This window comes from Vulpes lagopus, chromosome 2 (genome assembly GCF_018345385.1).
Source record: "Vulpes lagopus strain Blue_001 chromosome 2, ASM1834538v1, whole genome shotgun sequence".
In the NCBI taxonomy this organism is placed as follows: Eukaryota; Metazoa; Chordata; class Mammalia; order Carnivora; family Canidae; genus Vulpes; species Vulpes lagopus.
In genome coordinates, this window is record NC_054825.1 from 158032931 (window position 1) to 158104643 (window position 71713).

A 71713-nucleotide genomic window follows, 5' to 3' on the forward strand; every position below is an offset into this window, starting at 1 on the left:
GGATATTGGGCAGAGTTCTTAATTTTACCTAAGATAGAGTTAAAAGCACTGATTCTGACTTAGGTGAGTGGCCTGAGTTACATATTGAGATGATTACCGCCACAAAATATTCCCTGATTGGCACCTCGGGGGCTCAGTGGTTGAGCATCTGTCTTTGGTTCAGGTGGTGATCCCCGGATGCTGGGATCGAGTCCCCGGTCAGGCTGCCAGTAGGGAGCCTCCATTTCCCTCTGCCAAAGTGTCTGCCCCTCTCTGTGTGTCTCTCATGAATAAATACATAGAATCTAAAAAAAAAAAAAAAAAATCCTGACTTTCAAGGACAGTAAATTAGGATATCAACATAGGAATACATATATATCTTTGGATACTTTATTTATATCATCTATAAATTGTGTATCTTGGGAAGCCTGGGTGGCTCAGCAGTTTAGCGCTGCCTTCAGTCCAGGGCCTGATCCTGGAGACCTGGGATCTAGTCCCACGTCGGGCTCCCTACATGGAACCTGCTTCTCCCTCTGCCTGTGTCTCTGCTTTTCTCTCTGTGTGTGTGTCTCTCATGAATAAATAAATAAATAAAATCTTTAAAAAAATAAACAGGCTTTTCTGTTTTTTTTAATATAAATAAATAAATAAATAAATAAATAAATAAATAAATAAATAAAGTGTTATCTCTCTCAATGGGAAAGTCATGGTGTTTACTTCAGAAGGTACTTCTCAAAAATTTCATATATACAACCATGAACTAGAGATCTTGTTAAAATACAGGGTCTGATTCAGTTCTGAGGTGGGGCATAATCTCTGCATTTAATAAGTAAATTCGTTTAAAAAAAGGATAAAGTTTATTTTGTTGATCATTTGGGAGTTCTATTTCAGAATGTCGAGATACTTGGTGCATATTAATATGATTGTTATGCAGCAATTAAGAAGAGTGTGTCTGTGACATGAGTGTGGATACGATGGAAATTTGCAGGACCAATGCCTGAATAATTTAGATCCTCCACCCGAAAAAGCAACTATCTCCAAGTAGACAAAGATGAGAGCCTTCATTTCCCAAACAAACTCTAAGCAAAGACAAAAAAGAGAGGGGACTTTCCAGATTAAACATTATGTTTTATGCACATCTCTGAGTAAATCACTCAGGAACCATATTTTTGGCAAAGAACAAACTGTACTGACTTGAAAATTGAATTAGCTTCACAGTGGAGGAATCTGGGAGAGAGCACCTGAACCAAGCAAACGAAGGTAACATCAGCTGAGGTAGAACATATTGATATCAGGTCCCAGCACACATCACTGTCATGGTATTGTTGGAAAAATAAAATGAACTGTACTCCGCGTCTCCAGCCTGCACCAGTGTCTCCCTGTGTCACCTGCTTTGGACCTCGGTCACCTGGGCTGTGCATAGACCCCAACTGCTCCTGCTCCACCATCAGTTCCTAGAGCTGCACTGTCTCCTGCAAATACTCCTCCTACTGATAGAGCTGCTGCTCCTGCCACCCTGTGAGCCAGCCCACGTGTGTCCAGGGCTGCATCACCAGGAGGCATCCGGCAAGTACAACTGCTGTTCCTCATGTGGGGGAGAACCTGTTCCAGATGTAAACAAAGCAACATGCACAGAACTGCAGTTTGAAAACTTTTTTTTTCATATTACCCTGACCTGTTTGCACATTCCTGTTTCTACGAAATACATGAATTACAATAAAAACTATCTAACTTGTAAAGAAAAAAATAATCTGAACCTAATCATGAGAAAACATCAGATTTACACAAATTTAAAGCCACATTTAGCTTCTGAGTCCTATAATTCCCAGTGTATTTAAATAGTGTTTCTGTAGCAATCTACATACCAAGGTTCTCTTTTTCAGAAAGTTCTGAATTATTTTAGACCCCTAATGCCATCCTGATTATTTGTGCATTTTCTTATTTTTTTTAACTTTTAAGTGGGTTCATAGATCCTAACATGGGACTCAAAACCATGACCCTGAGATCAAGACCCTAGCCCAAATCAAGAGTCAGACGTTTAACCCACTGAGCCACCCAGGTGCCCTTGTTTGCACATTTTCTAATCCTGGTCCACACAGAGCTGATGGAGCATCCAGATGGAGCCTATACATTAATGTTATCCCTGTCGATAGCCCAGGACCTGAGCCCGTCCTCAATCTGGGTATTGACGCAACCAGATGTTGCTCTATCACAAAGGGAATATTTCCAATAATAAGGCCTTTAATTCACAGGGGGAGTTGCTCAGGACATAAAGGCAGCCAGGCTGGAGAAAGTTGAGAGGAGGCTTTGGGACACAGAGGAGAAGTGTTCTGAAGACCGAACCCACACTGTCATGAGATAAACAGGAAAAAATAGTAGCTGAAAACATGCATGTTAGACAGGATCACCAGAGTTGGAGAAGTAAATGTTTGCATGTTCCAAATCCATGCTCATTCACCAGCAAAAGAGAACATGGCTCCTGACCCAGGACACATTTACCTGAGAACCTGCCTATAGCTTTCTCTTCCTTCTCTAGGCTTCTTCTGGAAGTGAGATTATGTGGAGGAATAACATATGCATCTGGAGAATGTGCCTTCAAGATTCCAGCAAAGCCCCTCCACCTGCTCCCACTACATCCCAGGCAGAAGGGCCTTGAAATGCAGAAATGTGCCTCGTTGGCTCCATTGGTGGAGCATGCAACATTTGATCTCAGGGGTCATGTGGTCCATCCACATGTTGGAGGTATAGTTTACTTAAAAAACAGGAAGAAAAGGTCACCCTCGGCTGACCTGACCCCTGCAAACCCACCTATGGCAGACCCTGTTACTTCCCCTGGGACCACAGCCTGTAGTCAGCTCTCCTAAGTGTACCTGGGAGGCTTCATGCCCCTGGTATCACTTACAATCACCTGGAACAGGTAATTAAAGCAAAATTGGTATTCCTCCCATCCAATAGATAAACTGCGCCAGGGCCACAGGTGATAGTCTTGAAGTCATTAGGTACTAGGGACCCACGCTAAGAAATGGTGATTTTGCAGGTTTGGAGTGGATCCCATGAACTCGCAGCTTTAGCAAGCAAGGTTCCCTATTTTGCTGATGCTGCCCCCCAAGACCCCATTATCAGTAGCATGAAGCCAGAGAAAGCAGACACAGCACACAGGAGCCCCTCATAGCCACCACCTTCACACTAACACTGTTGGTGTGTTAGTGTTAGGGAAGAAGGACCTGGAAGGTCATAGTGGTTACTTTCTCCCCAAAGTTTCCAGAAGACTTGAGAAGTCAGTAACGTCTGAGCAAGTCTGTATTTGGACAACAACGTGCAGACATTCATTGATGTAATGTTTATTGACCATCTACCAGATGCTCACATGTAGCTAATGGTGTCAGGAACCTCACAAGCATGATATGAGTCAATCCTCATAACACCCCAGGCATGGGGCACTAGGTGTCCCATATTCCCATAAGGATTTAGATACTTGATCTGGACTTTTCTATCTCTTCTGCTTACCGATCATTGGTTTAAAAAAATTGTAGGGAATAGGACTAAATATGGATGGATGAGTGGAATACAGAAAGAAGAGTGGAGTAGTACTTCAGAGAGAGTTTTTACTTCTGTATTTTTTATTTTTATTTTTTATGTATTTTTTAAGACTGTATTGATTTATTTGAGAGAGAGAGAATACCAGTGAGGAGGAAAGACAGAGGGAGAGGGAGAAGTAGACTACCCACTGAGCAGGGAGCCCAACAGGGGGCTCAAGGATCCTGGGATCATGACCAGAGCCAAAGGCGAGATGCTTGACCAGCTGAGCCACCTAGGCACCTCACACTTTTGTATTTATATTTACTTTTTGTAACTTGTGTAGCAACTGCTACATCTCCAGGTATGGAAAGCAGGGTGCTGGCCATGAAAAACATTGCATTGAGAAAGGCAAAAATTTCAAAACACATAGTCCTTTCCTCCCATCTGTCTGTTTTAATTCACTTGTTTCTGTAAATTCTGAGCACCAGACCCTTAGAGACAGGAAGAACAGTCTCCAAAATGCATTTTCAAGGGATCCCTGGGTGGCGCAGCGGTTTGGCGCCTGCCTTTGGCCCAGGGCGCGATCCTGGAGACCCGGGATCGAATCCCACGTCGGGCTCCCGGTGCATGGAGCCTGCTTCTCCCTCTGCCTGTGTCTCTGCCTCTCTCTCTCTCTCTGTATGACTATCATAAATAAAAAAAAAAATGCATTTTCAAGGCAGGGCCAGACCCCAACACGAGGGGGACGTGGCTGCCCTCTGATGCCCCTGGGCACACTCAGCTCTGGGAACGTACATAGAATTTAACACAGACAATTTGAGGATTCTGGGGCAATCCTATTAGAGACTAAATATTCTATTCTTAATGATGTAAAAACAATACAAATGATAATAACAATAACATCAGAAAAAACTCTTCTGGAGGTGCCTGGGCAGCTCAGTTGGTTAGGGTCCAACTCTTGATCTCAAGTTAGGTCTTGATATCAGGGCTCTGAGTTCAGGCTCCATGTTGGGTTCCACACTGGGTTTGGAGTCTCTTTAAAAAAAAAAGTTCTGTCTGTGATGATCCATCGGGGCAACCCAGGAACTCACAGGACAACACAGACAGGGAACTGGCCCAACTGAAGCGCAGTCCTCCTCATACCACCTCTTCCTCACATTGACTCCACAATCCTGAATTCAGCAATGTAGTCACTTGTTCCAACCTAACAATTCCTGGATAGTAGACTCTTCATCTGTTTATCTTTTCTTTTTAAAGATTTTATTTATTTATTCATGAGAGACACAGAGAGAGAGGCAGAGACACAGGCAGAGGGAGAAGTAGGCTCCCCATAGGGAGCCTGAGGTGCTATTTGATCCCAGGACCCTGGGATCATGACCTGAGCCAAAGGCAGGTGCTCAACCACTGAGTCACCTAGGTGCCCTCTTCATCTGTTTTTCTAATGACCAGAGACCATGGACACAATCAGTTTCCATCTATTTGCATCTCATAACCCTGACACCAGACCTAAGCCAGAAACACAAGCATCTATCAGATACTCCTCTTTCTAAGTGGAGTGGAGACTAATTCACCTTCTAAACTTACCGAATCACTTCCAATAAATACAGAATTGGAATAGAAACCAATTTTACAGTGGAGAACCTGCAAAACACCACCAACGCTGGACAACCAAGTGATCAAGATTAACATCACCAGTGAAAACTAATGGTTAATTGCATGAATTCCCTGATGCGATCTGATGTGATGTGATGAGATGTGAGCTGTTTTCATAAAAATCTATGAGCTCGGTCTAATCAGAAGACAACATCAGACAAATCTAATTTCAGAGGTATTCTAGAAAGGACTTGACCAGTAATCCACACACCTGTCAAGCTTATAAAAACCTAGGAGACAGAGAATCTAACAGAATCTGACAGAGAGGGGCACCTTAGAGGCTCATTTGGTTAAGCGTCTGCCTTTGGCTCAGGTCATTATCTCATTGTGCTCTCTGCTTTGTGGGGAGTCTGCTTTTCCCTCTCCCTCTGCCCTTCCTCCTGAGGTGCTCTCCCTCTACCTCAAATGAATAAATTTTTTTAATCTTAAAAAAAAAAAAAGAATCTGACAGAGAGAAGAGGAGGGTGGAGATACACGTTGGCTACATCTAATGTGGTATTCTGTATTGGATCCTGGAAGAGGTAAAAAAAAAAAAAAGACATTTGTGTTAAAACTGATGAAATAAGAATAAAGTCTACAATTCAATTTATACTGTGATGCCAGTGTTGGTTTCTTGGTTTTCCAGCTTGTACCATGGTAATGTAAGATGTTAACAACAGGGAAAATGGGATGAGAACTCTCTGTATGTTCTTTGCTACATTCTTGCAAATTTAAACTGATTCCAAAGTAAAAAATTTACATTAAAATTGCAACTACCTATAATTTAATTACAGGTACTTACATTACATTACATGTGAAACAATATCTACTGTTTCTTCTGAATACATCCATTGTCTCCTTTGGATGATTTAAAAAGCAGGAAAACTCGTTAAACAAAATAGATTCAATAGTTTTGTGTCTTTGGTCTCCAAATTGCTACTCTTCTACTAATACAAACTTGAAGACTTTCTTTATACTCTTGTCTTCTCAAATTAGAGATGCAGACACCCACCCTGAAATCTGCTTATTAACCAACTAGTTGGCATCAAGACCAAACCCAGAACTTCTCTTGCTCTCTCTCTGTCAAATAAATAAATAAAATCTTTTTTAAAAAAGAAATCTCTGTCTTATTGAAAACTCAACGTAAAATGAGACTGACTGTAATTTTGCTGAATGAAGATTCCTTTAAGGATGATAGCATAAGCAGCTGAACACAGTGCAAACCAGATGGTTTATATTTTTCTGATGAGGTGAGAGAATTGTGTATTTCTTCCTGTGCATACAGAGAAGAATCTGGATGCACAGTGGTTGTGATTCAAGAGAACAAAGGGGCAGGCAATTAGAAAACATGCATTGATTAGGGTGGAGGTGTTTATCAGTCACCAACTGGTCTTGTGAGAAATAGAAAAATATATGCAAATGATGGAGGAGACCGTGTAAAAAGACACAAAGATGCTCACCAGGAGAAGGATGCTTCGGGTGGCTCTGATCTTGGGGGAGGATTCAAAGGACACTTTGGTCCTGTGAATGTGTTGGACCTGCTGCTTATGCTTGTACAGGGTGAAAAACATAAACCCACTGCCCAGGTTATGAGTCCCAAGCACAAAACATCATGGAAGGACACTAATACATATGTAGTAAGTCTGTGTCTTTGTCATGAAATGTAGGAGCACAGTATCTGCAGTCCATAGTTTCTGAAGTGTTTCTATTGTTCCATTTATCACTTATATACCCAGGAATCATAATATTTAGCTTTATGTTCAGGATCCAGCAGAGGATATTTGAGGAGCCAATGTACTTGGGAGCTTTCCCTCTCAGCACTGCCCACCTGGAGTTCCAGAGGCTGATGGTGATGGCCTGAAAGGCACTCAGGAAGCATGTGGTCCCAATGGACACACCCCTGGACACTCTGTGAGCAAAGAAAACAACTTTGGATCCAAAGTCAGTGAGAAAATATCTCAATTCAAAAGCTGCCATGATCTCTGGGATTCCTCTGGAGAGAATGACCAAGGAGTTGGTTAAAATCAAGTGCTTGAGAAGCCAATCAGTGGACTTTGACCTGTATCCTCGAAGTCAAGGGACACATAATGACAGAAGAGTGAAAAGTTCCCCAGGATGCCAATGACTATTTGGAATAAGAAGATCACAGCAAATTTCACATCCATTAAGGCCACTCTGTCATTTTTCAGAGTGCAATGCTCCTGTTCACGAAGAGAAGACTCCACATGAAAACATGAGCCGTAGGCTGATTATTTGTGGATAATAAATTCAAAATTCTCCCTCTTGCTACTACTTTACCCTGAGAATTTCTTTCAAATACTTGTTTATTTTGGTTTTTTTTTTTTTTTTTTTTTTTGTGGAAGGAGCCAACACATCCATCAACAGATGAATAGATAAGGAAGATGTAGTGTGTGTATATATATATATTACTCAGCCATCAGAAAGGATGAATACATACCATTTACTTCAACATAGATGGAACTGGAGGGTAGTATACTGAGTGAAATAAGTCAATCAGAGAAAGACAATTATCATATGGTTTCACTCAGTTGTGGAATATAAGAAATAGTGAAAGAGACTACAAGGGAAGGAGGGAAACTGAGTGGGGAAAAATTATTATTTTTTTAAAAGATTTTAATTTATTTATTCATGAGAGACACAGAGAGAGAGAGGCAGAGACACAGGCAGAGGGAGAAGCAGGCTCTATGCAGGGAACCTGATGTGGGACTCGATCCCGGGTCTCCAGGATCACACCCTGGGCTGAAGGCAGCGCTGAACCACTGAGGCACCCAGGCTGCCCAGTGGGGAAAAATTAGAGAGTAAGACAAACCATGAGAGACTCCTAATTCTGGAAAACAAAGGGTTGCAGAAGGGGAGGTGGATGAGGGGATGGGGTAACTGGGTGACAGGCACTAGGAAAGCACTTGATGGGATTAGCACTGGGTGTTATACTATATGTTGGCAAATTGAATTTCAATAAAACATTTTTTAAAAATACACGTTTTGGGGCACCTAGGTGGCTCAGCAGTTGAGCCTCTGACTTTGGCTCAGGTCATGATCCCAGGGTCCTGGGATTGAGTCCCACATCGAGCTCACTGCAGGGAGCCCACTTCTCTCTCTGCCGATGTCTCTGCCTCTCTGTCTCTCATGAATAAATAAACAAAAAATTTTAAATTAAAAATAAATATAGGGCAGCCCCAGTGGCGCAGCGGTTTAGCGCTGCCTGCAGCCCGGGGCGTGATCCTGGAGACCTGGGATCGAGTCCCACATCGGTCTCCCTGCATGGAGCCCACTTCTCCCTCTGCCTGTGTCTCTGCCTCTCTCTGTGTGTGTCTCTATTAATAAGTAAACAAGAAAAATCTTTATAAATAAATAAATAAATAAATAAATAAATAAATATACACTATTTTATTAAAGATTTTTCAAATTTAGGGATCCCTGGGTGGCACAGCGGTTTAGCGCCTGCCTTTGGCCCAGGGCGCGATCCTGGAGACCTGGGATCGAATCCCACATCGGGCTCCCGGTGCATGGAGCCTGCTTCTCCCTCTGCCTGTGTCTCTGCCTCTCTCTCTCTCTGTGTGACTATCATAAATAAATAAAAAATTTAAAAAAATTTAAAAAGATTTTTCAAATTTAATGTATTTCCTTAAATATCTCTCCTTTAGTCATTCTTACTCATGCTTTACCTATTGTAACTTATTTAATATTTATAGTTGCATATGTTTTACAGACAAGGAGAATTTAATTAAAATGAGGTTATATGACTCATTTAAATATTGCAATGGTCAGGTTGCAATAAACTTGGTGTTTACCATCATGCTATACTCTCATAGCTACCTAATCATACCTTTTTTTTTTTTTTAAGATTTTATTTGTAAGCAATTTCTACACCCAACGTGGGGCTCAAACTCACAACTGAGTTCTTATTCTCAAGAGTCGCATGCTCCACCAACTGAGCCAGCTAGGTGCCCCTACCTGGTTGTATCTTCAAATAATCCACATATATGCATGCATACATTGTCATATTTGAAATTTATTTTAATTTAGGTTTGGTTGTGCCAATTTCTCATTTTTGTTAAAGTATTTGTTCCATTGACCAACCGCACTTGTGAATGAAAATGAAAACATCTGGCAGCCTGGGTGGTTCAGAGGTTTAGCGCCACCTTCAGCCCAGGGCGTGATCCTGGAGACCGAGGATAGAGTCCCACGTCGGGCTCCCTACTTCTCCCTCTGCCTGTCTCTGCCTCTCTCTCTGTGTCTCTCATGAATAAATAAGTAAAATCTTTAAAGAATAAAAAAAGATGATGAAAACATCTTAAGACCTGAATATCATCCATGAACAAAATGGATTTACCAAATATAGACCAATGGTAGTAGAGCAACAGAAGTAATTATATAATTTTTTTTGCCAATGGAACCCACAACCGAATCGGGGGTCTGGGACCCTTATCAGAGGAGCCTGCTTCTCCCTCTCCCTCTGCTGCTCCCCCTACTTGTGTGTGCTCATGCACTCTCTCTCTCTCTCTCCGTCAAATAAATAAATTCTTTTTTAAAAAAGAAATTATTGTGTAATATTTCATTTTGCCCTAAAGTATGGGATTTGTAATTTAAATAGAACATTTAGAGATAGATAAAACTTTGGGAGTAGGATCTAAATTACTCCTCATTAGAGAACATGCAATTAGCTGTGATTTTTGAAAAAAATAACTGAAAGTAGTTAATTTGAAAAAGATAATAAAATACAAAACAAGCACACAAAATGGAATCTCAAGGCATGATATCTTGTGCATTGAATAGGAGAAATGAAAAGATGAACCTAAAAATGATGTTAGAACTTCAAAAATCAAATATCAGAAGACATTCAAGCTGAAAATTGCTGAAATCCTTAATTTTTCTGCTCTCCAAATCCCTCACATGTTAATTTACCTTTTCCTAAAAGTCTCCTGTCCTAACTTCACAGAGGAAAATCATCCTTGCTTGATCAACAGATTACAAATATTTTTGGGAGAGACATAATTACTATCTCCACTAAATGCCTCAAGCATAAAAACAAGGGAAACAATTATAGTTCTGCAAATGCCATGGAGATATGAATGATGTACCCACCATCTGCTTCAACGTGGATGGAACTGGAGGGTATTACGAATGAAGCAAGTCAGTCAGAGATGGACAATCATTATATGGGTTCACTCATACGGAAAATATAAAAAAATAGTGAAAGGGATTATAGGGGAAAGGAGAGAAAATGAGTGGGAAAAATCAGAGAGAGTGACAAAGCATGAGAGACTCTTAACTCTGGGAAACGAACGAGGGGTAGTGGAAGGGGAGGTGGGTGGGGGGATGGGGTGACTGGGTGATGGCACCGAGGGGGGCACTTGACGGGATGAGCACTGGGTGTTATACTATATGTTGTCAGATCAAATTTCAATCAAAAAACAAAACAAAAAAAGAGTCGGACACTTAGCCAACTAAGTGGCCCAGGCATCCCTAGAAATGTATTTGTATGTGACCATGGAAACATGGAGAATGTGTGAAAAATAACAGGTCAGAAAGTTATTAATTACCTGGGAGGAACAGAAGCAAAGAGGAATGTGCAAATAGCATAACGAGATGATTGAAAGGATGGTTATCAAAAAATAAAATAATATTTAATGCCTTAATATTTTAAAAAAAGAGATATGCATGATGAGATTAGCTTCATGAAACTCATTATCATATGCACACAACTTTAATGAGGTAACCGTATCAATCGTGTCAATGTCTCTGTGGTTTCATGATGCAGGTTGAATAGCATATTAATTTCTGAGCTGCAGTCTTAAGGACTGTAAATATCAGACTCTGCACACTTGCAACAAACACCAACAATCGCTGTCAGAGATGCATTAAACTATGACAGGAGCAGTTAGCATCCTATTGGGACCTCAGACCTCCAGTCCCTTCATAACTCATCCTATGCCTCAGGAATTATTGTTCCTACAGGTAGTTCTAACATCAAACCAATTTCTACACAAGAATAATCCTCCTTGCAGCCATGAGGACCAACCCAGATGCAGACCCTTATACACCTCACTCCCTCACACATAATGTCACTCGACCTGACATAGAAAATACTCACCCAGTCTTTCCTGCTGACAAGATGTGGGCTCAGTGGGACAGCCATAGCACCTCCTGCTTGTGTGCAGGAGGTAGGCAAAGTGGAGATATGGATTTGTGATTCTGTGACCTCATCTCCCCACAGAATTACAATTATCACTTCACCTGTGGTTTCAGTGACATTGCAGTTGAAAGGCAATTGAGACTACTTTTTAAAGACTTTCTGCCAGATTGCAATTCCCAGAAACACGTATAAGTTTCTGGCAAATAAACAAGTTTAGTATGTGGGAGAAACTTCCTTTTTCATACAACACCTGAAAGCAGACAGAGTCTCAGGTGGGGTGGCAGAAGCAGGAAATGTTCTGACCTGACAGAGGAGGGGCTGGCAGTGATTCACATGTATTTCATTCCTGTGCTTCCCTAAGAATCCCACTGACCCCTCCTGCAAAATAATTTTTTATTTCTCACTAGCCTACAAAATAGGGAAGGAGATGGGAGGACCTGAGAAGGACTCCTTAGGAAAGAAAGAGCAAAACAAAGAACATGGGATTAACTAGAGATGCTTCACATGACTCAGTGCAATTGCTTGAAAAGTCTCATTGATGTGGATATTTCTAGGAATATATATTTTATGAATATTGACCCAAAAAGAGATACAAATTCTTTTTTTTTAGAGATACAAATTCTAAGCTGAGCCATATTTATAGAATAAATGGCAATATTTATAAAAGAGGTTCCTCATAAACACAGCACCAGGTCATATAACTTATCAACAACATCCTACTACTCTTAAATATTAGATGAACCATTGCTATTTAGACCATCCAAATATATTGAAGAATGATATTTCCCCAAAACTTTCCAAAATCTTTTTTTTTTAAGATTTTATTTATTTATTCATGACAGGCAGAGACATAGGCAGAGGGAGAAGTAGGCTCCCCGTAGGGAGTCCAATACAGGACTTGATTCCACGCCCTGAGCTAAAGGCAGATGCTCAACCACTGAGCCACCGAGGCATCCCTAGTTTTCCAAAATCTTACAAAGATAACTGCAAATATTTCACAAATCTCATAATTGCCTAGGAACCCAAAATTATGAAATAGACTATTTGCAAATATTGCCATAAAATACTATGGCATGATCAAGTGCAGCTTATACCTACATTTATGGATAAAAAGGCTCAATATTGTTAAAATGTCAGGTCTTCTCAAGCTGATGTGTAGATTCAATGAAATCCCAATGAAAATCCCAGGAAATTACTTGTAGGTATCAACTAACTGATTCTAAAGTCTATATAATGGAGGCATCAAGCTCAGAAAAGCCAGCCCAATTTTAAAGGAGAAGGAAAAGTCAGAGGACTGACACATCCCAATGTCAAGACTTAATATAAAGCTATCTTAATTAATGTAGGTAAAATAATAGGCATATAGATAAATAGAGCAGAACAAGGAGCTCAGAAATAGACTCACACAAATATTTTTTTAAATTAATTTTTTATTTATTTATGATAGTCACAGAGAGAGAGAGAGAGAGAGAGAGAGGCAGAGACATAGGCAGAGGGGAAAGCAGGCTCCATGCACCGGGAGCCTGATGTGGGATTCGATCCTGGGTCTCCAGGATCCCGCCCTGGGCCAAAGGCAGGCGCCAAACCGCTGCGCCACCCAGGGATCCCAACTCACACAAATATAATCAATTGATCTCTTACAAAGGAGCCAAGGCAATTCAATGGGGAAAAGGTACGTTTTTCAGCAAATGGTGCTAGAACAAGTGGACATCCACACCCAAACAAAAACAAAGTAAATCTAGATACAGACCTTATATCCCTCACAAAAGTTAGCTCAAAATAGATCGTAGACTTAAATGTATAACACAAGACTTCTAAAATCCCCAGAAGATAACAGGAGAAAATCTAGATGACCTTACATTCTATGATAACTGTTTAGGTACAGTACCAAAGGCATAAGCCATGAAAGAAATAATTGCTAAGTCAGACTTCATTAATTACAAACTTATGCTCTACGAAAGATACAGAGAATGGGAATAAGAAGACAAGCCAGATATTGGGAGGAAACAAAAGACATACCTGACAAAGGAGTGTGATCCAAAACATACAAAGAACTGTTAAAATTCAACAACAAGGGATGCCTGGGTGGCTCAGTGGTTGAGTGCCTGCCTTTGGCTAAGGGCATGATCCTGGAGTCCTGGGATCAAGTCCCACATCAGGCTCCCTGCATAGGGCCTGCTTCTCCCTCTGTCTGTGTCTCTGCCTCTCTCTCTGTGTCTCTCATGAATAAGTAAAATCTTAAAAAAAAATTTTTTTTCAACAAGAAGACAACTTAATTTTTTAAATAGGTGAAAGATTTATACAGACACCTCACCGAGAAGACATACAAATAGCCAATAAGTATATGAATAGATGCTTGTCATCATACACCATTAGAGAAATCGCAAACTGAAACGGTGAGATACATTAAGTGTCTGAAAGTGACACCATCAAACACTGGAACAGCAGGAACTTGTGTTCATCATTGATGAGAAATGCAAAATGGGATAGCCACTTTGGAATACAGATGAGAGTTTCTTACAAAACTAAATGGCCTCTCACATGATCCAGAAATCTGACTCCTAGGTGTTTATTCACATGAGTTACACATTTATATCCACACAAAGTTCTGCACACAAGTGTTTATAGCAGCTTTATTCATAGCTGCCAAAAGCTGTAAGCAACCGAGATGTCCTTCAGGAGGTAAAATAAGTAACTGTGGTTCATCCAGACAGATTCTATTCAATGCCAAAAGGAAAGGAAATGAGCTATGGACCCCTGAAAAGAAATGCAAGAACCTTAAATAAATACTTCTTTAAAGATTTATTTTAAAAAAAAGATTTATTTATTTATGTGAGAAAGAGTTGTGGGCGGGGGGCGCCTAAGGGTGAGAGAGAATCCTCAAGCTGACTCCACGCTGGGCTGACTGTAGAGCCTGACGCAGAGCTAGGTCACAGGACCCTGAAATCATGATTTGAGCCAAATCCAAGAGTCAGCTGCCCAACCAACTGAGCCACCAGGCCCAGGTAGATTTTGCCTATTATGTGCATATACTAATTGGACACACTGGCAGGAAATAGGTGTGAGGAATGCAGTGATGGTGGGGTCTTCCATGATTCCTGAAGCACTGGAGGAATAGCCATTTGCAGGGGTGAGTCATAAAGTCATGTTGTTTACATGGAATGTTTTGCCTGTAATTCTCAAAGGAGTAAAATGTGTATTTCCTCAATTCTCAGAGGCATTTTAATATGGCTCTACCTTATTCACATTATAAAGCTGGTACAAAGTATTAAAGATTAATAATGGAAAAACAAAAGAATGAGTTTGACCTAATATATGTTAAATCTTATGCAAGAAAAACAGAGAAACATAATTTTAGTTCTGTGAAATACTTAGAAATATTCACCACAGGGACGCCTGGGTGGCTCAGTGGTTGAGCGTCTGCCTTTGGCTCAGGATGTGATCCTGGGGACCCAGGATCAAGTCCCACATCAGGCTCCCTGCAAGGAGCCTGCTTCTCTCTCTGCCTGTATCTCTGCCTCTCTCTCTGTGTGTCTCTTATGAATAAATAAATAAAATCTTAAAAAATATATATTCACCACATATTAGACCACTAAGCAATATACATAGATGTGCTTATGTATTCCATCAATCAATACACTGGAAAATTAGAAATTAAATAAAATACAGTACGAATCACAATAATGAGCTGCTTTAATCATAAAGCTCATTATATATACGTGTGTATACACACATATACACACATAAGTATTCTACTTATTTGGGGATCCCTGGGTAGCTCAGTGGTTTAGTGCCTGCCTTTGGCCCAGGGTGCGATCCTGGAGTCCCAGGATCGAGTCCTGCGTCGGGCTTCTGGAATGGAGCCTGCTTCTCCCTCCTCCTGTGTCTCTGCCTCTCTCTCTCTATGTCTATCATAAATAAATATTTTTTTAAAAAAGTATTCTACTTATTTGATCAGTTAAAAAAATATAGAATGTGGGTGGCTGAGTGGCTCAGTTGGTTGGGCATCTACCTTTGGCTCAGGTTGTGATCCTAGGGTCCTGGGATTGAGCCCCACAATGGGCTCCCTGCTCAGAGGGCAGTCTGCTTCTCCCTCTCCCTCTGGCCCTTCCCACTGCTCCACTCATGCTCTCTCATTCTTGCTCCCTCACTTTCTCTCTCTCTCAAAAAACAAAAAATAAATCTTTAAAAAAAAGATACAGGGCAGCCCGGGTGGCTCAGCGGTTTAGTGCCGCCTTCAGCCTGGGGCCTGATCCTGCAGACCCGGATTCGAGTCCCACATCAGGTTTTCTGCATGGAGCCTGCTTCTCCCTCTGCCTGTGTCTCTGCCTCTCTCTCTCTCTCTCTCTCTCTCTCTCTCTTTCTCTGTCTCTCATAAATAAATAAAAATCTTTAAAAAAATAAATAAAAGATATAGAATGTATTTTTATTTCTCTATTTTAATTCTTATATTTTAGGGGCCCTGGGTGGTTCAGTCAATTGGGCATCTGTCTTCCACTCTGGTCTTGATCCCAGGGTACTGGGATTGAACTCCACAACTGTGTCCCAGCTCAGCAGGGAGGGTGCTTTTCCCTCTCCCTCTGCCACTCTGCTGCCCCACCCCTGCTAATGCTCTCTCTCCAATAAATAAGTTTTAAAAATAATAATTCTTATATTTTAGCTACATCTTTTGAAAATTTTCTGAATTGAACATAGTAAAATATGTTTGATTTAATGGGAGTAGTCTATTTATGTTCAATATAATAATGCATAATTTGGGATTGGATTTACCAATTTATGCTGTGCTGCCCTTCATTATCTCTGTTTATGCTCTTTGTTTTTCTATTTAACTTCTATGTGTTAATTTTTTATTAAACACTTCTGTATTTCACCCCTTTTAGTTTGGAGGTGGTATATTCAGTATCTCAGTAGCAAACCTAGAAACTACACCATACTCTGAAAAACTGATCACAAGGCAGTTATTTGATACCTCTCAACTCCACCTGGAAAGTATGATGACAATCTAACACGAACAAATTGAACTTATTCCAAAGTTTTTTTTATTGTTGATCTGTATTTAAGCCTTTATTGTAACACTCACATGTCCTAAATGCATAGCTCAATGAAATTTCACAAGCCAAACATACCTAAGGGGACATAACACCCAGTAAGAAAAAAAAAACAAAAACAGTATCATCAGGCCCCTCACAAAAGCCATGCCTTGCCACTTCCAAGCATCTTTCCTTGAAGGATTACCATTACTCTGACACCTCAGAGCATGATACCATGCTCTAATGTGGTAATGATACCATATTAACTTCTCTCTTTTTGGCTTTTTTCATCCCTTTACGTTGTTATCAGTATGGTCACGTTTCCATGGGTCATTGCTGTCTAAGATTCCATTGTGTGAATATCAAAAATTAATTTATCTTACTCTCAGTGTTCATGGATGTGGTCTTCATTTGGGGTTTTTAGGAGTGGTTTTAGTATATGAATTCTAGAACTTTTGGTGGCACGTGTGCGAACTTTTGCTAGGGATATACACATGATGGAATTATTGGACTGTAGGTTTACATCTATCCAACTTCATTAGACACTGTGAAATATTTCTCAAGAATTATTTTATAAAATGGGGTTCATAAGCACCAGCAGTATGTAAAGTTCCTGGTTTATCCATAACCTACCAACACTTACTCATTTTTGTCATGTTTACTTTAGTCTTCTAGTTTTATTTGCATGTTCTTGATTACTAAGAAACTTGAACATCGGGACACCTGGGTGGCTCAGCAGTTGGGCGCCTGCCTTCAGCTCAGGTTGTGATCCCATGGTCCCAGACTGAGTCCCCCATCAGGCTCCCTAAGGGGAGCCTGCTTCTCCCTCTGCCTGTGTCTCTGCCTCTCTCTCTCTCTCTCTCTCTCTCAGCCTGTGTCTTTCATGAATAAATAAATCTTTAAAAAAAGAAACTTGAACATCTTTTCATGTGTGTAGTAGACTTGACATATCCTTTTTTTGGTGATTTCTTTTCCTTAATTTTTCTGTTTTTGGTTTTTTTTTGTTTTGTTTTTGTCTTTTTATGTTGTCCTTTTCTTGTCTGTGTATGCTGGGTACAAATCCTTTCTTTGTGGGCTCATTCTCTCTGGTCATTGGATTAAGATCAACTCTTAATTTTAACATTATCTGTCATTTCCTTTGGCATATTAAGTATTTTGAATTTTGCAGAAATCTTTTCTATTCTAAAAGCATAGAAATGTTGTTTTCTTCTATAAATGCAGTTATTGTTCTTTAAAACTTAGATCATAGAAACACATTCAGAATTAATTTGTTGTTGTGGGAGGCAACCAATATTATTTTATAGTAAGGCTAGTAATTTGCAAGAGATAGCTTGACTTTGCTACAGCCCCTATTCTATCTATCCAGCACCACATCCTCTGCTACAAGAGTGATTCACAGACAGCAGGCTCCTCCATGGAGGTCAATATGTGGGTTTCTCCTTTTCTTTCTTAGGTGCCCTCCCAGAGATGCCCAAACATTCTGCTACAGCAGTGAGGGTATGAGCTAGCCTCACTTGCCCCTAAGATAGCTCAATCCCAGGACCCATGAGCAGAAATCTCAAATCCCACTCTCAACCCACTGAGCCACCCGGGAGCCCCTAATTGTTGTTTTCAAGCAATAGATTGGTGACCTAAATTATCAGATTCCTCTCCAACCCCCGCCCCCAGGTTCTTGTCCCTTGACGCCACTGGACCTGAACCGCCTGGTTGCTCATCCGCCCCTGCAGGTGGTGGGGGACAGGAGAGAAGTCATGTTCCGGCGGGAGTCGGTATAAAGCTGTACATTCTGCAGGGCACGGTCTCCATGCCCCCTACCAGCTCAGGTCCCCTGGACTGACAGTTCCAGTCCTCCATCACCTAAATAAGCCTTTCTCCTTATCTGGGCTGCAGATTATCCCAGCTGGAGCCCTCGTCTACACCGGTCCCCGACGAGGTGCCAGCGCCCTCTCTCGTCTCCACCCGCTAGTAACAGCAGCTTCCGACTCAAATCTATCCAGCTTTGGAGGAAATCATCTCAGCTTCCAGCCTAAGTGTCCACAGCACTAAGCTTTTACCCTAAATTGTTGGAAACATTTACGTAGAACAGGCAGGAGGCAGAGAAACACAGGCGGATCCAAACCCGAAGAGTAAATTCTGTTCGGCAGATTCAGAAACGCCCAGAGAGCTGGGCACACAGTAGGCCGATGCCCCGCCCCAGGCCCCGCCCCAGGCCCCGCCCCAGGCCCCGCCCCAGGCCCCGCCCCAGGCCCCGCCCCAGGCCCCGCCCCAGGCCCCGCCCCAGGCCCCGCCCAGCATGGCTGTTACGCAATTTCCGACCGACCCCGGAAGCGGATCCGGAGAAGGGCGGTCTCACTGCTGAGGGACATTTTGTCCTTCCGGTTCAGACTTGAGCGTGGCTGCTCTTCCGTCGGCGGGCGTCTGTTTTTTTGCAGGCCCGAGGCTCATTCCGTGACCGAACTAGTCGTGGTGTGGCAGGGACAACGGGGTCCCAAAGACACCAGCTTCCGGGAGGCCGACCCTTGAAGACAGCAAAGCCTGCCTCCAAAGTGCCAGAAATCCTCCCAGGCTTATGAGGAGAATGTGGCGGCCAGGTGGGTGGGTGAGCTGTGCAGGTAGGCGGTGGAAGCCAAAGCGATGGTGTGTGGGAGTCAGTCATGGGGGACTTGCTGGCCCAGGGGGGTTCCAGTTCCCCTCAGGGGATGCTTTGCCCGTCAGATCTTCACCTGAGCCGAGAGTCCAGCTGGAAAGAACCCAACCAGAAAGTTTGGGGTCCAAATGGAGGTAGCGGAAGTCCTCTTCCAGTGGTGTGTGCCCCACTGGAAAGGATTTTCCCCATCCCTGTATCTTCAGATTTCATTTAAATTTGATTCCAAATTTGTTGGGTTTTTTTTTTCTTTAATCCCCAGTGTTTTTCCTTTGAATTGTATTGTACAGATGAGATCTCGGTGATCTTTTAATAATTACATATTGAAGATATTCTTTAGTATATGGTAAATAATTTTACAGTATTTTTTAAAAGATTTTATTTATTTATTTGAGAGAGACAGAGAACACAAGCAGAATGAGGAGCAGAGGGAGAAGCAGACTTCCCACCAAGCAGGAAACCCCACCCCAGGCACTATCCAGAGACTCCTGGATCGGGACCTGAGCTAAAGTCAGACTTAACCGACTGAGCCAGCCAGGCACTCCTAAAATATTTTATTGTGTATTTGCTAAGCATATTGGAGCCCTAGGGCTGCTATGACAAAATACAACAAATAGGGTGGCATTAAAACAACAGAAACGTATCAACTCCCAAGTCCTGAGTGTGGAGGGTGTCCGCAGGGCCATGGGCCCTCTGAAACCTGGAGGGAAGAATCCTTCCTTGCTTCTAGTTTCTGGTGTCTGTGAGCAGTGTTTGACTTCCCTGGGCTGTGGTGCATCATTCCAATCTTTCCTCTTCACAAGACGCATGTCTCTTTGTATGGAGTTCTTTATACAGGGACACCTGTCATATTGAATTAGAGGCCTTCTCTACCCCAGGATAACCTTATCTTAACGAATTATATCAGTAATGATCCTACTTCAGTAAGATCACCCTGGGGTATAGGAGGTTAGGACTTAACCACATCTTCTTTGGAAGAGGGCACAATTCAACTCCTGAAAGTAAGGATGTTGATGATCTATCTTTTATATTAACCATCAAAAATTAATTTAACCAGATCACCTAATATCCAGCAGCCTTTTAAAAAAATTATTTATTCATGAGAGAGACAGAGAGAGGCAGAGATATAGGCAGAGGAAGAAGCAGGCGCCCTGTGGGGAGCCTGATGCTGGAGTCGATTCCAGGACCCCGGGATTACACCCTGAGCCGAAAGTCCTCAACAGCCTTTTTCTTCCCTTATTTTCTGTTAAATACGTTTTTCAGTTTTTAATCGTACCTTTATTATGTCCCCCATAAAATTTTATGGCTTCTTGAGGCTCCTGTGTGGCTCCATTGGTTGAGCATCTAGACTCTTGGTTTATGCTCAGGTTGTGATCTCTGGGACATGAGATCAAGCCCTACCTCCAGCTCTGCACTCTGCACTCAATGCAGAGTCTGCTTGGGATTTTCTCCTCTCTCTGCTCCTCCCCACACTCACATGCTCTTTCTCTTTAAATAAATCTTTTTTTTTTTTTTTTTATAAATAAATCTTTAAAAAAAAAAAAACCTAATGGCTTTCTCGCACAAATCTAGAAACGCCTCGTAAGAAGGGGTCACAGTATATTTGCTGATGGGAATGCAAGCTGTTTGATTTTTTTTGTTTGTATTATTTTTTAATTACTGCTAGTAAAGAAGAAAGACTGATGTCACTATGTTCGAGATTTGCTCTGTGTTCTTGTAGGGGCCCAGGGCAGGCTGCCCCAAAATGTGCCACTTTGGCATAAAGATTGTTTCGAGCTAAAAGTAATAAAAACCCAGCAGCTGTGGGAACGGCACTCTGCCTCCCCCATAACTGCCTCAATATACATTGGAAAGGAGAGCCAGCAACAGGAAGACCAGTTATTAACGGAGGCCCCTCATCTGCATAATAGAACAATCTATTTCTCCAAACTGCTCCTTTCACCTTGCCAGTGAGTTTTCTTCCCTACTCCCTTCCTTAGCTAGCTCATGTAAGCTTCATGGTGCTTTGTTGTCTTTGGACTTTCATGTCTGTGTGGATTCCCCAGACAAGTCCTGTTAATCTGTCTCATGTCAATTTGAATCTAAGTCCAGCTAGAAGGATCACAAGACAGAGGAAAGTTTTCCTCCCTGATATTCTCAATTCTTTTATTAGTCTAACAGTCAGAATAGATCCTCTGCTGTTTCACATATGAAATCACATCGTCCGTGAAAAATAACAGTTCTAACCTGCCTTCCTTGTCTTGTTTCCACCTTTCTTCGTTTCCTCAGTCCTGGCTCAGGCATCCTGTGCAGTGGGGAGTGGGTAGAGCCCTGACTGGGCCTCTAATCTCAGCCTCACTTTCATGAAAATGCGCCCAGTGCTGACTGCTTATTATGTTTGTTGAAAGTTTCTTGCTGAAAAATAAATTTTTTAGGGATCCCTGGGTGGCACAGTGGTTTAGCGCCTGCCTGTGGCCCAGGGCGCGATCCTGGAGACCCGGAATCGAATCCCACATCGGGCTCCCGGTGCATGGAGCCTGCTTCTCCCTCTGCCTATGTCTCTGCCTCTCTCTCTCTCTCTCTCTGTGTGACTATCATAAATAAATAAAAATAAAAATAAATTTTTTAAATGTTGTATTTGGCGTGATTTAACTATCAAATATCTTACTGAATGACCTACAGTGCTCAAATATGTTTTGTTTAAATCTGTTATTTTGTTGTATCACCTTAATTAGTGTTCGAATATGGAATCCTTTTTTCATTAATGGAATAAAGTGAATTTGGCTAATATTAATTGCTAAGTGGTTAAATTTAAGTGACTAAAGTCATATTTATATCTTATGCATTTAAAGGAGATTCAAGTTAGAATTTTCTTTTTCCATTTTGTTCCTTTTTTTAAAAAAAAGATTTATTTTAAAGAAAGAACAAGTGCCCAGGTGTGGGTGCAGAGGGAGAGAGAGAGGAAGCCGACTCCCTGCTGTATCCCAGAAACCTGAGGTCATGACTTGAACTTACACAAAGAGCTGGAGGCTTAACAGACTGAGCCACCTAGGTGTCCCTCATTTTGTTGTTTTTTTTTTTAATAGCCTAATATAATGTGAGCAAATTAATTTTTCTTCCTTAAAGGAGTTTATATCACATTGGAACTATATCTGGCTTAAAATAAATAAAATCTTACTAGATTCAGAGACCTCCAATGCCTTTTCTTTCTTTTTCTTTTTTTTTCTCCAATGCCTTTTAATCTGTATGTTGAAATTGGTTCTTCAGATTATGTTTTAGTCAGGATTTGCAACATAATCTGGAAAGTAATACAGACACTTCCCTTAAAAATACAGATTTTTAAAAGAGATTTTATTTATTTATTCACGAGAAACACAGAGAGGCAGAGACCTAGGCAGAGGGAGAAGCAGGCTCCCTGCAGGGGGCCTGATGCGGGACTCCATCCCAGGACCTAAGCCAAAGGCAGACGTTCAACCACTGAGCCACCCAAGGGTCCCCATAAATATGGATGTTTTTAAAAATAGAAGGTGCTTAACTATTTTACATTCTGAGCAGAAATGCATTAGGCCTCCACAGTTTCTCCACACCTACACAACGTTTTCACTCTTTTGTATTGTAGTCATTGTAACAGATGTAATACTGCATTATAGTTTTGATTTTCATTTTCCTAATGCCAGTGAGCGTATTCTTATTTGCTTATGAGCCATTCATGTATCTTTGGTGATGTGTCTATTCAAGTCTTTTTCCCATTTCTTTTTTAATTGAGTTGATTTCTTTATGAGTTATAAAAGTTCTTTGCATATTGTTCACTTGGGGATGTCTTCATTTTGCCCTAATTTTTTACTGATAGTTCTACTGGATATACCATTCCTGTTTGACTTTTTAAAAAATTTTTCAGCACTTTGAATATTTTATTCCACTATCTTCATTTGTTTACTATTACTGATGAAGTGCCAGTCATAGTCCCATTGTGTGGGACTAGTCCCTTCAGTGTGATGAGTCTTCTCTCACTGCTTCGGGATTTTTTTGTCTTTTGTTTTCAACACTTTAACTATGATTTGTCTCTTACAATGTCTGGATTTTGAATTGTAGTTAGAAATGATCTCCTTGGGATCCCTGGGTGGCGCAGCGGTTTAGCGCCTGTCTTTGGCCGAGGGCGCGATCCTGGAGACCCGGGATCGAGTCCCACATCGGGCTCCCGGTGCATGGAGCCTGCTTCTCCCCCTGCCTGTGTCTCTGCCTCTCTCTCTCTCTGTGTGTGATTATCATAAATAAATAAAAAAAAATTTTAAAAAAATTTAAAAAAGAAATGATCTCCTTATTTTCATATTATGGACATATTTTTATCCTGTTTATAACTTATTTTTCTTTAATTATTTAAATTTAATTTAGTTAACATATAGTGTATTATTAGTCTCAGGGGCAGAATTTAATGATTCATCAGTTGCATATAACATCTAGTGCTCATTCCATCAAGTGCCCTCCTTAATGCCTATCACCCAGTTATCCTATCCCCCATACACCTCTCCTCCAGCAATGCTGTTTGTTTCCTAGAGTTATGGTTTGCCTTTCTTTCTGTTTTTGTCATATTTTATTTTTCCTTCCCTCTGCTATGTTCATGTTTTGTTTCTTAAATTCCATATACGAGTGCAATCATAAGGTATTTGACTTCCTCTGACTTATTTGGCTTAGCATAATTCCCTCTGGTTCCATCCACATCATTGTAAATGGCAAGATTTCATTCCTTTTGATGGCTGGGTAACACTCCATTGTGTGTGTGTGTGTATCTTTATCCATTCTTCTGTCAATGGACATCTGGACTCTTTCCATATTTTGGCTATTGTGAACATTGCTGCTATAACCATTGGGGTCGGGACGCCTGGGTGGTTCAGTGGTTGAACACCTGCCTTTGGCCCAGGGTGTGATTCTGGAGTACCGGGATCGAGTCCCACATCAGGCTCCCCGCATGGAGCCTGCTTCTCCATCTGCCTATGTCTCTGCCTTCTCTCTCTGTGTGTGTCTCTCATGAATAATAAATAAATTAAATATTTTAAAAATAATAAAAATAAACATTGGGGTACACGTGTCCCTCAAAACTCACTATTTTCGTATCTTTTGGATAAATACCTAGTAGTGCAATTGCTGGTTTGTAGGGTAGTCCTCTATTTTTAACTTTCTGAGGAATTACTTTTTTTAACCTTTATATATCTGATCCATTTGTACTTTTATTTTGATACATAGTTTGAGATAGTGAAGGAATCTCCAAATAACTACCCTGCCCTTCCAACAGCATTTTAAAATAGTTCATTACTGATGAAACAGTGTAGTATCTTGACTTTACCCATTCTTTCGTGATTTTTTTTTTAAGATTTATTTATTAGAGAGCATGGGGGGTGGTGCAGAAGTAGAGTGACAAACAGACTCCCCACTGAGCGCAGAGCCTGACACAGAACTCAGTCCCAGGACTCAGGATCATGACATGAGTCTAAGTCAGCCACTTAATTGACTAAGCCACCCAGGCACCCCATTGACTTTACTCATTCTAAGGACAAAAGGGATTACAGAGAACAATTCAGATTTCTTTAGTTATATCATGGATGTAACTATCCACAACTTTCAACATTGTTACTTCAAAAGTATTTCCTTTATATTGTAGGTAACAGGAAATAATCATGTTATAAAGTTGGTAATGTGAGAAACAAAGGCAGATGAAAAATTATTAACTTTCCCTACTACCTGCAGCCCCTTGACAAATCCTTGAAACAGGCAGAGTGACCTTCCTCTAAGAACTCAGCTGCCTTGATCTTAATACTTTGCTAAGGGCAAAAGGCAATCTTAGCCCAACCTCCAGGATCCTGTAAGTCTACTTTAACATATAAAAATTCCTTTAGAGACTTCCTTTATCTCTACTCCCCAAGATACATGTTGGCAAGCATCCCCCAAGCATATGGCCCACCAATACACATCTGAAGGATCTCATGACTCAGGTTTTATTGGACAGCCATAAATTACCTTTTCTCATCAATAGCTAGCCCCCTCAAGAAAAGTCGTTAGCAACTTAAACCATCCCAACTTGAAAGTATATAATGGGCCACTCCTCATGACCCCTCTGCAGCTCTTTCTGTCCCCATGTCCTGACCCTGTGCTTTAATAAAACCACCTTTTTGCACCAAAGACATCTCAAGATTTCTTTCTTGGCCATTGACTTCAAACCCTAACGTCTTTTCCTACATCATTTGGGATTTAACAAATTAAGAGAACAATGCTATAGGTTCAATTTGATATGAAAATATTTGAATAGGAACATAAGAATTCTCCCACTTCTGTTCAGGCAAAATACTTAAAAGCAGTGTCAGCCCAAGAGTATGGAGTTTGTGTTCTCCGATGTCATTTCCAAACAACAGGAGAAGTGGTTGATTCTGCATCTGAGGTAGAAGTGAAAAATAAAGTGAGCCGACAAGAAAAAGCCAAAAGTAACCGATCATCATTCAAGGTAGTTTTAGAATGACTGATTACTCTATTTTTTTTAAAAAAAAAAAAACATTGAAATCTTTTTTTTTTAATTTTTTATTTATGATAGTCACACACACAGAGAGAGAGAGAGAGAGAGGCAGAGACACAGGCAGAGGGAGAAGCAGGCTCCATGCACCGGGAGCCCGACGTGGGATTCGATTCCGGGTCTCCAGGATCGCGCCCTGGGCCAAAGGCAGGCGCCAAACCGCTGCGCCACCCAGGGATCCCGACTGATTACTCTAGAAAGTGTTTTTTCTTTAGAGATTTTATTTTATTTATTATGAGAGGCGGGGCAGAGACACAGAGGGAGAAGTAGGTTCTATGCAGGGAGCCCAACGTGGGACTCGATACTGGGTCTCCAGGATCACGTTACGGGCTGAAGGCGGTGCTAAACCGCTGGGCCACCGGGACTGCCCTAGAAAGTGTTAAAGAGACAAACCTGCTGCCTTTACAAGAGATCAATCCTGGAGTGGAAACATAGCCCCACTTTATAAGGGAAAGCCTTAAGTTATAGAAATAGCCTAGTTAATGGATGTACAGAATGTACAGATGTAAAGAATGTCAGAATTAGAAAAAAAAAACGGCTTGTTTTGTTTTTAATAAATTATGATCCGAGGGAAAAGTCGCAATCACGCAAAAATCAACCACTTAGCAGTGAGTAACATCACAGATGACTACCACCCTTATGTAAGGGACCCAAATGCATGTTGGGAACGGGTCCCCCCCCCCCCAATCCCTGCGCGAGTGTTTCCTCTGAACTACATTTCCCAGGAGTCTGTGAGCACAGCTCCTTGGAGACCGTGTACTGTTGTGTGCTGGGAAAGTGGACCACCGCGCGCCCAGCTCCTTGTATTCCCGAGCTGCTGGACTACATTACCCAGAGGCGCCGTGCACCGCCCCCTCCGCGGAGTCGGAGCGCAGCGAGGCGCCTGCTGGGAGACGCTTACTGCGCCGAGGGTTGTCTGGGCTCGGCATCCCGCGGCTCTGGTCCCGAGTTGATTTAGTGCCTTGTGCCGCCTCCCGACGTCCGGCGGGTCGTGGGGCCCCGAGCGGTGAGTGGCCGGCCTCCCGAGAGGGAATCCGCGCGCGCTCTGGTCGGTGGAGGGCGGCCGGGAGGGTGCTCCGCGCAAGGAGGCCCGACGCGGAGCCCGGGCCCGCGGCCGCGGAGAGAAGTGCGGGGCTACGGGCCTACGCGGGGGTGTCGGGGCCCGGGGGCCCCGGGGAGGGGGCAGGCCCCGGGGAGGGGGCAGGCCCCGGCTCGGTGGCTGTGACGCACTTCGGGGAGTGTGTGGGGGCGGGGCGGCACGGCCGGCGGAGACTGCGCGGCGGTGGGAGGGGCTCCTGCGCCGCCGCGGGGGTGACGGAGGGCGGGATGCGGGCACCGGGTCAGGGAGCACCCTGCGGTCTGAGGTCGCGGCTGCTTTCTCCGGCCTCGCGGGCCAGCGCAGGGCCAGTGGCCGGGAGGGAGGGCAGGGCAGGGCAGGGCAGGGCCCGACCCCGCAGAGAAATTAGCCAGCAGGAGGGGCGCAGTCATAACCCCGAGGTGACAGGTTCAGGACCAGAAGCGCCCTTCTTCCGCGCTGATTTCAGGACCCCACTTCTTGCAGCCTAGTCCTCTAGAAGCGTTGAGATACTCAGATCCCAGTCGCCTCCCCACCCCCCTTATTTCTGATTGGTTTTCTGTTTTTTTTCTTATCTTTTTAAAAGATTTTATTTATTTGATACAGAAAGCGCGCGCAAGCCGGGGGAGGGGCAGGAGAGGGAGAAGCAGGCTCCCCAAAGAGCAGGGAGCCGAGTATGGGGCTCTCTCCCAGGACCCTGGGATTATGACCTGAGCTGAAGGCAGATGCTTGACCGACTGAGCTATCCAGGCGGCCCTCCTATTGGTTTTTGTTAGGTGTGTGGGCCTGGAGGGTATTCTCTGCTCCAACTTATGCTCCAGAAAGGCCCTAGAGTGTCCTTCTTTCTTTCCCCCAGGCCAGCCATCCTCCAGAACCAGCATCCTGAGGAGGAAGACAACTTGTGACACATCTTAAAGTCAAGGTTCAGATGAGTTACCTCTTTGTTGAGTAAATGTGTTTCTAGGACTTCAGAATATTTGCTTTTCTTGGCCTGAAACGTTCTTCCAAACAGTGACTAATTCTTTCCTGAGAAGTGTGATGGGGATGTGCAAGTGTATGCACAGAGCACAGAAGAGAAGAATGCGGTGGGGAGGTTCTTGTGCTTTATTTTAGCCTGCGATTTAGTCAGGAGGATACTCATTCTAAGGTGGAATCAAACGCCAGGAATCCTCAATCTTTCCCACAGGCCTGACTCGCAGATTGCAATGAGAACAGAGAAGGTCTGATTGTTTTGGCCAGTCAGTGACCAAGTAAGCAGCTTTTAAGAGCAGCTTTTAAAAGTGGGGTTTGAGGGGGCGCCTGGCTGCCCCAGTCCACAGAGCGTGCAACTCTTAGTAAACGTGCTTCCGGAGTGAGCAACTCTTGATCCCAGGATCGTGAGTTCAGCCCCACCTTGGCCGTGGAGCCTACTTCAAATTTAAAAAATAAAATTCAAAGAAACTGAGCCATTTTAACAAATAAATGAAACGGGGGGGTTTGAGCAAAGATCTTTGTCAGAGGCAGGGTTGGTTTGTTTGTTTTTTCAGTGATCAGTAAATAGAAATCTGTTGTATTATCCGGGTCTTGTGGGAAGTCTGACAGCTTCATTCTGCTTCACTTGTATCTGTATGAACCACATAGTTTGATGTTGAGTGTGAATTCTGGAACTAGAGCAGGATTTGGCAAACTTTCTCTCTAAAAGGTCATGTACTGAACAGTTCGTCCTTTGTGGGCCACATATGGTTCCATATTCTTCTTCTTTAATAGATCTTGATCATTTTTAGAATGATTTTAGATTTGTAGAAAAAATTGCAGTTAGTATGGAGAAGTCACAGACACCCCACACCCACAGTCCCATATTGTTAACAACTTACACTTAGTATGGATGTCTCCTATTTTTACCTATCGTTAACAACTTACCATTAGTGCAGGACATTATTTACAACTGGTGAACTGATTTTGATATGCTATTGTTAACTGAAGTCCATGCTTTATTCAGATTTCCATATTTTTTACATAACGTTCTTCATGTGTTCCAGGATGCCATCCCGGAGATCACATTACATTTCATTGTCATGTGTCCTTATGCTCCTCTTGGCTGTGACAGTTTCTCAGACTTGCCTTGTTTCTGATGACCTTGACGGTTTTAAGAGGTACAGGTATTTGGTAGGATGCCCCTCTCTTGGAACCTGATGCTTTTCTTGTGATTGGACTGGGTTTATGGTTTGGGGGGTGGAAGAGTGCTACTTTCATCATGTCATGGCAAGAACATAAACGGTCAGCATGATTTATGATTGCTGAGTGTGATCATCTGGCTGAGGTAGTTTGTCAGTTTTCTCTACTGTGATGTTACTCCTGTTTTTCAAAGACCATGTCTCCCCAAGTGACAACTGCATGTTCCAGAAGCCCTGTCACACTAGAGCCTAGTCACTGAGCCTTGGTGGTCACATCTTTCTTCTCACTTACTCATTGGCTTATAAGGATCCCTGCAAAATACACTGGCCCACCTGGCATAATGCAGGCTGCCTCCCTGTCTTGAGGTCAGCTGACGAGCGACCGCCAGTCCACCTGCAGCCTACCTCTCCTTTTCCGTGTAATGTAATATATTCACAAGCTCCAGAGTTAGGATATGGACACATTTGGGAGACAGTTATCCTGCCTGCCACAGGCCTATCCATCCACAGTTCCCCTGTTGTCTGCAATATACCCACTCCTCCATAACTGTGGAATTGTTCATTGTTGAATTTTTTAAAACTTGAGACTATCGTAAATTATATTTCTTATCATGGATTTAATACAGGCCTGCTACAAAAGGTTCAGTTTCCTAAGGAGCCCATAAAGAAGAAACTTGAAATTACCCATAGCTGTATCATCCAGAGATAATTGCTGTCAATATTTTGGTATGTATGTTTCCAGCACCCACCCCCATGCATATGTATGTGGTTTTGACTCCAGAGCATTGGATCCTGCTAATTGACACATAATTAAGCCAAACTCTGTTCAAATCTTAGTTTATAGAGGAATCTAGCTCAGCTATGGGTGACATTATATCTGTTGCATGTGGAGAAGAGAGATGTGTGCCAGTGATCCTCATCTTACTTTTAAAAAGTCTCTCACATATTTACACCTTAAAAGATTAGAAAGACATCATTTGAAACTAATCCCATGAACAAATTATCAGTAAAGACAGACTTTTAAAATCCGACTTCCCAGGATTTTTTTCTTTCACAGAACATGGCAATAATCCCTGACTTACTACAAATATGAGCTGTACTATAACATTTCCTCGGGCAGATAAGATACACGAGAAAAACGTAAGACAACAGTAGTTTAAAACAATCACATTACAGAGGTACCTGGTTGGCTCAGTCAGTGGAGCCAACTCTTGATCTCAGAGTCAGGGCTTTGAACCCCATATTGGGTATAGTGATTGCTTTTTTAAAAAAATGAAAGTTTTCGGGGCACCTGGGTGGCTCAGTGGTTGAGCATCTGCCTTCAGCTCAGGTCATGATTCCAGGGTCCTGGGATTGAGTCCTGCATTAGGCTCCCCACAGGGAGCCTGCTTCTCCCTGTGCCTGTGACTCTGCCTCTCTCTCTGTGTGTCTCATGAATAAATAAATAAAATCTTTTTTAAAAAATTAAACTGTTCACAGAAATCTTCCATATCATATGGAATACAAGATCTGGCCACTTGCTAGTATTCTCAATTTGACATCGTTTGTTTTATTTTACTTTATTTTATTTTTATTTTATTTTATTATCTTATTTTATTTATGACAGAGTGTGCAAGCAGGGAGGAAAGGCAGAGGAAGAGGGAGACAGAATCTTAAACAGACTCTACACCCAGTATGGAGCCTGACACGGGGTTCAGTCTTGCAACCCTGAGATCATGACCTGAGCCAAAGTCAAGAGTCCAGCATGTAACCAGCTGAGCCACCTAAGCACCTGTCAGTGTACATTCTTTGGACTGGATTTTCCATGTAGAATCACGTCTGTTCCTCTCTGCTGGTGGAGAGGGAACATTTCCTCCTTACATGTCTTAGACTCTTTTTTTTGCTAATGTTAATTTAAGAGAATTTCATTTTTAAGAGGCTCTGAAAGTTTTTAGTGTGGATTATATAGATAGCAGGTGTGAAGTACATGTTTTAGCATAAGAAAGGAAAAACAGACTTGAATTTTTTTTATAAAAACAGATTAAGGGGGGTTGTGTTCTTTTTTTTGTTTTTTAAGATTTTATTTAATTCATGAGAGACACAGAGAGAGAGAGAGACAGAGACTTAGGCAGAGGGAGACACAGGCTCCCTGCAGGGAGCCCAGTGCAGGACTTGATCCCAAAACCCTGGGATCATAACCCAAGTGGAAGGCAGATGTTCAACCACTGAGCCACCCAGGTGCCCCCACATTATATCGTTTCCTATCATAACAGCTAACTTGTCTTAAATAACTTAATATTACTGTGTTTTATTCAAATTATCTAATAGTTGATTCAGTCTTACCTGGCAGGTACTGGTTTCTACTCCAATCTTACCTGTGGGGAACAGACAGTGTGAGGTTAGTAACAGAGTTCAGATTTACATCCTGAAAGTCAAACCACAGAGCCTTATTCTTGCTTTATCAAGACCTCTCATCCCAAATTACACCTACATTATTAAATGTATAGTGATACCTTCTTCACTTAGTAATTCAGCATCAACTTCTTTCTCAAATAGTATAAATCAATATCATTGTTAGTAGGTGTATTAGATGCCACTGTAGCAGACCATAATTTATTTATCTTTGCCACAGGTATTTCTTTTTTTTTTTTTTTTTTTTGCCACAGGTATTTCTATGCTTTCTTCTCATTTTTTAAAATGATTCTCTGGAAAATCTGAATAAACTTAATGGATTACATCAGTATCAATGTCCTGGTGGTTATATTGTACTATAGATTTGTGATGTGTTACTGTTGGGGTCAGCTGGGTAAAGGGTACATGGGATCCCTCTGTGTTCTTTCTTACAACTGCAGGTGAATTTACTATTATCTCAAAAATTATTTTTTAACTGTACCAATTTTTAAAAATCCCTTGAACATTCTCATATATTTGTGCACTTCCGTACCTGTTTCCTTGGGATAAGTTCCAAAAAGTGGAATTTTGCATCAATACGGTGCTTTTGTTAAGTACCTACAATATGATACAAGTATTGGGAACAACAAACGACTAAAAGGACATTGTTACCTGTAAATTGTTTATGTCTCAGCTGGAAAGGGAAACTGAGTGGGAGCTCAAGGCAGCCTGTGGTCAAGGCCAGTGGAGACTTTTGGTAATATGCTGTGAGGGGTGCTGAGAAGGGGGCCACTGTTGTCAGGTCACGACCAGATAATTGTGAACACATGGGCTCTGTGTGGAGTAAAATGGAATTTGTTTCCTAAGTTTTGTATCTTAAGTGTTTTCTCTGATGATATTGATGCAAAATGAAGACTAACAGGGTCAGGTGGTTTAGCATTCCACAGGACACCATGGCTGGAAGGATAGCTCGGAAGTCACATTCATCCTCCCACCAAGACAGCCATCAGTACTACAGGACATCCCTTGGAATCTTAGTCATTTTTCCAGTTGGCCCTCACATATGTGGATGTAGGTAGGAGTCAGAGAGTTGGTTTAGGTATATTAGGAAGCAAAAGGAAAGAAAAGTTGTACATAAAATAATGCGAAGGTATCTCAAGACTTTTAAAGTTTCTCTTTGAGAGTCTATCATTTAATGAGTTTGAAAGAAATAAACACACATACATATATATGTCAAGCCAATGCCTGGCTTTTGTTATACCCCTAGTGAGGTATACTTGAAGAAAACCAAAGTCAGAGAGTGTGTCATAGGCAAGGTTCTGTGATTCTCTGTGTGTACTCAGGATTTGACGAGTAGTCCTGTTCACGGCCAGGATTTATTACAGCAAAATGATACACAGCACAATCAGAGGGACAGGTGCATGGGATGGACGACATGGGGAGGAAATGAGGCACACACTTCCAGAGCACTCTCGCGGTGCAGTCACACAGGACATGCTTGATTCCTCCATCAGTGAGTTATAGCCACATACATGACGCTTTTTCCACCAGGGAAGCCCATCTGAGCCAAGGAAGCCAGGGTTTTTATCACAGGTCAGTCACAGAGGCACCCTCTCTCTGCCATATACCAAAATTCCAGGCTCCCAGAGGAAAGTAAGGATTTAGTATAAACCACATCATTGATACTGTTTCAAAGCAGTGAGCCACTCTTGTCAGGGAACACTGGGGACCCCCTGGACCTTCTGGAAATCCAGCCAAAGGCCAGTCTTGCCGTTTCACACCTGCTTTGTTTACTCTTGCTGCACAAAGGATTTATAACATGCCAGGCTTTTTCTTTCTGTTTCTTTGTTTCTATTTTATATCTTTTTTTTTCTATTGATGTTGTGTGTGTGTGTCTTCTCTGTGCATCATATATATAAGCATTGTGTGTGTGTGTGTATACACATGCTCATATATAGAATTTTACAAGTGTGGGATCCCTGGGTGGCGCAGCGGTTTAGCGCCTGCTTTTGGCCCAGGGCACGGTCCTGGAGACCGGGGATCGAATCCCACGTCAGGCTCCTGGTGCATGGAGCCTGCTTCTCCCTCTGCCTATGTCTCTGCCTCTCTCTCTCTCTCTCTCTCTCTATCATAAAAAAAAAAAAAAAAAAGAATTTTACAAGTGTATTGTTGTATCCTGGTTTCTTTGCTGACCATGTATCTGAAGTGTTATTCGTGTCTTGTAAGGAATTCTTCCAACTTAATGTTTCACAATCATTTACTCTTTTGCATCAGTACTCTGCATGTATTGCTGCAGTGAGCTTTTATGGACGTAGGGTGCTGAATGTTACCTGGGCCTTTCCTTCTCCAACCTGTCCATCTGCCATGCTTGACCAACCTCACCCTACAAGCCAGGAGAGGTTCAGGTTTGCATGGTACACCCCCTCTTCATCCTGGATGGTATGGTTGGAGGGAGCAGGATGTTGCTCCGAGTAAGACCATGCACCCTAAATGAACCCCATCTCAGGTCCAAATCACAATGTCCCTGCCCAGAGTTAGCCAGACTGGGAGGTTTGGGGGCACAGTATGCACACGAGATTATCCTCAGTTCTGACACCACATCCAAGGTCAGGACTTTTCCAAAGCCACCCTCAAGCTAGAAGGATTCCTAGAACTCACCAAGAGCTGTTCTTCTCACAGTTCCAGGTAATTACAGGGAAAGGAGGCAGATTAACATCAACCAGGGAAACAAGCACATAAGCTGAAGTCTAGGAGTATCCCCAACGTGGAGATTCCAGTTCTTCTCTCCCTGAAGTTAGGACTGGATGCTCTATCAGCATTGACATAGGACAATATGCATAGACTGTCGCCAAACAGGGAAGCTCACCAAAGTTTTGAGGCCCAGAGTTTTCACTGGGGCTTCAGCACATAGGCACAGCTGATTGAATGATTGATCATCCAGACATGACTGACCTGTTGTCTACATGTTAATCTCAGTACCCAGGTCAGTTGATACCCCATGACCCAGAGCACCTATCCCAAATCACCTGATTGGTCTTGGTGTAGCCAGTTCCCACCCTAAGACTGGTTGGGATTGGCTAGCTGCACCCAAAACAAAGACATTCCTACCAGGTATGATGTCAATTACCCTTTGGAAGTTGAGGACAAAAAAAAAGATCTTATCAATTGCATCAGGAAGGATGCACCTAGAGAATTATGCTAAATGAAAGAAGAGAAAGATAAATACCATATGACTTCACTGATAGTGGAATCTAATAAAGCATAGGAACAAACAAAAACAGAAACAAACCCATAAATACAGAGAACAGATGAACATAATTGCCAGAGGGGAGGGGGAAAAATAGGTGAAGGGGAACAGGAGGCTCAGGCTTCCAGTTATGGAGTCAAAGGGAGGAAAGGCACAGCATAGGGATCATAGTCCCGTGGTACTGGTAGTATCATGTGACAGATGGCAGCTACACCTTTGGTGCACACAGCGGTGAACCTACTTTAAAAAAAAAATTTTTTTTAAGTTGTGTTGAGAAACAACAGCTGAAAGTAGGTCTGATTTCAAGGCAAAAACAAAAACTCCTCTGTGTGTGCAGCTGGGTTTCTTAGGGCTTCAGGGAGAACTCTTCCCTTTTGTCCAGACTCTTCATACTCCCCGATGCATCACATTGATGTGTGTGTATTGGGGGGAGGAAACGGCCAACGGGTGGGGGATTGGAAACAAAATGGAAGAGCAGGAAACTTGTATTAAATCATTTGGGGACCAAGATGCACTTATTGTAATACCTCTTTTTTTCTCATATATCTCTGGCTTCTCTGGATTTTGTGTCTTTGGTAAAAGAAACCTCAAGAGGACTGATCAGTTCTTGATTCTAAAACTATGGCGCACGTAAGTATGTATTTCTCTTTCCTTAAAATATGATATATAGGTCCTGTGGCTGTTTTTATGAATTACCCTGAAGCCTCCTGCCCAACTGAGGCCCATGTAATTACCCACTGCCCAGTTCTTCCTGTTCTGGCAAACGATGATGCCATGCAGCCCCATCCCCACCTGTGTGCCTAATGCCCACTTCACTGAGCTAGTGATTCAGTGTCTCCTGTGTACACACCCTGCCATCAGGAGTAATGCTGGAGCAGTGGGGAGGACAGCCACTTGAGAGAAATCCTTGAGTCACATTTTTCTTTTAATAAGTGGGAGATGGTGATCCCATTGGACTACACACAAAAACTACCACCACCACCCCCCCCATTCTCCATGACTGTTTTTTCCAGGCAGAGGAGGCAATGTTCGTGTTGGTTGGTCTCCATGTCAGTGGTGGTTAGAGCTGGAGCTCCATGAGGCTTTGGGAATAGATAAGGCTGTGGTCACAGCCTGAGGACTGAGAGGCCATGATGCTACCAGGGGACTCAAAGGGTGCATGTTGTTGTCAAACAGACCCACCATCCCTCCCTGGTGCATCCACATTGTCAGACACCCAAATCCTAAATCAGGAGCAGAGAAAAGGCAGGGGTGGTGGGTAGTAATGGGGAAGAAGGTCACAGTGTACAAAAGTCCCAGGTGATCACACACCCTCAGAATTGGGGAAAACCTTGGATACTTTGGGTGTACAACTTTAAGTCACTGTTACAATGGAATAAGAAGATGCTTTTGTCATTATGTAGGAAGACTGCCTGAAACCTAGGCAAAATGATGAACTTGAGGTTTGAGAACATTCAGACACATAAACCCTAGTTTCAAAGATAAAAGATCTCACTTCACATTTCAGAAACTAAACCCTGGGCATTGTCCTTGCCTTGATGGAGAGAGTGCAACAGGTGTCCACTTTGCCGAGCTGTTATGAGGCAGACCCATGGCAGGCCCTGTGCTTGTGAACAGGAGGAACCCCAGGATTGTTTCAAACATCCTGACGGCTTGGGATTAACAAGCATTGCACAGGATGTGGGGTTTCTCTGCGGCAGCGAGACTCTTTAAGAACATTAGGAGCTCTGCTCAGTCACAGTCCCCACGGTGCCCTACCCACCTCACAGGCCTGTAGTCTGTTCCTGTGTCCAGTCCCACCCAGAGCAGAGCCCTTTCTGTGCTGTCCATCTCCTCAAGGATGTATGGGTTTGTGTTCTCAGGGTTTGGTGACATTCTCAGACGTAGCCATTGACTTCTCTCAAGAGGAGTGGGCATGCCTGGACTCCAGGCAGAGGGACCTGTACTGGGACGTGATGTTGGAGAACTACAGTAACCTGGTCTCCCTGGGTGAGTTGCCTGTCCCCGGGAATGTCAGCACCCTCTACCAGGAATGCCAGGACTGACTTCCAGGGAACAAGTCGAATTTTTTCTTCCTCTAATAAACCAGCCACGTGTTTGATGTAGAACAGCAGTCACATAAAACCAAACAAGCATTATACATTTGTTGCTCATTGTACCTGAAGTGAGGTTGAAAGTTTTAATTCCTGAATTCTGAGTTACACTTTAGATGACAATGTCTTTTAAATGTCTCAGGCTATGTCTTATTCTTCTGTTAGAGAAATAACAGTCATAACAGTAAAGGCTAGTGTTGTGCTCACCCTATACCAGCATTGGCTATGTGTAAATACACTTCACCTTGCCACACATTTATGAGGTAGGCACAATTGCTGTGTCTAATTTGTGGGTGAGTATACTCAGGCACAGAGTGACTTGGTTGGACAGGGGAGGCAGAAGCAAGAATCCACACTGTCACTACCCTCTTGTACTTGCCTCTACGGATAAGGTGCTCAGAAGTTTAAAATAAGAACCTTCCTGTCTTGTTGCCTGTTACTTAATCCTTTTTCTTTTCTGAAATTTTATCCTTTTGACTTTCAGCCTGTAATAAATTTGACTAAGTTTCCATCAAGGAATTTTTGAGCATGTAATTATTTTTTCTTAAGTTCTACATCATGTGGCTTTTTTTTTTTTTCTTTCTGAAAGCAGGACCTCTCATTTCTTTTCTTTTCTTTTTTTTTTTTTTTTTTAAGATTTTATTTATTCATGAGAGACACAGAGAAAGAAAGGCAGAGACACGGGCAGAGGGAGAAGCAGGCTCCATGCAGGAAGCCCAATGTGGGACTCAATCCTGGGACTCCAGGATCACGCCCTGGGCCGAAGGCAGGCACTAAACCGCTGATCCCAGGACCTCTCATTTCTAAGTCAGAAGTGATTTGCTACTTTGGGGAGGAAGGGAAAGAGCCTTGATGGCTGAGAGGAAGGACAGGTGCAGAGGAGAGTGACAGCCAGCCTGGCTGGAACAAGCCATCACTGAAGCAAGCAGCCAGGCAAGGCAGGGAGCAGGTGCACCTGAGGTGTTTGGAAAGCTCCCTAACAAAGGTCCATGGCCTCTGGGGAAGAAGTCACCACCATGAACTTGATCTTCGCCCCATTCCCCTCCTACCGGTTTTCTTCTGTTTTTGCTCCTGCTTCACATGTTGCTGATGCTCCTGGTCCATGGACCACGCCTTGAGTAGCAGGGATGTAGATGTGATCCCATGCTCTTTGTAGCTCCTGCAAGTTGGTTGATATCCTAGCTTTGAGTACTTTTCTTTTCCTTTTATCTAATATTTGCTAATACTTCTTCCCGGGTGCTGTCAACGTTCTAACATCCTAAGACTTTATCCCATTATGGCTCTTTTTGTGCTGTTAGCACTCACTGACACTCAGTGCATAGATCCACTTCAGTGGATATTCACTATGGTGATCTATCATTGCTTTTTTGTTACTGTACTAATTCATTACAGAGAAACTCTGCTCCATCTGCTAGTTGGTTATGTAGTAATTTTTCATAGTGGATAAAAAGGTTTTTAAAGGAAAAATTATTCTTATAATCAAGGGCTAGTTGGCTAGCATGCTCCACAGCTGATCGTTTAACACTTTCTAGCATCATTATGAACTCATGAATTTAAGCATAGTCTGGGTTTTGCAGCCTCTTGGTGTTAGCATCCCCATTGATGGTCAGATCCCACCTAAATATTCCCTTACAGGCATTTACCATGTATGTTACAGTTAATCCTTCACATTGTCCTTTTTATTTCCTTTGATGGTGGGTCTTTTTATCCAGAATCACTTTTCATTATATGATTGACATTATTTCAGAATGGTATTTTTTTTTTCTAAGATTTTTTTATTTATTTATTCATAGACACACAGAGAGAGAGGCAGAGACACAGGCAGAGGGAGAAGCAGGCTCCATGCAGGGAGCCCGATGTGGGACTTGATCCCAGGTCTCCAGGATCACACCCTAGGCCGCAGGCAGCGCCAAACCGCTGCGCCACCAGGGCTGCCCCAGAATGTTATTTTTATACCCAGCTAACCAACTATATATTCTTGTCTTTCACATTAGTTCTATATTTGATATTCCTGGGTTTTCCAGGTATGTCATCACATCATCTGCAAACTGTACTCTTTTTTTCATCTTTATTTATGAGCTTTGCCCCTCCGATTTCTTTCTGCTTAATTGTGTCAGCTGATAGGAAATGGTGGGGCTAATAGGCAGTTCCTTCTTATCTAACTTTAGCAAGAACATCCCCAGTGTTTCCTCATTAAGTATTGTGGTGCCAGAAGTGGACCATACTTTTAATGAGAGCCCTAAGTGATTCATGTTTATTCTCCTGGAGAAGTTTTATTTCCATCAGAGAAGTTTCTGGTTTGTGGTTAGCTTTGTGGTTTAATTTTCCTTAAAAGGAAAACAAAATGTTATTTTTTTTCCAGATTTGGAGTCACCCTATGGGACCAAGAGTTTACCTACAGAAAAGGGCATTTATGAAATAAATTTATCCAAATGGAACTCAAATGGAAAAAGTAAATCCCTTGGCCTTGACTGGATGTGTGAAGGTGAGTTTGAAGGACCACAGGGCCCTCGAGAGAGCTGTTTCAATCAAATGATAATCAACTATGAAAAAACGCCCACTTGTAGAGAAAATACCTCTGTTAGACCACATCAGAGACTTCATACTAGGGAGAATTCCTATGAATGTAAGGAATGTGGGAAGGCCTTTAGTCGTGGCTATCAACTCACTCAGCATCAGAAAATTCACACGGGTGAGAAACCCTACGAATGTAAGGAGTGTAAAAAAGCCTTTCGTTGGGGTAATCAACTCACTCAGCATCAGAAAATCCACACTGGTGAGAAACCCTATGAATGTAAGGACTGTGGGAAGGCCTTTCGATGGGGTTCAAGCCTCGTCATTCATAAGAGAATCCATACGGGTGAGAAACCCTATGAATGTAAGGACTGCGGGAAGGCCTTTAGACGTGGTGACGAGCTCACTCAGCATCAGAGATTTCACACTGGGGAGAAAGACTATGAATGCAAAGACTGTGGCAAGACCTTTAGCCGTGTATATAAACTAATTCAGCACAAGAGAATTCATAGTGGTGAGAAACCCTACGAATGTAAGGACTGTGGGAAGGCCTTTATCTGTGGCTCGAGCCTTGTTCAGCATAAGAGAATTCATACTGGTGAGAAGCCCTATGAATGCCAGGAATGTGGGAAGGCCTTTACTCGAGTCAATTATCTCACTCAGCATCAGAAAATCCACACTGGTGAGAAACCTCATGAATGTAAGGAGTGTGGGAAGGCCTTTCGCTGGGGTTCGAGCCTTGTTAAACATGAGAGAATTCATACTGGTGAGAAGCCATATAAGTGCACAGAATGTGGGAAGGCCTTTAATTGTGGCTACCACCTCACCCAGCATGAGAGAATCCACACGGGTGAAACGCCTTACAAATGTAAGGAGTGTGGGAAGGCCTTCATCTATGGGTCAAGCCTCGTTAAACATGAGAGGATTCATACAGGGGAGAAACCCTATGAATGTAAAGAGTGTGGGAAGGCCTTTAGTCATGGCCATCAACTTACACAACATCAAAAAATTCACACTGGTGAGAAATCCTTCGAGTGTAAGGAATGTGGGAAGGCATGTAATCATGTGAACCATCTTAGAGAACATCAGAGAGTTCACACTGCTGAAAAACCTTTTGAACAAAAAGAAGGTGCAGAAGCTTCTATACAACATTCATTCCTGCCACAGCACAAGGAAAATCCATGATACAGTTTAACATAAGAAAGCTTTCACTGGTCACTCTTCTGCTTATAGCATCTCAGAATAGTCATGCTCGAGGCAAATTTAGGGAATAGAGAAATCACTTTTTCTTAGTGATCACACACACAGTGTAGAATTTTTTCCTGAATTGGCTTAATGAGTGCATAGAAGCCTCCGCACCATTTGAGCTTTGTCTCACTTCAGATTTGTTCTAAGGAATAACTCTGTTAATGCAACGTATGTGGGAAAGCCTCCTGCTGTGGTACACACCCTCCCTGTTACCATCACCATCCCACCTCTTTACTCCTGTGACACACTGGGAAAATGACTTGTTACCCCTATGTGTTATGTGTGAAATGGGGACAATCACACCTACCTAATACTGCTGTTGTGCTGAGTTTGGTACATGTAAACTCTCTGAAGGTGTATCTGGAACATTGTGTAAGTTCAATAAATACTAGCTGTTGTTGTTCTTACCATCATTACTATTAGCCTTGTTCTCCATGAGTTCCTACAGGAACACCCCCTGTGGTTACAAAGAGTTTAGAAAAGATGGTCAAACTTGAAGAAAATATAGGAGATTACTGTCACAGCCTCAGGTGGGTGGGCAGTTTCTTAGGACATAGAAGAGCTAAACAGCAAATAAAAAGTTTGTATGTTGGACTTGATTAAAAGTCCAAAGTTCTGTTCATCAGGTGATTCCATAAATACTGAAAGAAGTAGGAAGTAGACAGGGAAGAGTAATAGTTACCCTCCACACACCTGATAAAGGACTCACATAGAAAACAAACAGAGGGCAGCCCGGGTGGCTCAGTGGTTTAGCGCTGTGTTTAGCCCAAGGTGTGATCCTGGAGACCAAGGATCGATCGAGTCCCATGTCGGGCTCCTTGCATGGAGCCTGCTTCTCCCTCTAACTGTGTCTCTGCCTCTTTCTGTGTGTCTCTCATGAATAAATAAAATATTAAAAAAAAAAAAAAAACAGAATCCCCCAAGTCAGTAATAAATCTGTTTTAAAGGGTGAGGGGACTTAAATAAGCACTTAACAAGAGACGATCAAATGGCCAGCGAGGAAGTAGAAACAAGCTCAACATCCCATCTCCTTGAGGAAACAAAAACCACCATGCGATTTCACTAGATGATCACTAAAATAATTAACATTAAAAATCACATGTGAGCCCAGCACTTTGTTGAGTGGTCACACATCACCTGTTTAGGAAGGAATGGAGCCAGCATACGGGACCTCAGCCAGATCCTGGAGGTCCCACGGCAGGGTTGAGGAGGTGATGCTTCAGGAGGGAGAGTAGCTGGTGTACTATGGGAGGGGCTGGGCCAGTGATAGAGTCCTGGAAGAGTTGGATCAGTTAGATTCAGAAAGGGCCCAAGCCATCTCAGGTGGTCAGTCCTGGAGAGAAGAGTGGGTCCTTTTGTTGAAAGGACTAGAGCCCATGGGAGTGAGTTGAGAAGCTGGGGGACAGGATGGGAGGGCCTGGTGCGTGGGGGAGGAATGGCTAATGCTCAAACAGGTATGGGGAGACTCAAGAAAAGGAGAGTCTGGGGGTTAGAGCACAGGGGAGGATCCTGCAAAGGCCGACAAAGAATCCAGAGTCTGGGGTCAAAGTAGGGCTTATGTGTGGTTTGCCTCAGGACTTGAATACCAGTATCCTCAGACCCCAGGTGTGGGTGGATTCTATCCTAAATAAATGGAGGGGCAGGGAGAGGGTAAGGGAAGGAGTATGATGGGGGAAGGATGTGAGGGGACCATAAAGAAGAGGATTGTGGGACGCCTGGGTGGCTCAGCAGTTGGGTGCCTGCCTTTGGCTCAGGGTGTGATCCTAGGGTCCTAGGATCGAGCCCCACATTGGGCTCCCTGCATGGAGCCTGCTTCTGCCTCTCTGTGTGTGTCTCATGAATAAATAAAATCTTTTTTTTTTTTTTTTAAAGGGACTTGTGAGGGTCATGGTAGAGATAACACAGAGTAGAAGCCCCAGGAGAGGCAGTACTGGGCAGGCCTTGGGTGAACACAGCCAAGATGCAGGATGCTGCCTGGACATAGGGGTGATCCACAGAAGCAAACGGGAAGAAAGTATCAGGACTCTGGTTCAAGGAGCAAAAGCCTAATTCAAAGTAGCCGAAGGGAATGGGGGTTGGGAGGATAAAAATGGACTTGGGCAGAGGAATCACTGGCTTTAGCCTTGTGTGTACCCAGGCTCCCACAACTTCAAAATATCTGCGTTGAGTTTGTGCTTCCTTAGGGTAGCTTTAATGCTGAGGCTGCACACAGTGCTCCTGACCACGCCAGGACCTATCATACTTAGGACTTAGATTACCAGGTAGAAAAAGTCTCCAAAACATTTCCACACATTTTGCAGAATGGAGTCTCTCTGACTGGTTCAAGAATCTATCCTGGAAACTCTGCCCTTGGCAGGATGGATTGAAAATATTTCAGGTGCCAACCATGCCTTATAACCACCCTAGAACTTGCCTAAGGCCCACAGGTAGAGTGGGGCTAGAGATTTTAACATCAGGGGCTCTCATGTATGTTGACCAGATAGATACCAGGCAGGCAGAATCAGCAGCTGTCTACACCAGGGCAGGAATCAGAACATTCCTGCAACTGGATGAGGGCATGGTTTCAGAAGAGGTGACTCCCCTTCTGGTGTGTGCAGGGGCGGTGGTGAGGGGAATGGAGGCAGCATCTCAGCCCTTCTGTCCCTTTCAGTTTTAAAATTATCCTTACAAACAATACAATTGGGAATTGAGGTGGAGAGAGGTCCATAAAATCCCAGATTTTAAGTCGCTAGTGGCATGTTCTATCTTTGGCCTGGCCTCCTTTTCTTTTTACTGGTGCTCAAAAGTTTGTCATAAAATTGCCTGTAATTGGGCAGCCCGAGTGGCTCAGTGGCTTAGTGCCACCTTCAGCCTGGGGCGTGATCCTGGAGACCCGGGATCTTACTGCTCCCTGCATGGAGCCTGCTTCTCCCTCTGCCTGTGTCTCTGCCTATCTCTGTGTCTCTCATGAATTTAAAAAATAATAATCTTAAAAAAAATTGCCTGCAATTTCCAGTTTACACAGAACTGTTCGTGTACTCCATGAGTCCATCAAAAGGCTATAAGTATATGCTATGTGATTATCCTCTGTAATTTCTAATACCATATATTATACTTTTTAAGAGTTTGTCTTAACATGGCCTTTATTTCTGGGCCTTCAGCACACTCTATTACTTCATTAGCATCTTGCACTCATTCAGATTCTTTTTTCTAGTGCTAGGCATTGCTTGCCTGAAAATTGCCAGAAGTTCCCAGCATCATGCTTCTCAACCAGGGTTTCCATTTTTGGCCTGGGAGTCAGTCCCATGTCAGCATTTCTCCTCTATATCTGACCTCCATCCCCTTTACAATAAAGACCCCCTGTGTTCCACAATTTCAATTTTAAAAACCTTCAAGCTCTGCTTTTTTTTGTACTTTTTTTTTTTTTTTTAATCTAGTTTTGAAGAGTGCAGTCTCCCAGTGGTTGCCACTCTGGCGTCAGGGTAGCTCTGACAAGTTTTTTCTTGCTGCCCATCAAAGTGTCAGTACATAATCCTTGATTCAGTTTAAGTATTTAGGAAAATAAAGTTTAAAGCATCTTGATGCAGCTCTCCCTGTTACATCACTACTCATTTGCTTCTGGAGCATTTCCAAAACAAGTTTCTACTGGTTCACTGGTTTATTGTCTATGTTCTTCCTTAGAGTTTGAGTTCTTGAATCCTATGACCTTTTTTGGCTTGCTCACCTCTGACTCCTGATCCCTTTGAACAATAAGCACCATGTACATTGTAGGCAGTCAAGAAATGTCTGTTGAACAAATGAATTTTACTGAGCCTCAATAATGCATTCCCTTCTCGAATAGATGAGCCTCAGACATTATCATTAAGGATATATCTAAAAGTTGGTACGAGGGTTCATGAGATCTCATGGCAGGGAGGAATGATACAAAGTGCTGAAAGAAAAGGCTGCCAATCAAGAATTCATCTGTCAAAACTGTCCTTCAAAAACGAAAGAAATTTAAGACATTGAATAAAAGGTAAAGGAGTTGCTTGTTAACAGACCTGCCCTACAAGAAATGCCAAAGGGAGTCCTTCACGCTGAAATGAAAGGACACTCAATCATAATTTGAAGGCATATAAAGAAACAGTAACTACACATAGGTAAATGTAAAAGCCAACGATACACTTTTTGTTTGTAATCCCTCCTATTTCCTACATGACTTAAAAGATAAATGCATAAGAAATTATCAGTCTGTGTTAATGGGCACGTATAAAGCTGTAACTGTGACAGTGATAAGCAGGAATTAGGTAAGAGCTAGGGAGGAGCAGTGTCTCTGTTACTGATTCTAGGTTGGCATCAGTTTGGACTAGATTGTTACAAATTTAGGATGTCAGTTATAATCTGCATGGTAAAGCCATTAAGAAAATATCTTTATAAATATGAACTCCTTCCTCATCCATTAGCTGGATGGCTACATTAATCAGACAACACAGGCTTCAAGTCTAAAACTTACAGGAAACAAATCTATTAATAAAATTCATATACCAATTATATACACACTAAACCAAATTACATGAAATGAACGTTGACAACTATAGAGAGAGTGAGTTCTGCAGGCACAAGTAAAGGTTTCGCTACCCCACTTGCAATAATGGATAGAACATCTGGACAGGAGATTGATGTGGAAAAATAGAAAATAGGCACCTGGGACGCTTAAGTTGGTTAAGTGTCGGATTCTGGATCTCCGCTCAGGTCATGATCTTGAGGTCGTGGGGTTGAGCCCTGAATCAGGCTCCACATTGAGCAAGAAGTCAGCTTAAGGATTTTTTTCTTTACTTCCCCCTGCTCATGCACTGTCTCTCCTCCCACCCCTTCTCTCTCTAAAATAAATCTTTAAAAAAGATTCTTTTGTCCCTTCCTCTGCTCACGCACTCTGTCTTGAAAAATAAAAGTCTATTTAAAGGGATCCCTGAGTGGCGCAGCGGTTTGGCGCCTGCCTTTGGCCCAGGGCGTGATCCTGGAGACCCGGGATCGAGTCCCACGTCAGGCTCCATACCTGGAGCCTGCTTCTCCCTCTGCCTGTGTCTCTGCCTCTCTCTGTCTTTCTGTGTGACTATTATAAATAAATAAAAATTTAAAAAAATCTATTTAAAAAACTAACAAACAAAAAAAAAGCAGATGCAAGTAAACCTAACAGACACAACACTACCAGCAAAGGACACAGAACATTCTCCAGGGTAGACCATACAGTAGACCACAAAGCAAGTATCAAAAAACTAAAAAGCACTGGAGCCCTTGGATCTTCTCTAACCACAATGGAATCCAACTAGAAATTAACAGAAGGAGAGGGAAATAGTATGTAGAAATTAAATCATATATTAGGAACCACTAGTTTCTAGAAAATGGGAGTGAAAATCAAGATGTGTGGGATGCCGTGAAAGGAGTGCTCAGGACACTAAGAGCAATAAACACATTTGAAAAGACAAGAAACCGGGATCCCTGGGTGGCGCAGCGGTTTGGCGCCTGCCTTTGGCCCAGGGCGCGATCCTGGACACCCGGGATCGAATCCCACATCGGGCTCCCGGTGCATGGAGCCTGCTTCTCCCTCTGCCTGTGTCTCTGCCTCTCTCTCTATCTCTCTGTGACTATCATAAATTAAAAAAAAAAAAAAAAAAGAAAGAAACTAAACCCAAAGTGAGCAGAAGGAAGAAAAATAGGAACTGGAGAGGAGGAAAAATGAAACAGTAAAAAAAATGGCACAAAGGGGCACCTGGGTGGCTCAATTGAGCATCCTTCTCTTGATCTCAGCTCAGGTCTTGATCTGAACTGTGAGTGCAGGCCCTGTGCAGGTTTCTATGCTGGACATAGAGCGTACTTCAAAACAAAAGTACAAAAAAAAGCACTGAGGTGGACACTTGATGGGATGAGCACTGGGTGTTGTTCTGTATGTTGGTAAATTGAACACCAATAAAAATTAATTTAAAAAAAAATACAAAAAAAAAAAAAATCAACGGAACCAAGAGTTGGTTCTTTGAAAAAAATCACCACCATTGACAAGGCTTTGGCTAGGTTGACTCAAAAAAGAAGTAATTATACAAAGAGAAGTCAGAGATCACTAGGGATGCTTTCAATCTCTTGTAGACATAGGTGGCAAAAGTGAAGCTCCTCGAAACACAAGGAGAATCTGAACTCATAAACACAGCAGATGCACAGAATAAACCCAAGCACTTCTGTTCCACCAAACCTAAGGTTGCCAAGCTTTGTCTACCAAGAACCAAATAGTAAATATTTTAGGTTTTATTGGCCGCATATGCTCCAAGTCACATAGTTATTTTTTTTACAGTCTTTTATTTTCTTTTTAAAAGGCACACAGTGAGAGAGAGAGAGAGAGGCAGAGACACAGGCAGAGGGAGAAGCAGGCTCCATGCACCAGTATCCCTTTTACAGTCTTTAAAAAAAAAAAAAAATGATTCTTAGCTCTAGACCATACAGAAATTGGGTGACAAGCAATATTTGGGCCATGGACTATAGCTCGCCTGACTGCTGCACTACACCGATGGGTAAGCATGGAAGGAAATTCTAGAGCAGCATTATCCAGCATGGTAGCCACTAGCTATTGGGCTCTTAAAATACTGCCAGGTGGCAAAGTGTAAAATACACACTGGGATTTGCAGATTTTCCAGAACTAAAGTAAAATGGTGATTTCATCTACCTGAGGTAAATGTCTCTTGAAGCAGGTGACTGTGTCTCTCATGTTTACCACTGAATTCCCAGCACCATCGTGAGCAGTTAACACTTGAAGAAAGAAAATTGCTACCAGGGATCCCTGGGTGGCGCAGCGGTTTGGCGCCTGCCTTTGGCCCAGGGCGCGATCCTGGACACCTGGGATCGAATCCCACGTCGGACTCCCGGTGCATGGAGCCTGCTTCTCCCTCTGCCTGTGTCTCTGCCTGTGTCTCTGCCTCTCTCTCTCTCTCTCTCTGTCTGTGTGTGTGTGACTATCATAAATAAAAAATTAAAAAAAGAAAAAAAAAAAGAAAATTGCTACCAGCACTGTCTGCCCCTTAGGGCTGCATTTGTCAGCTACCCTCCACATTCCTTTCGACGACACCTGTGAAGTCCTCCACCCACTGCACACTGGCTGTCACCTGCAGAACTGCATGGAATGAGCCTGTGTTGCTCACAAGATCCTGTAAGTGTAGTGTTCATGTCTAAGGAGCTTGTCACCATTACTCTCAACACAAGACACTGTTGACCTCCAGCAACCACTTTTATACATCTTCTAAGTTTACGGTAATCAACTCTTTAATATTCTCTAATTCATATTTTCACAACCACCTTTTAGAGTCTATAAAGCAGTGAACTTGTTCTAAATCAGATCCAGACCACCATCCTCTTTTACCACTATCCTCTCCATCACTGCCCCCATGGCTGAGGTCTTTAAAAACACATCCAAAATCTTAACACACATTTAAAAAACAGCCACAGCGGGGCACCTAGGTGGCTCAGTCAATTAAGTATCTGCCTTCAGCTCAGATCATAATCCCAGGGCCCTGGGATTGAGCCCCACTTCAGGCTCCGTGCTCAGCGAGGAATCTGCTTCTTCCTCCCCCTGCTCCTGTGGTCTTGCTCACTCTCATTCTCTCTCTCTCTCTCTCTCTCTCTCTCTCTCTCTCTCTCTCCCAACCTCCCTTGAAATTTTTTAATTTTTTTTTTTATTAAAAAATAGGGACACCTGGGTGGCTCAACAGTTGAGCCCCTTCCTTCAGCCCAGGAAATGATCCTAGAGTCCGGGGATCGAGTCCCACATTGGGCTCCCTGCATGGAGCCTGCTTCTCCCTCTGCCTGTGTCTCTGCCTCTCTCTGTGCCTCTCATGAATAAATAAAATCTTTAAAAATTAAAAATTAAAATTAAAAAATAAACAGCCACAGTACCTTTATCATACTCTACAAAACTAGGTGATTAGAATATGACTTCTGTCTGGCAAAAGATAAGGTAGATTGATCCTCCAAATGTCAGCATCTGGCTCTTGTGTCTCATAAGTATTATTCAATCTGAAACATTTCTCCAGTTTGTGTCCTCTCATTTCATGTTTTTTGTTTTGTTTTTCCTGGAGAATTGTCCACATCCCAGTTTTGTCTGATTGTGTTTTCAGTTGACCTGTAACACTGTCCCATATGTCTTCTGAGTTGATGGGTGCTAGAGGCTTGATTACATTCTGATTGATTTTGTCATCAACCCTTTATGGGTAGCGCTCTGTGGACTATTGTAGCACGCTGGGATGCGCCTGTATCTGATTGTCCCACATCAGTAGTGACAATGATAACCTTTTTCCATCAGCCTTTCACCTTAATTTGTCTCCATTAACTAATGCTGCCTAGGCCTGTCGTCTCACTAGGACTTGCAAAATGGCAATATTTCTAATTTTGTTAATCCTCTCCCATCTTTGTTTTTAAATTCACCAGATCACTACTCAGTTTCTTGACCTCCATCCTTCAGTGATCATATTCTTCACTCTTCTTGAGTTCATCGCACAGACGACCCTGTGCTTGGCTATTACTGACATCTTCAGCATCTAGACTCAGTTTTGGGCAGCCTGGATGGCTCAGTGGTTCAGCACTGCCTTCAGTTTAGGGCACAATCCTGGAGACCCAGAATCGAGTCCCACATCAGGCTTCCTGCATGGAGCCTGTTTCTTCCTCTGCCTATGTCTCTGCCTTTCTCTCTGTCTCATGAATAAGTGAATGAAATCTTCAAAAAAAAAAAAAAAAAGACTCTCAGTTTCAAGCATTGTGTTTAGTTTTGTCTTTTCATTCCACCCAGCTACACCCACTGATCAACCACCATTACTTCCCACCTACCCCCCACTTCTGGCAATGCAATTTTCTTCAATTCACAACTTTTCCTCATGAACCCTCCTGTGTAACTCTTAAGAGTACAACAGAAATATAAAGAAAAACGATCACTTACACAAGGTTACAAATCAATCATATCTCAATAGAGCTGGCAGAAAAATAAAAATCAGTTCTCTTGGATGTTATGAAATGATCCACTTCATCTGGTATTACGCTCTTTCTTAGAGTCTCCTTTGTCTGATATTAGCATAGCTGTGGCAGCTTCCCATTACCACTTGCAAGATGTGCCTCTTCCTTTCATTTTAGTCTATTTGTGCCCTAATATTTAAAGTACAATTCTTCAGGGATGCTTGGCCGGCTCAATCAATAGAGCACACAAGTCTTGATCTTGGGGTTGTGAGTTCGAGCCCCATGTTCGGGATAGCGATTTTTTAAAATTAAGAAAATAAAAACTAAAGTATAATTCTTGACGCAATATAGAGGTGAAACCTGCATTTTCTTCCCATGTGGCAATCTGTGTTTTTGCTGGATTAATAGGCACAAGAGGGATCCCTGGGTGGCGCAGCGGTTTGGCGCCTGCCTTTGGCCCAGGGCGCGATCCTGGAGGCCCGGGATCAAATCCCAGGTCGGGCTCCCGGTGCATGGAGCCTGCTTCTCCCTCTGCCTGTGTCTCTGCCTCTCTCTCTCTCTCTCTGTGACTATCATAAATAAATAAATTAAAAAAAAAATAGGCACAAGAAGGCACTTCTTATGCAGGCAATATTTATTCCTTCCTCTGGTTGCTGATTACATTGCTGGTACCTTATGAAAATTCATCTTGCTGCACATTTATGAAGTATGCAATTTTAAACTTTTAAAAGTTTACTTAAAAATTAAACAAGATTAAAGGCATTTGTGTCCACCGGCAATAAATACAGAGCTCTAAACACATCCCACCTTCACACTCCATATAGGCTCAAAGTCTCCCTTGAACCAGAAGATACCTCCAGTGTATGGAGGGATTTCACACAGCATCTGTTTCTTGTGGTTAAGCTAACTCAGCACCAGGGATGTTTTTGTCAAGAGTTTGGGAGCTTGAGGCTGGTGGCTGTTCATCACTGATTTCCAAGCTGTGTCGGATCCCATATCCAAAGTATATGGCAAATCCTAGTAGGGAAATGAGACAAAGTGGTGGAAAAGTAGGCACTCCTCCAACTTAGAAGTGCCCAACAGGCCACCTACTACGGCCTCTGAGACAGTTTTAGAAAAGGTAGTAGGAAGAGGAGTTGTGGCCCAGAAGAAGCCTCTTTTCTTCAGAAAGCCACTTACCAATCACCATCCAGACGCCAAATCGGGCCCAGGTCCCAGAGGTCATCTGCATCATCAAGTAAACATTCGCAAAGATGCTCACCAGTGGGAGCACAGGCAGAGCAGGGACCTGTGGGCAAAATCAGTTAATCCCTGAACACAGCACAGATGTCTGGAAGGGAGATCCCCATGTGGATGGGAAGGAAAACTCCAGTCCTATGCTGTACCTTCAGTGCCTGCTCATATCCCACTGGGTGTTCCCAAAGGAGTGGGTACTGGTAAAGTACCCACTGGTCTAGCTGAGTGTGGATCAGGGAACAGTCTATTGTTTTAGCAACTGACTATTTTCTTCCCTGACCCAGCCCAGAGTGGTAAGACTTCAAAGCATACAGAGTTCATTCACTCAGGGTGGGTCGTCTGGGGGCATAAAGTCACCTACCTTGAAGTGAAGAGGAGTGGGGTTCTGGGGCTGTCTCCAGATGATGAAAGTGAGCCCAATAATGAGCAGCAGCAGCAGCACACACCCTGTGATATACACCGGGTCTCCAGAGAACAGATGGCTGGGCCACTGGGCCAGTATCAGGCACAGGATTGTCAGCAGGAGAGCTGCAAGGGTCAAGTTGGAAGAGAACAGGTCCAACTCCAGAAGATGTTAACAAATATGTCAAGGTCCCGGGTCACACCCCACCTCAAACTACCCCCATTAAGAAGGGGCACCATCTCTCTGAGCCTCCTCCTTGGCTGCCAAAGACACACGGTCCCACCCATCTCACCATAGACAGAAATCCCACTGCTCACCAAGCAGTAAGGCACATCCATAGGCAATGTGGCCAGATTTCAGAGTTGGGGTGGTGTTGACTGGGTTACAGAGACTCCACAGAGCTTGTACGGTTCCTGCTTCAGGTACAGATTTCAAAGAACTTGCTTGAGGTGCAGGCTTTCTCTCAATTATTTCCATCTCTGTTTTCTCGTTCTTGCTTAAATTCTGGTCTGGCTGGTACCTGAAATGAAAGGTATTAAGATAATACCAGCCCCTGTTCACGCAACATCAGGCAGCCTGATCCACCTTTTCCCTCCCTGAGTGCCACAGTTTACTTAGGAGGCAGCATGAAGCAAAGACGATTAGCTCCTCATCAAACCCAATGAGTCCAAGAACCCCCAGTCAGATGCAGTGGAGTCTCACCTGAGAACAAGAACGGAAAAGACCACCAGGGAGTAAGCAAGCAAGGTCCCAATCGACATGAGGTCCACAAGATCACTGAGCTCAAAGAAGAATGCCATGAACGCTAGAATGAGGCACAAACAACGTGGGGGAGGGGGATGAGGAACCACTGGAAATATCCAAGTAAGGGAAATAGATCGAAGGAGTGGGTTTTGTTTCCTCACCTGCAAAAGTTCCAGACACTATGGTGGCCATCATGGGGGTGTGTGTGCGGGGATGAATCCGGGCAAGTCCCCGGAAAAGGAGCCCATCATCTGCCATTGCGTAGATCACTCGAGGCATGGGGAACATGGTGCCCAGGAGGCTGGAGGAGAAAATGAGAAAGTTTGTGAGGAGCAGGGCAGACCCCAACTGGCGTGGGGTCAGGTGGCTCTCCCTCTCATCTCTCAATCCCAAGGGCTGGGATAGGGGACAATCTTCCAGACAGGGAGAAGGCAGACACGGACCTGGATGAAAGAGCACAGAGAGTTCCAGCAGCCACGGCATATCTGGCAGGGGCCCATCCCACATAGAGAAATGCCTGTGGCAAGGGGCTGCCCGGATGAATCTGGTAGTAGGGCATCATGAGGGTGAGTGCCGCTGAGACACCAAAATATGCCAAAAAGCAGATGAAGAGCGAGATTATGATGCTCAAGGGGATGGAACGCTGAGGATCACGGGCTTCTTCTCCTGCAGGATGGGTGGAAGTACCAAGTCAGGAAAACATGGGGGTGAAGGTGCAAAATCCTCTTCCCTCTTACACCTTCAATAGGCTACCCTACCCTCCTATCAACCCTTTGCCCGAGGGCAGCCCAACTGTGCCCAAAGCCCTGATGGGACAGAATGACCATGTTACCTGTAGTGGCAATGCAATCGAAACCAACGAATGCGTAGAAACATGTAGCTGCTCCGTGGAGAATCCCTTCAAAGCCAAAAGGCATAAACCCTCCAGAGCCCAGAGGGCCCAAGCTGCAGTGAGAAGGCACAAGGAAGGACAAGGGTGTGTGTGTTCAGCCATCTCTACTGACAGCTTAGTCAATACCGTATATCCTGGGCTCCATTACCCTCGCTCATCATCTGGATCCACCAGCCCACCATATTCCTCTTTATTCCCCATGGTGTTCCCAGTTGTACACCCCACACACATTACCATACCCAAGAGTGCCCTCCTAACCTAGAAGTGTCATTGGAGGCAGACATGGCCAGTTTGTAGTCCTCTTCAGTGAGCTGCCAATGGTGTAGATCACCCTTAATGAAGCCAGAGAGGATGATGAAGCTAAGAACCAAAACGTTCACACCCGTGAACACCTTGGTAACCAGAGCTGACTCACTAGCTCCCAGAACCAGGAGTCCTGTGGGAAAGATGGAATATGAAATATCCAGAATAACTAAATCCATATGACAGAAAGCAAGACCGATGGTCGCCAGGGGCTGAGGGGAGAGGGGATGGGCAGTGCCTGCTTAGTAGGTATGAGGGTTCCTACTGGGGGAGAAAGACCAATCCTGCAGAGCAGTGGTGACTGGTCCTTTTTGGAGTTTGTTTGTTTGTTTTTAATATTTATTTATTTATGATAGACATAGAGAGAGAGAGGCAGAGATACAGGAGGAGGGAGAAGCAGGCTCCAAGCCAGGAGCTCTACGCGGGACTCGATCCCAGGACTCCAGGATTGTGCCCTGGGCCAAAGGCAGGTGCTAAACCGCTGAGCCACCCAGGGATCCCCCTTTTGGGGTTTGGAACTACATGAAGGTGCACATCTCTGTGTCCTCTAAGATGGCTAATTTCTTATTGTGGTAATCAAGTGATATACATGAGTGCCAAAGCACCGTGTTATACACCTTGGACTTGCACAATGTCGTCCGTCAATTAAATCTCGTAAAGCCAGGAATAATAAAAATGAAGTGGTTAATTTCATGTTGTGTGAATTTCACCTCAATTAAAAAAAAAAACAACAACTTTGGTCTCAGTGCAGAAGAAGAAACCCATCAAAGTAAATGATTCTCAGCTGGGGGGTGACTTTGTTCACCAAGAGACATTTGGTAATGTCTGAAGACATCCTGTCACAGTTTGGGAGTGTAGGTCCCACTGGCAGCTAGTGAGTAGAGGCCAGGGAAGCTGCTCAACATCCAACAATGATTAAAACACACACGCCAGTCATGCACAGGACAGCCCTTCACACCCAAGACTGATCCAGACCAAAATGTCAATAGTGCCCAGGGACAGACCCAGTAGTCTAAGATTTGCCTTCCTGTTTCTCACTGCAGACCCTCCCTCCCAGTGCTGCTCACCATTCCATGCGTAGTTCCCCCTCCACACCCCACTCTTCCTACCCTAGATGATCCTGGCCTCACCAGTGAGCAGCAGCACCAGGCCCAACGCGAACAAGTCCAGGTGTGTGGCCCGCATGTGGGGGGCCTGCAGAGAGAAACTTCCCTGCAGGACCCGAGAGACCTGGTTCCCAGTCAAATCATCGAAGGCAGAGCTCCAGGCCCTGGCCACGCTGGCAGCACCTGTGGGAGTAGTAGGACAAATATTCCCTGACGAACATAAACTGAACTCCTACTATGAACTATGGAATATCTTTTTTGGGAGGGAAAGAAACCAGACGAAATACTTAATCTCTAAGAGTTTCCTTTCATGGGGTGGGGAAAGCAGATACAGGTGATTCATAAAATAGGTCAACTAATTAATACAGTAAGAAAGAGATGGAGGCAAGAATAAAGAGAGGCTGGGGAACAGGGGATGAGCCTTGCCAAACCTGTCTCCCTCTCTCCCACCTGAGCTCTGCCTCCCCACGTCCTAGAGTCCGCATTCTTCCCCAGTTTCATTGTTCTAGGAAAGCAGGATGGAACTGAATAGAGGAAGTTTGGGGGTTTTCCTGCACTATTACCCACCTACCCCCGACAAGGTGGATGACAAAGTGCTCAGGATGGAGGGTGAAGCCCCAGCACCTCTCCTCTCTGAGCCCCCGGCTCAAACCTTGAGTCTCTGGCTCCCCACACCGTCCCCGCCATCTCACCAATGACATAAGAGAGTATGAGGTTCCAGCCAGTGATGAAAGCACACAATTGTCCCACTGTGACATAGCTGTAGAGATACGCAGAACCGGAGCCTGGCACGCGGGCCCCAAACTCTGCATAGCAGAGCCCGGACAGCACAGAAGACAGGGCTGCCACCAAGAAACAGATGATGATCGCCGGCCCAGCTTTGTCCTTGGCCACTTCGCCAGCCAGGATGTACACACCTGCTCCCAGGGTGCTGCCCACACCTAAGGCCACCAGATCTAGGGTGTTCAGGCACCGGGCCAAGTGACTCTCAGCCCCCTGCTTTGGCCCCAGGGGCCGCCTGCGCAACAGCTTCTGACCAAACTGGCAAACATGCTGACACAGCATCCTCAGTGGAGCTGAGTGGAGGACGCCAAGATCTGCAGAGAGAACAAGAGAAAGCTGTCAAGAACACCCATTGCCCGTGGCCTTGGGGGTCATCAGACAGAAGACCAATCCTGCAGAGCACTGGTGACAGGACATCCTGGGCAAGTCACTCATCTCTGCGCTTCCATTTCCTCAAATGAGAGTAAGACTTTTAATACATTTCAAAGTTACCAGAAAACTTTAATACATACCAAAGTTACTTGAAAAGAAGCAAGCAAAAGCTTCCAGGACAGTGCCTGGTACTCGGTAAAGCTTGCCCCTATTCGCTGAGGGGACAAGAGCCCTGACTCCTGAAGCCAGAACATCCAGGTTCTCACATCAGCCATCTGATTTCACACAAGCCACCTGCCACTCTTTGGCCTGCCATCCATAAAACAGGGGAAATCATCATCGTCATTACTCCCTCTCTCCTGTGTTAGGTGTGAAGCGACGCTTGCTTTGCCAGGCTTGGCGATCAGAGAGCTCACACTCCACACATTTCTACACCAAGGATCCTGCAACCTGTAGCTTTGACTCATTCGCCTGCAGAGCAAAATGGAATTGGAATTTTGAGCTGGGGCAGAATGAGACGGAATTTGCAGGGAGGGAGACTAGCCTGGCTTGGGCAGAGCAGGAAACCAGAATGACCTCCCAGTTGCCTGGAGGGAGGTAGGACCTCTCCGAAGCAGAAAGACAGGCCTGCTTCTGCCTGCCTCTCTGGGGACACAGAAGGTCTCCCCACCTGCAGAGCAAAGCTGAACCAGTCAACACCCAGTATTGTCTGGGACTTCTGCCACTGATTATCCAAAGTACCAGTTTAGTGTTTTGGTCAAGAGCAAGGATTCAAGAGCCAGGAACCAGGCCAGAAGAATCCTGGCACCATGTCTACCTGGGTGCCACTGAGTGGCCACCTACTTCTTTTCCTAATGCTGTAGATGAGCCTTCATGCACCACTACTAGGAACATAAGATGGTCCAGCTGCTGTGGATAAGGTGTAGTTCCTCAAAAAATTAAAAATGGGACCACCCCATGATCCAGCAATTCCACTTCCAGGTATATATAGCCAAAAGAATTGAAAGTATGGTCTCAAAGAGCTAATGGTACACCCCCAAACATAGCATCATTCACAACAACCAAAAGGTAGAAGCAACCCATGAGGAAGGGATAAACAATGTGGTGTATACACATAAAGAATTTTTTTTAACTTTTTTTTGATTCAAGATCTATGCCTAACATGCTTGAACTGACAACCCTGAGCTCAAGAGTTGCATATACTCTACAGACTAGCGCCCTCATAGAAATATTGTCCAGCCTTTAAAAGACAGGAAATTCTGGTGCATGCTACAAAATGGATGCATCTTGAGAACATCATGGTAATTGAAATAAGCCAATCACAAAAAAGACAGATGCAAAATGCCACTTCTATGACTGAGAGTCATCCATTCAACTCATGGTGCCAGAAAGTAGAATGGTGGTTGCCACGGGCTAGAGGGAGTGGGGCTAGGAGTTGTTTAATGGTTATAGAGTTTCATTTCGCAAGATGAAGAGTCCTGGAGATTGGTTGCACAATGTACACTGAAAAAATGGTTTAAGGCGATAAATTTTATGTGTATTTTACCACCGTTTCTTTAAAATGCTGCTGATGGTATAAATACAGGCAGCCTCATTGCGTTGCTGGGTGTACCAAACGAATGACCAAATGTGAGGCTAAAATCACAAACCCCCTGGAAGGTTTAATTTCTAATACTATTTGAACATAAGTCAAAGAAAGGAAGTCTTAGAGCCTCTGGACACTTATCCAGCTACCTCCACCCCCACCCCTTGCACACACAGCTCCCAGCAACCGGGTTCTTCCATCGTCCACCCGCAGCCTGGCCAAGCAACTGCACACTTGGGTTGCAGGCCTCTTTAGGAGTTTCTGAACTGTGCGCCCAGTCTCCTACGGAAGAGGGGTTACCCAAAGCTTACCAGGTGGTGGGAGCAGCCCCTGGAGCACTGAATCAGTCAGCAAAGCTGAGTTAAGCTGAGTTGGGCTGGAGCTTATCTAGCTCTAAAACCAAAGCTGGGAGTCCACAGGCACCAAAGACAACTCATTCCTGTAGGTGGGTGGGGCTGGGCGGGGCAGGGTGTTTCTGCAGCAATGCTGTCAGACAGGGCCACTCCCGCAGTTCTGCTCAAAGCAGAGTTTTTTTTTTTTTTTTAATTTTTATTTATTTATGATAGAGAGAGAAAGAGAGGCAGAGACACAGGCAGAGGGAGAAGCAGGTTCCATGCACCGGGAGCCTGATGTGGGATTCGATCCTGGGTCTCCAGGATCGCGCCCTGGGCCAAAGGCAGGCGCCAAACCGCTGCGCCACCCAGGGATCCCTCAAAGCAGAGTTTTAAGATGTTTTTGTTCAATTGTGGTCAAATACGTGTAACATAAAAATTCCCATATTAACCAGTTTTAAGTGTATGGTTCAGTCGTGTTAAGTACATTCATATTTTATCACCACCCTCGTCTCCAGAACTCTTCATCTTACAAAGCTGAAACTCTGTCCCATTAAGCAACAATTCATACTCCCCACCTCCAGCCCCTGGCAGTTACCATTCAACTTATTCAAGTTTCTGTCTCTGTAAATTTGATTTTTTTTTTTTTTAAGATTTTATTTATTTATTCATGAGAGACACACACAGAGAATGAGGCAGAGACACAGGCAGAGGGAGAAGCAGGCTCCATGCAGGGAGCCCGATGCGGGAATCCATCCCAGGTCTCCAGGATCAGGCCCCGGGGCTGACGGCGGCGCTAAACCGCTGAGCCACACAGGCTGCCCCTAAATTTGATCTTTAGATACTTCATAGAAGTGGAATCATACAATAATTGTCCTTTTGTGGCTGGCTTATTTCCCTTAGTATAATGTCCTCAAGGCTCATGCATGTTTTACCATGTGTTTAGAATTCCCCTCCTTTTGATGCTGTGTAACACGTATACCCTTGTATGTGTACACCGTATCTTGCTTATCCATTCATTGGTCAATGGCACTTGAGGAGCATCCATGTTTTAGCTATTGTCAGTAATGCTACTATGAATACAAGTGTACAAATATCTTTTCCAGACCCTGCTTTCGATTCTATAGGATATGTAACCAGAGGTGGAATTCCTGGGTCATAGTCTTGGGGAGCAAGAATCCATGTTACCTTCAAGGGTCCTTCTAGCTAGACTAAGAATCCACGTGACATGAGACACATTAACAGGACAAAATCAAATTTAATAGCGTAGATCTGGGGAATCCACACACACTTGGAAATTGCAAAGACAGACAAAACAAAGTGTACATGTCAACCTGAGTCTGAGACTTCAGAGGGAAGGGATATATATAGTTCACAGGGCATTAAGAAGAGCAGATGTTGGGGAGCCTGGGTGGCTCAGTGGGTTGGACGCATGCCTTCAGCTCAGGTCATGATCCCAGCGTCCTGGGATCGAGCCCCGCATCAGCAGGCTCCTTGCTCAGTGGGGAATCTGCTTCTCCTTCTCCCTCTGCCCCTCCACCCCACTCATGCTGTCTCTATCACTCTCTGACAAATAAAATCTTTAAAAAAGAAGGAGGGCAGATGTTTTGGGGCATCTGGGTGGCTCAGTTGGTTAAGTGCCTGACTCTTGATATTGGCTTAGGTCATGATCTCAGGGTCACGAGATGGAGCCCCGCATCGGGCCCCACCCTGAGCAGGGAGTCTGCTTAAGATTCTGTCTCTCTCTGCCTCTACCCCTGTTCCTGTGTGCTCCTTCTCTCCCCACGTCCCCCCAAAACAAAGAACTGCTGAAAAGCGGATGTTTGGTAACTCGATGTGTGCCTTGCCATCCAGATGGGTCATTCAGATAAAATTTATCTTTGCTAATAACCCTTATTCTGGAAAGACCCTCCAATTTAGATTCTTCTATGTAGTTAAGGGAGGGGGAAAGTTTCTCTTGAGCCCTCAGGGTCTCAACTGCCTTCAGCTTAAAATAATCTATATGCCAATATGGCACATTTCAGGGGGTGGGGTTATCCTGTACCCCTTCAATATATTTCTAAGATGTTTAAATGCTTGAATCCACTTGATCATCAAGAATTCAGAGAAGTAGGGGCTGTATAACATAGGACCCCACTCCCAACCCTCCTCCCTCCCAGTCTTCTTAGGCTCCATGACTGTCCAGTCTGTCCATGCCTGGACACTCAAGTGCAGGGGACCCCCAAGCCGAGCTGGGCCCCAATCAGAAGAAGGGGAGCTCTGATGTTCGTTAATTCACAGAGTGAAAGCATTTAACAAGCATTGTGCATGCACCCAGCCTAGCCCATCAGGACAGGAAAAGACAGATGAGTGTGACTTGATCCTGTTCTTCAAAGAAGCTCAGTTTGCTGGCACAGCAGAGCACGCAGGCCGAGAGAGGTAATGTGAGACTAGATATAAGCAGCACTACTCCTTCACAGGAGGGACCCGGGCACGGGAAGGGACATGGCACAGCTGAGGCCGCTGGTGAAGGACTGACCAGATTACTACATGCATCAAATCCCCAACATGTTGAAACACTGTGTATAAGCCACCAAAATGTGATTTAAATTCAGTAACTCTTCCACAACTTTCACTAACCACACAAGTGGAGGGAAAGTGGCTTAAACTGCTGTGGAGAGTTGTAATTGGTTGTGTGGAAACCAACTCAGAACGCAGGGTTGAAAATTATTTTAAAAGGAGGACATGTGAGACTCAGCTCATGTAGAAAGAAGCCTTCTTGACACTTCCCTTATCTGACTCAAAGCAGAATATATTCTACAGTATAAGGCTATGATAAACTCTCTCTTCAGGGAAGAGTTGCTCCCAAGAAGGAAAGTAATAAATTTATTACCAGAATTCCCTGAAGATCAAACGACCACTCAAACCTGCATAGGCAAACACTATCACAAAGGTGTTTTGTTTTTGTTTTTTTTTTTATTCATGAGAGACACAGCAAGAGAGAGAGAGAGGCAGAGGCAGAGACACAGGCCGAGGGAGGGAGAAGCAGGCTCCCCACAAGGAGCCTGATGTGGAACTCCATCCCGGATCTCAGATCTCGGATCTCGGGATCATGCCCCGGGCCAAAGGCAGATACTTAATCACTGAGCCACCCAGGCATCCCTATCACAAAGATCCTTATCTCCTGTTGTTCTTCCCATAAAAACCTTTTCTCCCTACTCCCTTCCTCTACTAAGCTAGGCTTATAAGCCTCTAACTTAACCATTTAGCAAGGTAACTACTTTTTGTTAGCTCCCATCTACTCTTTATTTCTCCTGTTAATCTTTTAGTCTATTTTGCAGGACGCTCCTTACAGAACCTAAGAGGATAGACAAAAAGCTTTTCTACCTGACAGTAGCAAGGCGTAAAATGCTTCAACAATATAGCTCATCAACAGACATATATTCAGAGGCGCCTGGGTGGCTCAGATGGTTAAGCATCTGCCTTTGGCTCAAGTCATGGTCTCTAGGTCCCAAGTCTCTAGGTCCTGGGATCAAGTCCTGTGTTGGGCTCCCTGCTCAGCCAGGAATCTGCTTCTCCCTCTCCCTCTGCCTCTCTCCCTGCTTGCACTCTCTCAAGTGAATAAACAAAAAATATTTTTTAAAAAATAAACATATATATCCGTCAAGATTTGGTATGGAAGTAGACACCTGGGTGGCTCAGTGGTTGAGCATCTGTCTTCAGCTCAGGTCATGATCCCAGAGTCTTGGAATCGAGACCCTCATCGGGCTCCCTGCAAGGAGCCTGCTTCTTTCTCTGCCTGTGTCTCTGCCTCTCTCTGAGTATCTTTCATGAATAAATAAAATCTTTTAAAAATTTGGTATGGAAATATATAGAATATCTGTTCTGGATGTGGAGAGTTCTCAAACTATAGAAACACAATCATGAAACCCTCTTTCATTGGATAAGAAAAAGAAAGTCACCGGATTAAGAGTGTCAAAGCAGTATATAGTAATTTGGGAGAGAGAGAGAAAGAAAAAAAAAAACAAAAGACCTCATACTTGATTAATCATCTAGCAGGAAAGTATTGATTTTAGCTGGGAAAAGGTAACTTTTCTTTTTTTATTTTTTTTTATTTTTTTTTTTAAAGGTAAACTTTTCTGCATATGGTACCACTGGGTAAAATTGTTATCCTAGTACAAGATCCAAAGATGCTTCCTACTACTTAAAACTGCTGAGCAATGAGGATCAGCTTGGATAAAGATCAGGGAAGTGGCTATAAGAGTGTGCTTTTTATCACAAGAGCAGAGCCAGACCTTTCATGTATATACAAAAGAAAGGTTTATGATATTCAGGACACCTGTGAAAGTATGTGGTACAGAAAAAAGATATTTTAGATTACTGTAGGCTTTCCCTGGTGTGTTCCATGGAAGTGGTTTTGAATGGTTTTGGACTAATTATACACACCTCCCTAATTTAGAAAAGCTTGGCACCCGTTGTCTACAATTCCCATTTAATTCCTGAAATCTGGGTGGGGGTGAATGGGTGATGGGCACTGAGGGGGGCACTTGACCGGATGAGCACTGGGTGTTATTCTGTATGTTGGCAAATTGAACACCAATAAAAAATAAATTTATTACTAAAAAAAATAATTCCTGAAATCCTCTTATTTTTTTTAAAGACATTTTATTTCATTTTATTTTATTTTTGATAGTCACAGAGAGAGAGAGAGAGAGAGAGAGGCAGAGACACAGGCAGAGGGAGAAGCAGGCTCCATGCACCGGGAGCCCGACGTGGGATTCGATCCCGGGTCTCCAGGATCGCGCCCTGGGCCAAAGGCAGGCACCAAACCGCTGCGCCACCCAGGGATCCCCCTGAAATCCTCTTAAATACCTAGTGGTTGGTTTCAGGCAATTTTTGTTCTTTTTATTGAGCTATAACTTACACATAACATGGTGTGAATTTAAGGTGTACAATTTCAGGTGTTGACTTGATACTTTTATATACCACCAGAATATTGAATTCTTTATCAGGGGGGATCACAGAATTCTGCGCCCCGGAGCTCAGACCCTGGAGAATTCTCATTTTCTCTTTATGTTGGCATGTTTCCTTGATTTTTCATGTTCCTTGTAGCTTTGCGCTGGTGCTTTGGCATCTGAATTCGCAGACACTGTGCCCGTTACCTTCGGGTGGGGGGTTCTGTTCCAAGGCTCTATTACAGTCTGGGGTCTTCTGTCTCTTTGGGGATGCACCCGCCCCACTCTTCTTGCAGAGTTCCTTTTTTTTTTTTAATTTATTTATTTTTTTTTTATTTATGATAGTCACACACAGAGAGAGAGAGAGAGACAGGCAGAGGGAGGAGCAGGCTCCATGCACCGGGAGCCCGACGTGGGATTCGATCCCGGGTCTCCAGGATCGCGCCCTGGGCCAAAGGCAGGCGCCAAACCGCTGCGCCACCCAGGGATCCCTCTTGCAGGGTTCCTAAGCTTTGTCGGGGTCCTTGCGCCTCAGCAGGCGGGCTGCTGGAAGGCGCTCCCTCGCGGTCGGGAAGGTGGCGCCGCGGCTCCGGGTCTGCGGGACCGGCCTCGGCGCGCACACAGGTGCGCGGAGCTGGGAGGTTTGGGGCTGGCGCCAGGCTTCCGGGGCTCCCTAGGAGCTCTCGCTCCAGCGCCCCTGCAGTCCGGTCGGGGAGGTCCACGGCGCGCCGCGTGCCGCTCGGGAGAACTGTCCCCGCCCCCAGCGACGTCCTGCGCTCCCGGCCCCCGGCCCCCGGGCCTCCCGCCGTCCTCCCCCGCGCGCCCCAGCGCTGCTGCCGCCTCCCTCCAGGAAGGCTGCGCTGAAGAAGATCCTCCCCCGCGGCGAGACTCGGCCCAGCTCTGCGCTGCCCCGGGCCCCCCAAGATTCGCCGGCCCCGCAGGTGCGCGTCTCCTGATGCGCAGGTGTGCGAGCCTCCTGCCGGCCTCGGCCTGGCGCGGCGTGGATCCCCAGCACCCAGAGGCGCCTTGGTTCCCCGGGCGGTGTCTAACTCGTTGTGAAAGGGGGATGAAAGGGAGGCATTGCCGGGATGCCAATGTCGCCCCTTCTTACCTCCTTTATTTCTGTCCAAGTCTTTTGCTCATTCTTGGGCTGAATTGTCTTTTTTTCGTATTAATTTTTAAGTTCATGATATGCCGTTGCCTGTTCTCTTTTCTCACACCGTGGATCGCCTTTCCCCCTTCTCAATGGCATTTTAAGAGCAGAAGTCCTTAATTTTAATATAGTCTGATTTATGTATCTTCACTGCAAAAAAAAAAAAAAATGGTTATGTCCTTTTCAGTAAATCCTAGCTTACTCCCAAATCATCAAAATGTTCTTGTATGTTGTCTTCTAAAAACATACTGTTCAGCCTTCTGACTTTAGGATCGTAAATCATTCATATTGGATTTTTGTGTATGGAGAAAGATATGGTCAAGATCCGTTTATTATGCCATAACATGTGGCAATGGGTGATTTCATTTGTTCTGCTGATCTGATTTTTAAAGGATATATAGAGATTCAGATTTAGTTGCCTAGAGAATGTCTTAAATAGTCTTAACACAAATCCTTAATTTTATTTTTTTAATATATTTTTTTAAATTTTTATTTATTTATGATAGTCACACACAAAGAGAGAGAGAGAGAGGCAGAGACACAGGCAGAGGGAGAAGCAGGCTCCATGCACCGGGAGCCCGACGTGGGATTCGATCCCGGGTCTCCAGGATCGCGCCCTGGCCAAAGGCAGGCGCCAAACCGCTGCGCCACCCAGGGATCCCACAAATCCTTAATTTTAATATAATGTTTCAATCTTTTCCTTTGTGGTTAATATTTTTTCCTTCTGCTTAAAGAGATGTTTTCCTAGTCCTGAAGTCAGGAAGTTTCGGGTTTTTGTTAAGATTTTATTTATTCATGAGAGACACACAGAGAGAGGCAGAGATACAGCCAGAGGGAGAAGCAGGCTCCCTGTAAGGAGCCCAATGTGGGACTCGATCCCAGGACCGTAGGTTCACCACCTGAGCCAAAGGCAGACACTCAACCACTGAGCCACCCAGGTGTTCCAGGAAGTTCTTCCGTAAGCTTTAGTATCCTGCCTTTCACATTTAAGTCTACAAGCAACTAGAATTAATTTTGTGTATAGGGTGAGGTAGAGGTCAAGTATCTTTTTTCTGCTTATGGATATTCCATTGTTCCAGCACCACTTACTGGAGTGTCCTTCCCCATTCCAGCAGTGTTTTTCAAACTGCACACCATGACAAATTAGTGCATTGTGAAATTAGTGTGTTTGTTATATTCAGTTTTTTTTTTTTTAATTAGAAACATCAAAGAGTAGATCAGAAACATCAAAGTGCAATTGTACAAGTGTTTGGTCATCCATATGTTTGTGTACTGGGTCATGTTGGAAAATATATTTGTTTTATGAGACCCAGGTAAAAGAATCTGACAGCCAATGATATACATGCTGACCTGTGCTGTGTTCTGTGCTCCTGTGGAATCTGTTCGACCCAGGTGTTTCCAACTACCAACATGCTTTCTTGAGTACAGAACCTGTCCCCATGATGGGTCTATCGAATCCACTCTTGACCCCATCCCAGGGATTTCCTTAGGGTCTCCAAGGCCCCAAAACCTTTAGGACAATCCCTAAGGACCCCAGAATCCAGATCACATTCAGAGTTCTCTAAGATGGTTCCTGCTGACCCAACCACAGGGCCCTTGCTGAACACCACAGAAGAGCCTCTGGATTCATTTTTCTTTCTTTCCATTCTCCTGCAGTGCTCCTGATCTTTCCTCTTTCTTGCAATCTCTCTTCACTTCTACTTCATGTCTCTTTTGCTCCTTATGGAAATACTGAGCTAAGGACAAGTGTGGAGGGATCCTCTTCCTCTCATCTGGGATGAAGAGCTGTGAACCAAATGTCGGTGCCCCACAGTAGCTACCTCCTGAAGGATGAGGAAGACTCCCCAGGTGCAGCTCAGCCTCTGCACATTCTCCAGTCCTGGTCTAAGAGGGGAGGACTCCATCCAGATAATGGAGGATGGGCATAAAAGCTGCCACAGGAAGAACAGCAGGAAGTACCTGGATGGTAAGTGAACGCCAATATGACCAAGACCAAGGCAAATGTTTCCCCCACACAGTCTACACCTCCTGCCCCAGAAATATTCACCCCTCCCCACTGCACATTCTGTTCCACCTGCCACACATGTCATGTCCACCTCCACTTCTGTGGACACTGCTGTTTTGTGGCCACAGGATCCCTGCAGGCCAGCCTGGGAACTACCAGACCTCGCGTTTGGTTCCTAGTTCCATGGTATGTAACACTCCAGCCCTGGCTTGCCTTTTTTTTTTTTTTTTTTTTTAGTTATTAATATTTTCTTTTAGCCCTGGCATTTTGAAATCCTATCTACCCACTGATTTGCAATCTGGCTCATGAACTGAATTATCTTCAATCAGAACAGGAATTGCCATAGATAGGTTTTCTTGAACTGACTTGCAGAAGGATTCAGGGACAGACTTGGGGTCACTGGTGGGACTTCTGTTATTTCTGTATGAACAGTTCTTGTCTTCACCAGATACCTGTCAATGGACTCCTGATGCACCGAATCTTTCCCCAGAGGAATTACTTTAAATGTAGTGTAAAAATTCAGAGGCAGTATGAACAACTGGGAAGAAAGAGTTATAAAAGCAATTGCACCCACCCATTTCTTTATATTTTCCCGTCTCTGAGTCTTTTGTACTCTGGTGATTTTATCCATAACTGATTCATTTTTGTTGTGGGTTTTTTTTTTCTTTAAGGGAGATGGAGATCTTTCACTTCTGTTTCTTGCATCTCTCCCTCATCCTGTTTATCAGAATGATACTGCCTTAATCTGGATTCCCCAAATCAGAGCCTGATGCATGCACTTGAGTTCAAAATGTTTTTTTGGAAAATGAGACCCCAAATAAGAAGGAGGTAGCAAGGAGAGTAAGACAGAGAAAGGAAGGGGAACCAACATAAGTATAAGCGATTGAAATCCATGCTGTGAGCGATGATGGGGATGCTCATGCCTTTGAACCCTCCTGAAGAGTATACATGATGCCTCATATATATAACCCTGTGCAGGAAGATGGGAGTTTGGGGCATGCATGCACCAACTTTCCCCCACTGGCTAGGAGGTTTTCCTCAGAGGCACTGACTTCCTGAAGCCCTGGACCAATATTTTCTATGGGGTAAACAGCACCAGAAAAGATTCCAATGGAAGGCCCTACACTTGAGGTAAGATTATGGCAGAATAAGGGGAGTCTGAGTTTGCAGGAGGCTGTACGTGGAAGCCCAGACTGATGTCCCAGGTGCCGCAAGGGGATATGATGTGACATCTGCTACTGCACAAGCCTTGCACTTCTCAAATATATTCATTTCCTCATTCATTAAGGCCTTTAAGAATCCAGCCACAGTCTACACAGAATTCTTACATCAGTATGGTTAGTGGAACAAGCAACAGCCCCCACTGCACTTTGGACCCAAGACGACTAGCATTACTCATCTCTCTCTTTTCTGCCATGCCTTCCAGATTCTTGTGGTGGGTCAGCACTGTATTTTTGTCTAAGTCATTTGTCTGAGTGATTTGGGCCTTCCTTAATTGAATTTGAATTTAATTTTAAAATTTTTAAAACATTTTTTAAAATTATAAAAAATAAATATAAAAACTATAAATACAAATATTGTGTTATTACACAGGTAGAGTTCAGTGATTCTTCAGTTGCATATAACCCCCAGTGCTCATCACATCAAGTGCCCTCCTTAATGCCCATTATCCAGTTACCCCATCCACCACCCAACTCCCCCCCAGTAACCCTCAGTTTGTTTCCTATGATTAAGAGTCTCTCATGGTTTGTCTCCCTCTCTGATTTCATCTTGTTTTATTTTTCTCTCCCTCCCCCTATAATCCTGTTTTGTTTCTTAAATTCCACAAGTGAGTGAGATCATATGATAATTGTCTTTTTCTAATTGACTTATTTCACAGCATAATATCCTCTAGTTCCATCCATGTGGTTGCAAGTGGTAAGATTCAATTTTTTTTTTGATGGCTGAGTAATATGCATCGTGTATCTATACCACATCTTCTTTATCCATTCATCTGTCAATGGACATCTGGACTTTTTCCATAGTTTGGCTATGGTCCTTCTTTTCTGAAAGGTCTGAATTGTGGGCTGCTAGGAAGAGAGAGTTAGCAGCTGGCCTATATCCACTCTTCCTATCCTGGCTTGTAAACATGCTAATCAGACCTCCTCATGCTATCAGAGGAAACCGAACTAGATTCCTTATCTATGAAATGTTTTCACACAGCATACCTAGGCTTTCTAGATGGCTTCTAGTAAACAAACCCAGGATTTATGGGTTTTGGGGGCAGGGACCACTGCAAAGTGTGTCTCCTATTTAATTATCAGAGAGTGGAAGGGGCAGGAGAGAAAGTCATTGATCAAAGGAACTCCTTTGTGTAAGTAAGGCCAGGAATTAAAATGACATCTTTGATACCTTCGATGCCAGGTATCAAAAATCTCTGATTCACATGAGTCTTACTTTACCATCCTGTGGGGTTGTCTAAGTAACTTTGCTTTCATCAGGTTGCAGCAATGCAATTTCCTTGTCCCCATGACTGTAGGGCACAAGGCATCCTCTGGGTCCCAGACACAGGCGTGTTTTGGACCTCACTATGTAGCAGTAAGCCTAGTACCCGGCTGTCATGGTTGATTATCCATGCCAGTCAAATAACTCCTTTCTCTGCCCACCAGTTAATCAGCATGGAAAGCCCAAAATAACCAGGCAGGAACCCTGGTTCCTGGTAGAAGTGTTGCCCTTCTGAAAATGAAGACCCCTCATCCAACAGATCCTGTCCTCATCCAACAGACAGGAAGCACAAATTTTTCAAGTGGGTCCTTAGAAATGATAGTGATAAAAACGAATTATATTTTCGCCCAATTCTATTTGAGAGCTAGACTTATGTATTCTAGCTATTGGGGGACACAGCACCTCATCCTGACTGTTGTCAGTTCGATGCACCTAGCACCCCACCCCCACAGGATGCTGAACTGGCACCTGAGCCATTCCACTGTGGCAGCTGGTTCTGTATGATACAAGATTTGATACGAACGGTGGATTCACAGTCAACACATGTACTGATGTGCCATCTGCTGCACAAAATGAATCCCTTGGTGTGAGGTGCTGCTTTCTAAGATCCCATATCAGGGCCCATGACACAAGCACTGGTCTGAGGAAGGCGACTACCTCACATCCACTAGATACAGCATCCTCTCTACCTGGTTGTTGAGGGCCTCATCTGTGGCAAATGCTCCCTGGAGGGCATTAACAGGAAACACAAGGTTCTACATATTTTGTGTGCTTTTCCATAGGTCACTAACCTGCCTTGTCCACAGACTGCTCTGACTTCCATCTTCCTTTCCCTGACCAATAAGCCAGGCAACTTTCCACTTTCCAGAAGTCCATGACTTCAGGCCACATCTCCCTCCACACAAAGTGGGAAGCCATGGGTACTGCTCATAGTTCTGGCCACTGGGATAATTCCCTATAGTGATGACTGCAGGGCCACCTCGGAGGACTGCCCATGTGGGCACGTGACCCTTTCTGTGAGCCAGGTTGTAGCTTTCCCTTCTGTCAGCTGCTCTTTGGAAACCCTGTGACACCACAGTGTAAGCTGAAGAAGAGGCACCAATGTAACTGTGTTAGGAACACTGGAATCTGACGCCAATTCTTTGTGTAACTTACCTGTGCCCTCTGGACCTTCTCAGCTCAATTCCTCAACACACCTCTCCAGTGGCGTAAGCCATGGCTGCCGCACCCATCCAGTACGGGGACCAGATACTCGGGGTGGGGGAGGGGTCTATCCACACCTAGATCATGATGGGCATTTCTGGCCATGTGGACCCTTGATGCCCCATGTTCAGAGTCACAGGGCTGATTAGGGCTCAGCATTCCAGGAACCGCTTCTCAAACAGTGAGTAGTTCCATCATAGAAGGCATGGCCTTGCTCCGGAATCCAGAATCCCGGAGTCAGTGCTCTGCAACCGACGCTAGCTGGAGACTGCCTGGAGCATCCTCACGACCACAGACACCACTGGACACGGCTGGAGCTGCTGAAACACAGAATAGCGAGAAGCTTGTGTCACCAGCCTAGACACAGGGCAGGGTCCACCCAAAACCAGCAGCCTTTGTGTCACCCTACAAATGAATTGGGGTGGTGAAATAAATTGGGGGGGACTTTCCAAATAGAACCATCTGAAGTGGTCTTTTGGTATCAATTATCTGGGGAAGATTAGGACCTAGTATATGCATCAGGATATATCCTTCTCAACTTTTGATTCTCTCCTGAGAGGGGCATCCCGAATGAGCATCAACAGAATCCTGCCCTGACCTCACACACCTTTCCGGGCATACTCCATCACTTCATCCTGCTCTGTTCTCTCCAGCACTCATTTTCTAACAGTATGAATTTCTGTACGTTTATTAACTTATCAGTAGAGTGCCCCACCAGGAAATAAAAAGCTGCCTGAGGGCAATGACTCTGATCCTTCCTGTCTCCTCAGATACTTGCACACAGAAGCTCATTAATTACTGAAGAGCACAAGAATGAATTAACTGCTTGAATCAGCTCAGAACATTCCAATTCCAGTCCTTTAGTTGAATTCCCCCTTAAAATATGATGCAGTCTCCTTTAACCATAAATTCAAGCAGGTTTGTGTGTGTGTGTTCTGTATCTCTGATGTCTTTAACAGTGACTGGTATAATTAATACCTGTTGAGTAACTGGGTGAATTCAGTGGGAAAAAACAAAAAACAAAAAACACCTGATTTCATAGATATTATGTTCCAGTAAGCGAGACAATGAAGAGATAGATATAAACTGTAATGACAAGGGGCACCTGGGTGGCTCAATCCGTTAAGCATCTGCTTTTGGCTTAGGTCATGATCTCAGGGTTCTGGGGTCGAGCCTCACATTGAGCTCCCTGTTCAGTGGGGAGTCTGCTTCTCTCTCTTCTCTGACTTATTCTCTCTCTTCCACTCTCTCTCCAATAAATAAATAGATTTTTAAAAATACAATAAAATGTAATGCCAAGAAATGATAAATGTACCAAAGAAAAATAAGGCAGTGCAAAGGAATTAAGATTGGTGGATTTTTTTTTAAGATTTTATGTATTTATTCATGGTAGATACAGAGAGGCAGACACACAGGCAGAGGAAGAAGCAGGCTCCCTGCAGGGAGTCTGTTGCAGGACTCGATCCCAGGACCCCGGGATCACGACCTGACCTGAAGGCAGATGCTCAACCACTGAGCCACCCAGGTGTCCCTGATGGATGCTTTTAAGACAGGATGCTTAGAAACATTTACTTGTTTTAGTTTGGAGATGGAGGAGGGAGGTTGTTGTGCTTATTTCTGAAGACGTGATAAGAGATTTGGATGAAGTTGAGAGAAGCCATGTGACTATCTGGTAGAACATTCCAATCTTAGTCTATAGAAAAGAGGTAATCAAGATGAGGCTAGAGAACCTCACTAAGGAAGTGCAGTGGATGGTATAATCTAAGGCAGAGTTTCTGAACCTTGTTACTACTGATACTTGGGGACTGAGGATTCTTTCTTGTGTGGGACTGGACTATGCTTTGGGAGATGTTAAGCATCATCCTTGGCTTCTAAACCACTAGATGGCAGTTGAATCCCCTGCTCCCTAGTTGTCACAACCAAACCTGTCTCCAGACATCACCAAAGGTCTACCTATCCAAACACAAAATTTACCCTAGTCAAGAGCTCCTGGTCTAGGAAGCAGACAGTGTGATCTAATGGCATGTGTTTCAAATTCGCTGGCTTGTTTTTGTTTTAAGATTTTATTTATTTATTTATTCATGAGAGGCACAGAGAGAGAGAAAGAGAGGCAGAGACACAGGCAGAGGGAGAAGTAGGCTCCATGCAGGGATCCCTGGGACTTGATCCCAGGATCACGCCCTGGGCTGAAGGCGGCGCTAAACCGCTGGGCCACCAGGGCTGCCCGCTGGCTCTGTTTAAAGATACAGGATGAACAATAGGCAGATTTCAGCACTGAAAAGCAGTGAATATATATCGATCAATCAATGGGATGTGGATGGATAAATACCCTCCACTCTGGAGGGAAAACAAAATCTTTGGAATTTTAGAGCAAAAGTGTAAAACATTAGTCAGAGAAGAGGGTTGAAAATGCCAATGGTGGTAGTTGAAGTCAAACCATTGATTCCAGCAGGCGTGGGAAATGGTTTACAGGGAAAGGTGGGCAGGGGATTCCCTCAGATTATAAAAGATTTGAGAGCAGTGATGAGATTAGAAACTGACCCAGGCACGGGTAAGAGATTAAGGCCACTGATTTGGGGGAGTAGTGGCTAGCCTCCTTTCCTGGGACTGGTCCCCTAGGTAAGCAAGGAGTGTTAGCTGGAGGGCAATGCTGTTACAGGTTGCCTCAGGAACTCTGTGGCATACCTTGATTCCCCAGGCTTCAGGGTGAACTCCTGTGGACACCAGCTTAATCCTCCTAAAGATGTGACTGAACTGGCAATTTCCAACCCAACCTGGGCTCTAGAATCACTTGAGGACTCCATGCAAATCTTTATACTCAGGCCCCACCTGCAGAGATTTGAGTTGATTGACCTTGGGGTGGAGCCCCAGGCATTTTTCTAAAACTCTGCAGAGAATGACAATCTACAGCCACGGGTGAAAAACACCACTAACTCAATTTCACTGTCTTCCTATCTCTCCTTGAAGCTGCAGGTTTATTCTCGAGGTGTGTTTTTTCAGACTCAGGTAGAATTTCTGAAATCATTAAATTTTAAA

At 43.9% G+C, this 71713-nt stretch overlaps 2 protein-coding genes across 8 annotated transcripts; one reads left to right on the forward strand and one right to left on the reverse strand.

Moving 5' to 3' along the window:
- Positions 1-18716: 18716 nt before the first annotated feature.
- ZNF331 (zinc finger protein 331) lies at positions 18717-40606 on the forward strand. 7 transcript variants are annotated; one of them, XM_041743107.1, is made up of 8 exons: positions 26216-26505; positions 27431-27496; positions 27761-27824; positions 28593-28712; positions 29354-29453; positions 34927-34974; positions 36207-36333; positions 38800-40606. In XM_041743107.1, exons 6-8 carry the CDS (start codon positions 34966-34968, stop codon positions 40134-40136), a joined length of 1473 nt encoding a protein of 490 aa, XP_041599041.1. In that variant the 5' UTR covers positions 26216-26505; positions 27431-27496; positions 27761-27824; positions 28593-28712; positions 29354-29453; positions 34927-34965; the 3' UTR covers positions 40137-40606. The 7 variants fall into 7 exon arrangements, with proteins under 7 accessions (XP_041599044.1, XP_041599042.1, XP_041599043.1 ...); XM_041743106.1 differs by having other exon boundaries at positions 28593-28706; XM_041743105.1 differs by lacking the exon at positions 27761-27824.
- Positions 40607-50040: 9434 nt separating this feature from the next.
- Positions 50041-54927, reverse strand: LOC121478651 (cationic amino acid transporter 3-like). Its single transcript, XM_041733796.1, has 11 exons — positions 54519-54927; positions 53851-54009; positions 52676-52853; positions 52358-52470; positions 51969-52191; positions 51687-51826; positions 51484-51586; positions 51099-51301; positions 50740-50906; positions 50322-50430; positions 50041-50159 (listed from the first exon to the last, which is right to left on the reverse strand). Exons 1-11 carry the CDS (start codon positions 54889-54891, stop codon positions 50041-50043), a joined length of 1887 nt encoding a protein of 628 aa, XP_041589730.1. The 5' UTR covers positions 54892-54927.
- Between the last annotated feature and the right edge of the window lie 16786 nt (positions 54928-71713).

Excerpts from the sequence above, each read along its gene's own strand:
- ZNF331 (XM_041743110.1), top strand. Across the intron at positions 36,334-38,799 it reads CAGTAACCTGGTCTCCCTGG|ATTTGGAGTCACCCTATGGG; the intron begins GTGAGTTGCCTG and ends TTTTTTTTCCAG.
- LOC121478651 (XM_041733796.1), bottom strand. The coding sequence starts at position 54,891 with ATGCTGTGTCAGCATGTTTGCCAGTTTGGTCAGAAGCTGTTGCGCAGG. Across the intron at positions 52,192-52,357 it reads CGATTGCATTGCCACTACAG|GAGAAGAAGCCCGTGATCCT; the intron begins GTAACATGGTCA and ends CCCATCCTGCAG. Across the intron at positions 51,587-51,686 it reads AGTGTCTGGAACTTTTGCAG|CGTTCATGGCATTCTTCTTT; the intron begins GTGAGGAAACAA and ends GCCTCATTCTAG.